The following is a 72,089-nucleotide window of genomic DNA, read 5'->3' on the forward strand; positions in this document are numbered from 1 at the left end:
AAGCCAAAGCTATTGTCAATAAAGTAGAGTCATTCAGTTCTCAGTTCAGCTTGTTATTTTACTTTGGTTTTATCCTATAATCAAAGTTCCCAACAATCTGGTACCAGAGCCAGGTTGAAGAAAAATCAATATCAAGCAGCAGTCTTTGAAGTTCTTGCAGCAGCAAGGAAGATGACTACAGAAGGGAGTTTCGTTCAGCCGGCCATTCCTCGCTTTGATGGCCATTATGACCACTGGAGTATGCTAATGGAAAACTTTCTACGATCTAAGGAATTTTGGGGGTTGATTGAGCCTGGCTATATTGATTCGACCAATGAATCTGTGCAAACAGATGCACAAAAAAGGAAGAATGATGAGATGAAGTTGAAGGACCTGAAGGTGAAGAACTATCTCTTTCAGGCGATTGATCGAATGGTGCTTGACACCATTCTTAAGAAGGATACTGCCAAAGATATATGGGACGCCATGAAGAAAAAATTTGAAGGTAATGCAAGGGTGAAGAGGTCTCATCTTCAAGCTCTCCGCAGAGAATTTGAAACTCTTGAGATGAGATCTGGTGAAGGAGTAACAGATTACTTCTCTAGGGTTATGACAGTGGCCAACAAGATGAGAATTTATGGAGAAGATATGCAGGATGTTAAAGTAGTCGAAAAAATTCTGCGTTCTCTGACTGAGAAATTCAACTATATCGTTTGTTCGATTGAAGAATCAAAGGACATTGATGCTCTTAGTGTTGATGAGTTACAAAGCTCATTAATAGTACATGAACAGAAGTTTCAAAGACGTAATGACGAGGATCAGGCTTTGAAAGTGACAATTGAAGGAGGAAGAAGTCATGGTCGTGGTATCTATAGAGGAAGAGGAAGAGGGAGAGGTAGAACAAACTTCAACAAGGAAATTGTGGAGTGTTATCGATGTCATCAACTTGGACATTTCCAATATGAATGTCCTTTTGGTAACAAAGAAGCAAATTATGCAGAGCTTTATGAGGAAGAAGAAATGCTCCTGATGGCTTATGTGGAGTTGCATGAGGCCAGAAGAGAAGATGCATGGTTTCTTGATTCAGGGTGTTCTAATCACATGTGTGGTGATCGAACTATGTTTAAGGAACTTGACGAAACATTTCGACATTCCGTAAAACTGGGTAACAACACTAAAATGAATGTGATTGGAAAGGGAAGTGTGAAGCTACTTGTGAATGGAGTAAGTCATATTGTTGCTGAGGTATACTATATTCCTGAGTTAAGAAATAATCTCTTAAGTATAGGGCAGCTGCAAGAAAGAGGCTTGGCCATTTTGATCAAAGAAGGAAAGTGCAAGATATTTCATCCCGAGAAGGGTTTGATAATTCAAACCAACATGAGTGTCAACCGGATGTTTATCTTGTTCACTCAGTCTCAAGCTCCCTCTCATAGACGATCGGATCAATGCCTACAAACAAGGACACAAAATCTGCCTCCTCTTTGGCATAGGAGGTATGGGCACTTAAGCTACAAAGGCTTAAGAACCCTGCTGTATAAGAACATGGTACATGGACTTCCTCAGTTTTCTGCCACCACTGTGACCTGTACAGACTGCATTAATGGGAAGCAACACCGTGACCCCATTCCAAAGAAGAGTACTTGGAGAGCAACTCAGAAGTTGGAACTTATCCATGCCGACATTTGTGGACCCATCACTCCTACATCTAACAGCAACAAGAGGTACATTTTGTTATTTATTGATGACTACAGTAGAAATTCATGGGTGTGTTTTTTGGTAGAGAAGTCAGAAGCTTTTAATTCTTTTGAATGTTTTAAGACTACGGTTGAAAAGGAGACAGGGTTATCTATTAAGTGTTTGCGCACTGATAGAGGAGGGGAATTCAATTCAAATGAGTTCAATAATTTTTGCAAACAAAGTGGAATCAAGAGGCAATTAACCACTGCTTATACTCCGCAGCAGAACGGGGTAGCTGAAAGGAAAAACAGAACCATAATGAATATGGTTCGTTCCATGTTATTTGAGAAAAGCATTCCGAAGACCTTCTGGCCTGAGGCGGTTAATTGGACTATCTACGTATTAAACAGGTGTCCTACATTAGCAGTTAAGGATGTTACACCACAAGAGGCTTGGAGTGGAGTGAAACCCTCAGTAGGTCATTTTCGGGTATTTGGCTGCATAGCACATGTTCATATTCCAAAAGAGCAGAGAACAAAACTTGATAATAGAAGCATTACCTGTGTTTTATTGGGAGTTAGTGATGAATCAAAATGTTACAGGTTATTTGATCCAATTTCTAAGAAAATCATTGTAAGTAGAGATGTCATTTTTGAAGAAGAAAAGCGATGGGATTGGGATGTGAGTTATGAAACACAAATAGCAGTGGACTTAGAATGGAATGATGATGAAGGCGAACATGATGGGGTGACTGAAATTGGGAATGAAGAAAATATTGATGGAGAACTAGAAGACACTTGTGATGAAGAAGTCAGAGGAGAAGTTACTTCTAATGTAAGCGAAGAGAGAGTGGGGGAATTAAGGCATATTCGTGAGAGGCAACCTCCGAGATGGATGCGTGACTATGTTAGTGGTGAAGACCAATTTGAGGATGAAATACATATGGCATTGATGGTGTCAACTGATCTATTACACTTTGAGGAAGCTGTGAAAAGTAAAAATTGGAGGTTAGCCATGGACAGTGAAATTCAGTCCATTAAAAGGAATCATACATGGACACTCACTGAGCTGCCATCCGGGGCTAAACGAATAGGAGTAAAGTGGGTCTACAAAACCAAATACAACGAACATGGAGAAATTGATAAGTATAAGGCTCGTTTGGTTGCGAAAGGGTACTCTCAGCAATACGGAGTGGACTATACTGAAGTGTTCGCACCTGTAGCAAGGATGGATATAGTAAGAATGATTATTGCTCTAGCTGCACATAAAGATTGGAAGATTTTCCAGTTGGATGTCAAGTCGGCTTTTCTCCATGGTGAGTTGAGTGAGGATGTTTATGTAGAACAACCAAAAGGATATGAAAAAAAGGGCTGTGAGCATCTAGTTTACAAGTTACACAAAGCCTTATATGGACTAAAACAAGCTCCACGAGCTTGGTTTAGTAGAATCGAAACACATTTCATTAGTGAAGGATTTCAAAGGTGCGATAGTGAGCAAACACTATTCACCAAGAGAAGTGGAGAAGGAAAAATTCTAATTGTTAGTGTTTATGTTGATGATTTAATTTTCACAGGTAATGATGAAGTTATGATGTCTGAATTTAAAAGTTCTATGTTAAGAGAATTTGATATGTCAGACTTGGGGAAGATGAGGTATTTTCTTGGAATCGAAGTGCTACAAAAGTCTAATGGTATTTATATATGTCAAAGGAAATATGCATTGGAAGTTTTAAGAAGGTTTGGTATGATTGAAAGTAATTCAGTAGGCACCCCAATAGTTTCAGGTTTCAAAATGAGCAGAGATGGAAATGGAAACTTAGTTGATGAGACTCATTATAAGCAGTTGGTGGGTAGCTTAATGTATCTCACTGCCACGAGGCCTGACATGATGTTCATTACTTGTCTCATAAGTAGATATATGGCAAAACCAATGGAGATTCATCTACAAGCAGCTAAGAGAGCACTTCGATATTTAAAAGGAACTATGAACTATGGAATTTTTTATAAGAAAGGAGGAGATGGTGAATTGTTGGCATTTACAGATAGCGACTATGCAGGGGATATTGAAGACAGGAAGAGCACATCTGGTTACGTGTTTTTAATGGGTTCAAGTGCTGTCTCATGGTGTTCAAAAAAGCAGCCTATTGTGACTTTATCAACTACAGAAGCTGAGTTTGTGGCAGCTGCAGTTTGTGCTTGTCAAGGAGTTTGGGTAAAGAGAATTTTGAAAGAGTTGGGGCATTCTGATGGAGGTTGTGTTACTGTAATGTGTGACAACAGTTCATCTATCAAACTATCAAAAAATCCAGTTTTGCATGGTCGCAGCAAGCATATCGATGTGAGATTTCATTTCCTGAGAAATCTTACTAAAGAAGGGGAAATTGAATTAGTTCATTGTGCTAGTCAGGATCAAATAGCAGACATAATGTAACACCCTCACTTTATAGGGGTGCTATTAGCAAAAACGAGGGTGCCAATAGCAACACCCCTATAAAGCTTGAAAGCCCTTAACCCTTCCCGACCCTTTAATTTCTTTCCCCCTTTTTTTTATTTCTTTTCTTCTCAATAGCTGGGAATTGAAAGAAGTAATACAACCTAGAGAGAGAAAGTGATTTCTAGAGAGAAGAAGTGTGGGAAAGTGAGGGAGCTTCAAAGGGTTACTAAAGGATTTGGTTTCTTCTTCTTGGTGCTACAAAAATCAAGTAGGTTTCTTCTTCCCTAGGGTTTATATAGCCCTCTTTAATTTTTAACCTAGTTTTGGATAGTAGGACTATAATAGCTTTGAACCATTGTTGTTTACTAGGTTATCATCAACTTAGAACTAATTAGTGATACCATAGATATATATTATGATTAGAAACTAATTACAACAACAACATAGTAACCCTAGATCATTATAGTTATATTAATGGAGTATACATATACCCGGACAGCAACCTAGGTTATTTAGGTTATATAAATATGGTATATATATATACCCGGACAGCAGCCTAGATATTAAGAATTGTTTGTGTTTATGTTATTTATGTTGATAATTGATTGTATGAGATGATGTGTATGATATTGGAGCATAAGTGCTATCAATAGTTGTGTGTGATATATTGCTTTAGGTTGTTAACCTAGAAAGCATAGGCTAGTCGGAACCAAGAATGGTTGGCTCGACATGTGGGTCGATTGCAAACACTAGTTACCATTACGATATTGGATAACTTGGTGGACCATGATCTTGAGTTCCGTTAATGGAATGAACTAAGACTGGTTGGCTCGACATGTGGATCGATTGCAAACACGGGTTTGTCAATGTGATATTGGACAACCTAGTGGACCAGGGGTTTGAGTTCAAATATGGATTGACGATTGTAATCCATAAGTAATCGGTGGTTGGCTCGCTTCCTGCTCATATGTGCTCGTGTTGCACGGACCCCCTTTTTGGGTAGGTATCCATAGTTGATGAAGAGGTCTAAGTCGATGCAAACACAAGATCATTCTTGTGGACCACATACTTCTAGTTTGAGAAGTAATTACCAACTAGAGGTTGGCTCGCCTCCTGCTCATATGTGAAGTGCTCGTGTTGCACTGTGCTCGTGTTGCACGGATCCCCTTTTTGGGTGGTATCCTTTGTCTATTGAGAGGTTTAAGACGATGCAAACATGAATGGTAAGTGACGCCATCTCGTGGACCTCAAAATTGGTTATGCCCCTCCAAAAGGGAAGTTGTATTGTATGAATCTCTTCAACCGTGTAACAGGTTGACTTCAATTGTGTTAGCACGAAAGGTGTAACATAATGGACTGTTATTATTGTTCTGTTGTTCGATACTTGGTTTTGTGTTGAATTGGTCTATTTAGACCTTAGGTAATTAGAAATCTACTAGCTGGGTTCTGACCCAGCCTACTATTTTTCAGGTGATAGAGATCGGGGAGCGCCACCAGCTTGATCCCAGTTCGTCAGCTCAGAGCTTCTTTCTTAGTTTTCGCTTTCGAGATTAGGTAGTTATTTGGAGTTTCACTTTCTAGATAGTTATTTGTTTCATTCGTTATTGTCCGACCTACGTGTCGATGATTCAGAACCATTATTTGAGTTAAGACAGTTTAATGGATTTCTTTTAGATGATTTATTGATTCTTATGAGCTTCACATTTGATATTATTTGTCTCTTTTGATGGATATATCGACTATGTTTACTGTTCTGCGGAGAAATGCTTTGAGTTTAGGTTTTCATGGCGGCCGACGTGGAAATCTAGATTTGGGGCGTTACAAAGTGGTATCAGAGCTCTAGGTTCATAAATCCTAGGATCAGTGTGCAGGGTTCAACCCCTCTAGGCGCATAGTACGTAGTAATTTTTGTACGGAACTCTTGACTGTCTAAGTTTTGACTTGGTTTCTCTTTTGGATTTGATTAGAGTTATGGTTAGCGAAGGGGCTACTGGTCGTGGCAGAGGTCGACGCAGTGCTCGCACCCGAGGGGGTGGTAGAGGTCGAGGTCGAGGTGTCCTACCTGAGGAAAGGGGTTCTACAGCACCAGAGGGTACACATGGACAGTCAGGGGGTCATGAGACTACAAATCCTAATCTGAACGGAGGAGAGACAGTGACAATTGATGCAGCCGCATTGCAAAATTTGATTAACATCGCAGCAGAGGCTCAAACAAGGGAACAAGCTCGGACGCAGAATCCGACACTAGAGACGGGAGGTCCTGTTGTGAATCTGAGGCCACCGACTGAGATGACCTGGTTGAAGTACTACCATGAGTTTATGAAAATGAAACCGCCAACATTTGATGGGACTGGAGGACCGGTAGAGGCATATGAATGGTGTAAGGAGATAGAGAGGATGTTCGTGGCGTTTGATTGCTCTGAGGAATATAAGCAGCGGATGGCAGTGTTCCAGTTGAAGAAGAATGCAGCTACTTGGTGGGACACTCAGTCTAGGCTAGTGGATCCGTTGAGGTTCACCTGGGAAGAATTTAAGAAGGTCTTCATGGAAAACTTTATTCCTTTCTCGGCACAACAAACACTTAAGAGGGAATTTCAGGAGTTGAAGCAAGGGGAGAATCAATCAGTTTTGGAGTATGAGAATGAGTTTCACAGACTCTCCCTCTTCGCTACTCAACTAATTCCCACAGAGGAGGAAAAGATTGAGAGGTTTGTCAATGGGTTGCGTGACAACATTGCTAGGTACATTGCAGGGCAACCTAGTTTCGACACCTATCAGAAGGTGGTTTCTTGTGCTAAGGTTCACGATGCTCGGATACAGGAGGCAAAGAAGCAGAGAGGAATCAAAGTGCAAAGCAAGGGTGAACAAAAGGGGAACAATAGCAGTTATGGGAAGGTTGGTTGGAATCAGCGCAACAACTATAATGGTCAACGGGATGGTAAGAGGCCTCGGATCGAGGGAGGCAACAGGGATATGACAGTGGTGACTACAGGTAGGCAACCGCCAGTGGCTAATGTTGATGGTGTGGAACAGAGACCATTTAGAGGAGTTTGTTTTAATTGTCAGGAAGTAGGACACAGGTCTTTTGATTGTCCGAGGAGGACTAGAGCTCAGATAGGAAATCAGGGGCGTCATCATGAGCGTAACCCGCAGGGCAGACCACAGGGACGTGGGCAACAACCACAGTTGAATGCCATCCTTCCTAGAGATGACCGCGCACCTACTGATGTGGTGGAAGGTACATTCCTTATTCATACTAGAATGGGTAAAATTTTATTTGATCCTGGTGCCATGGGCACATTTATCTCTGTTTCTTTTGTTCGTAAGTTACCCATAGAGTTAGATAGATGTGGGAGATCTTTTTCGGTGTCTTCTGCTTGGGGTGGTTTGATTGTGATAGACCACATCTGTAAGGGGTGTATCATTAGATTGGGTGAGCGAGACTTCGCTGCAGACCTTTTTGTGCTTGAGTTGGTGCGGTATGATGTGATTTTAGGCATGGATTGGCTTGCCTCATACCATGCACTTGTGGACTGTTATGCCAAGACAGTCACATTTTCTCTTCCAGGGGAAGAAGTGTTTACAGTGTCAGCGTTGACTTGTCAGATGAGAGAGGTTCACCTGAGTCACGTAGAGCTAGAAGAGCATCCGGTAATGAGTGAGGGGCTTGATAGTATTGATGTGGTTAGTGAGTACCACGATGTGTTCAGAGATGTACCAGGGTTGCCACCACGCAGAGAGGTTGACTTCTGCATTCAGTTGGAACCGGGTACTAAACCTATAGCCCGAACTCCTTATCGAATGGCTCCGATAGAACTGCGAGAGCTTAAGGACCAGATTCAGAAATTACTAGATCAGGGGTTCATACGTCAGAGTAGTTCTCCTTGGGGTGCACCCGTTCTTTTTGTTAAAAAGAAAGATGGGTCAATGAGGTTGTGTATTGATTATAGAGAGCTCAATAAAGTTACTGTGAAGAATAAATATCCTTTACCAAGGATTGACGATCTGTTCGATCAACTGAGAGGGACCAAGTGGTTCTCTAAGATTGACTTGAGGTCAGGGTACCATCAGTTACGAGTCCGAGAGGAGGACATTCCTAAGACGGCATTTGTGACACGTTATGGTTCGTATGAGTTTCTTGTTATGTCTTTCGGTTTGACTAACGCTCCTGCAGTGTTTATGGACCTCATGAATCGGGTGTTCAGGGACTTCTTGGATAAATTTGTCATTGTCTTTATTGATGACATTCTTATCTACTCCAAGACTAAGGAGGATCATGAAGATCACTTGAGGTTAGTGTTAGAGAGACTGATGGAACATCAGTTATATGCAAAGTTCGAGAAATGTGATTTTTGGCAAGAGGAAGTAAAATTCCTAGGCCATGTTATTTCGAAGGACGGAGTATTGGTTGACCCTTCTAAGGTTGAAGCTGTGCTTAATTGGAAGCAGCCTACCTCGGTTACTGAGATTCGCAGTTTTCTGGGATTGGCTGGGTATTATCGACGGTTCATCAAGGGGTTCTCAAGTATTGCAGGACCTTTGACGAATCTTACAAAGAAGGGAGTGACATTCTCATGGGATACGAAGTGTGATGAGGCTTTCAAAGAACTTAAAACGAAGTTGACTACGGCACCGGTGTTGGTCATTCCAGAGAGTGGCACCAGATTTATGATTTATACAGATGCTTCTATTCAGGGTTTAGGGTGTGTATTGATGCAAAAAGATAAAGTGGTTGCTTATGCTTCTAGGCAGTTGAGGCCACATGAGCAAAACTATCCAACTCATGACTTAGAGTTGGCAGCTATAGTGTTTGCTTTGAAGATTTGGAGGCACTATCTGTATGGTGAGAAGTTCGATCTCTTTACTGATCATAAGAGCCTCAAGTATCTCTTCTCACAAAAGGAGTTGAACATGCGTCAGCGCAGGTGGTTGGAGTTGATGAAGGATTATAACTTCACGTTGCAATACCACCCAGGTAAGGCAAATGTGGTAGCCGATGCACTAAGCCGACAACCGAGGGGTATCGTGGCAACATTGATGATGAACCAGTGGAAGATGTTGGAGGATGTAGCAACATACGACATTGACGTGGTTGGGTCAGGAATTGACTCGTTATTTCTGGGTAGTATGGTTGTTAGACCATCTTTGTTGAATCGTATTGTGGATGCCCAAATTGATGATGAGTGGTGCCAGAAACAGGTTTCGTTAATGCAAGAGACTGAGACTGAGTTCAGTACCGGGCAGGACGGCGTATTGAGATTTCGAGGGAGACTATATGTACCGGCAGATCCGGTCTTGAGACGGGATATATTAGATGAAGCACACCGAAGTAAGTACACAGTTCACCCCGGGGGTAACAAGATGTACAAAGACTTGAAGAGGCAGTACTGGTGGTCAGGGATGAAGAAAGATGTTGCGGAGTATGTGAGGAAGTGTAATGTGTGTCAGATGGTGAAAGCGGAAAATCGACATCCATCCGGACTCTTGGAACCGTTGCCCATTCCGGAGTGGAAATGGGAGAATGTATCAATGGACTTCGTCACGGGTTTACCGCGATCTAGTAGAGGCTTTGACGCTATTTGGGTGATAGTTGACAGGTTGACGAAGTCGGCTCACTTCCTACCAGTGAAGACGACAGATAGTGGGGACCGACTGACACAGTTTTACATTAAGGAGATTGTCAGGTTACACGGAGTTCCGGTGTCTATTGTTTCAGACAGAGACTCGTCCTTTACTTCACGGTTTTGGAAGAGTTTCCAAACTTCTATGGGGACATCTTTACATTTCAGTACAGCTTTTCACCCTCAGACTGATGGGCAGACAGAGCGAGTTAACAGAGTACTTGAAGATATGTTGAGATGCTCAATACTAGATCTTGGAGGGAGTTGGCAAGATCATTTGCCTTTGGTAGAATTCGCATATAATAATAGTTACCAATCTAGTATTGGCATGGCACCTTTTGAGGCATTATATGGGAGACCTTGTCGGTCACCATTGTGTTGGACAGAGGCAGGTGACGCTAAACTAGAAGGACCAGAGGTGATTCGGGACACTTCTGAGAAAATTGTTTTAATTCGAAGTAGGCTCCAAGCAGCTCAAAGTCGTCAAAAGAGTTATGCCGACAACCGACGAAGGGATTTGGAGTTTATTGTTGGAGATGAGGTTTTGTTGAAGGTGTCACCTATGAAAGGTATTTTGCGATTTGGTAAGAAAGGAAAGTTGGCTCCTAGATATATTGGACCTTTCAGAATAGTTGAGAAGGTGGGAAAAGTAGCCTATCGTCTTGAATTGCCTGCAAGCTTCACAGGAGTCCACAATGTCTTTCATATTTCGATGCTTCGAAAACATGTGAGAGATGGAGATCAACATTCAGTGATAGATTACCATGATTTGGAGCTCCAGCCAAATGTGTCATATGAGGAGGAACCAGTTCGTATCATTGATCGTAGAGAGCATGTTCTTCGTCGAAAGACGATTCCCATGGTCAAGGTTCAGTGGCATCACCACAATGACAAGGAAGTTACTTGGGAGCGTGAGGATGATATGCAACTCCGTTATCCTCATCTTTTCCTCTGATTAGGTACGTTCAATTTCGAGGACGAAATTTCCTTTTAGGAGGGGAGATTGTAACACCCTCACTTTATAGGGGTGCTATTAGCAAAAACGAGGGTGCCAATAGCAACACCCCTATAAAACTTGAAAGCCCTTAACCCTTCCCGACCCTTTAATTTCTTTCCCCCTTTTTTTTATTTCTTTTCTTCTCAATAGCTGGGAATTGAAAGAAGTAATACAACCTAGAGAGAGAAAGTGATTTCTAGAGAGAAGAAGTGTGGGAAAGTGAGGGAGCTTCAAAGGGTTACTAAAGGATTTGGTTTCTTCTTCTTGGTGCTACAAAAATCAAGTAGGTTTCTTCTTCCCTAGGGTTTATATAGCCCTCTTTAATTTTTAACCTAGTTTTGGATAGTAGGACTATAATAGCTTTGAACCATTGTTGTTTACTAGGTTATCATCAACTTAGAACTAATTAGTGATACCATAGATATATATTATGATTAGAAACTAATTACAACAACAACATAGTAACCCTAGATCATTATAGTTATATTAATGGAGTATACATATACCCGGACAGCAACCTAGGTTATTTAGGTTATATAAATATGGTATATATATATATACCCGGACAGCAGCCTAGATATTAAGAATTGTTTGTGTTTATGTTATTTATGTTGATAATTGATTGTATGAGATGATGTGTATGATATTGGAGCATAAGTGCTATCAATAGTTGTGTGTGATATATTGCTTTAGGTTGTTAACCTAGAAAGCATAGGCTAGTCGGAACCAAGAATGGTTGGCTCGACATGTGGGTCGATTGCAAACACTAGTTACCATTACGATATTGGATAACTTGGTGGACCATGATCTTGAGTTCCGTTAATGGAATGAACTAAGACTGGTTGGCTCGACATGTGGATCGATTGCAAACACGGGTTTGTCAATGTGATATTGGACAACCTAGTGGACCAGGGGTTTGAGTTCAAATATGGATTGACGATTGTAATCCATAAGTAATCGGTGGTTGGCTCGCTTCCTGCTCATATGTGCTCGTGTTGCACGGACCCCCTTTTTGGGTAGGTATCCATAGTTGATGAAGAGGTCTAAGTCGATGCAAACACAAGATCATTCTTGTGGACCACATACTTCTAGTTTGAGAAGTAATTACCAACTAGAGGTTGGCTCGCCTCCTGCTCATATGTGAAGTGCTCGTGTTGCACTGTGCTCGTGTTGCACGGATCCCCTTTTTGGGTGGTATCCTTTGTCTATTGAGAGGTTTAAGACGATGCAAACATGAATGGTAAGTGACGCCATCTCGTGGACCTCAAAATTGGTTATGCCCCTCCAAAAGGGAAGTTGTATTGTATGAATCTCTTCAACCGTGTAACAGGTTGACTTCAATTGTGTTAGCACGAAAGGTGTAACATAATGGACTGTTATTATTGTTCTGTTGTTCGATACTTGGTTTTGTGTTGAATTGGTCTATTTAGACCTTAGGTAATTAGAAATCTACTAGCTGGGTTCTGACCCAGCCTACTATTTTTCAGGTGATAGAGATCGGGGAGCGCCACCAGCTTGATCCCAGTTCGTCAGCTCAGAGCTTCTTTCTTAGTTTTCGCTTTCGAGATTAGGTAGTTATTTGGAGTTTCACTTTCTAGATAGTTATTTGTTTCATTCGTTATTGTCCGACCTACGTGTCGATGATTCAGAACCATTATTTGAGTTAAGACAGTTTAATGGATTTCTTTTAGATGATTTATTGATTCTTATGAGCTTCACATTTGATATTATTTGTCTCTTTTGATGGATATATCGACTATGTTTACTGTTCTGCGGAGAAATGCTTTGAGTTTAGGTTTTCATGGCGGCCGACGTGGAAATCTAGATTTGGGGCGTTACACATAATGACAAAACCCTTGAAACTTGAAGTTTTTCAGAATCTTCGAAAGCTATTGGGAGTCTGTTCAATTTTTGATGTAAACTAATTGCTTCATGGCATTTAGTTTAAGGGAGGGAATGAAAGAGTTTATTTGAATTTTGAATTGAATAAAGTCCTAGTCTTTAGGGATATTTTTCTGTTTTGACTTGGTCCAAGTTTCTGTTAGCACTTTTGCTTAATTCTAGCTTAGTGGCTGTTTTCTCGTTTCTTTTGAGTTAGTGTACTGATGGCTATTTAAGCCAAAGCTATTGTCAATAAAGTAGAGTCATTCAGTTCTCAGTTCAGCTTGTTATTTTACTTTGGTTTTATCATATAATCAAAGTTCCCAACAGTCTCGGACTGACCAATCCAAGAGTCAAAGCAAGGTCTCGGAATGGCAGATCGAAGGCCAAACCCTCATATTGACCAATCTGAAACCTACCCAGACCGGTTCAAGGCCTTGCTTTGGCTCTCAGACCAGTTGTTTCCTGTCTTTTACATCGAGGTGTTTAATGTCAAAAGAGATTGACTAAGCTCAACTTCCCCTCTTCCGGGTGCCAATAGCAATTTGGCGAAGGCCTTTAGAGTTTAGCCAGACCCGATCACTAATTGGCACCCCTCAAATATACTTGAGAAACACTCATTATTGCGGACTCCAAATTTTTATGAAATTCAATTAAATTGCAGGACAATTCATTTTATTTAACCTTGAGGCTCCACACTTCAGCTGTAAGCCATCTCATTTTCTCTACTCTTTTGTCAAAACCCCGATCATCCTAGACCGTCGATCAGATCAATCCAATGGCTCCAATTGTAGTTGGTGATTCTCTCCCCGACGGTACCCTTGCCTATTTCGACGCCGATGACACTCTCCAAAAAGTTCCTGTTCACTCCCTTGCCGCCGGTAAAAAAGTCATCCTCTTCGGTGTTCCCGGTGCATTTACCCCTACTTGCAGGTAACCTTATTCCTCTCTTCTTTACTAGCTATTTTGATTCAGCTTCCGAAATGAACATATTGGTCTGTAAACTCGATTTTCACTCAAAAAAAAAAAAAATTTAGGGCTTCTGTTAGTATAGATGGATGCCTTTTAATTTGTGGTATTTTTTCTATTTAGCCCTAACATTGATGCAAAATGAGTGATAGAAGTTGTTTTGTCCGTACGAAGGAATTTTCTGTGAATTGGTTGGTTTGATCTCTTTATTCAGTATGATTTCTACTTATGTGTGAAAAGAGTTTGGTAGTTCTTAATCGGACGGCAGTATGATGAAGTTGGAATTGACCTATAAGAGAACTAACTAAAAATTCAGCTTACTTGGATGGGAAGGGTAAATGTTGAGATCTATGTTGAAAAAGTCCTGACTAGTCCCCTGCTGGTCCCCGACTACTCCTCAGTCCCCACTTTGCCGACTCGCCTAGGATTGAAAACACTAGTCGGGCCTAATTTCGCCTAAAGCCCCGACTCGGCCCGACTAGGGTCGAGTTGACTAGTCCCGCTAGTCGGGACTTATAAGGGAGATTTTTTTCTTCCATTTTCCGACGAGAAGGCTGCTCTAGGGTTTGAAGTTTTGGCTTCTTCACTCATATTCTCATCTCCAAACATCAATCAAACAAGATTGAAGTAGATTTTGAAGATATCTTCCTCTTCAAACCAGATTTCAAACAAGTTTCTCTATCTTCTTCATATTTCTTTTAACTACTCTTTCTCTCTCTCTCTAGAGACCATATGTTGTTTTTTCATCTAGTATGATTTTAGATTACTTTGGTTGGTCTGAATTTATTCATATTTGTCTCAAATGTTTATATTTATACCTATACATAATTACTTATACAAAAGAAATTATATATTTATATTATACGACTAGTCCCGTGTAAATACGACTATTAGCGACTAAGCCCAGTCCCGGGTTCGTCGACTAGTCCCCGTTGCCGACTTTTTCAACATAGGTTGAGATTTGAGAAGTATGAAAATTAGGGCAAAAGTTAGGTTGACTTACACTCACTTGCTTACAATTTTCTTGTTCTTCTTGGTTAACGATTCATACATTACCACTCTGACTTACTAGAAGCAAGTGATTCTAGAGATAGTTGCTTTTCTAATTCTTACTCGTAGCAAACGAAATTTTCATTTTTTTTTCGGTTGCAGCTTGAAACATGTACCTGGTTTCATTGAACATGCCGAAGAGCTAAAATCAAAAGGTGTCGATGACATCTTGCTTATTAGTGGTAATATTTCCTCGACTTCCTTTTTCCCTCTGGTCTTTACGTTAATGTTTTGTTCTATTTTGAATTCACAAGGCTTGATTGTAGTAAAATATCTTATTCACCCTTATACTATTCATTAAGGTTTATCGTAATGAAAAAGTTGCAAGGGTAAATTTTTTATGCGACTTAATTGTAATCTTAATCAAGTTAGAATTTGAATGAGGTCAAGGGTCTTGGTCTTTTGTCAATTCTTCAATAAGAAATTGGTGGCCCATGTTTCTTACCTATTTATAAATCTTATTGATTCTCTAGTTACACTTATATGTCTTGGAAGTTCGTCCACCTTAAGCGTTACAAATATTAATTGGTAGTGGAGTCATTATTCTTAGGTTAATATCGCAGTGTTTCATAGTGTTGGCCGGCATAGGAACTTATCTTTTGTCATATTCTTATGCCTCTGTTGAACCTTGAAAGCTTTAATTGAAAACAAGTATCTGGCTTCGCAACTAAGAAAAAAGTATGAGAGTGCCTCTTAGTAGTAATATAAACTATATGATACCATGAGCTTTAAGAGAGCCTTTAGGTAACAGTATTACTTGGAGTTGGGGTCCTTGTTCACTTCATCCCTCTTTCCAGATTAGTACTTTAATACAGAAAAGCAATAGTTGGCAGAAGCAAGTGTTGAACTTATAATTCAACCTCTTCTGTTATTAAACGAAAATGGAGGAATACATTTTACACATCTAACATGTACACTAATTTTGAGTATTCTGTGTGATGAAGCGCTAAGAGTCTAGGATAGGCGTAGGGTGAGGAACCTTTTGCATTACGCGCTCAGGTGTGTCTTCGATAACATGGTGTGGAGGTGTACTTGGATACTCTTGGAGGATATTTGTAGTCTATTTGATGAGTATAATGTGAGGTATCGTGTTCACATTTTGTGTCAACTTCCACATGATCTTGTTACAAGTACTTATAACCTTAAATCATCTCTCTCAGTCAGCATCTTTTATGTGAAATTTTGGAAGTAACAACTCTGTGTGAAAGTAAAGGACATATGTTAGACAAGAAAATTCTGTATGGCATGCTTACGTAGCACTAACGGAACTTTCGGACAGGGCACTTATTCATGTGTTTTAGGAAGAAACCACCTCACCCCTTCACCTGTGCATTGATGAATTAGAAACATTAATTACTTTTACATTTAAAAGTGATAAAATATGCAATGCTTTTGGTATTTTTGCAATTATCTTGATTTTCCCTAGAGAGGTACTGTAGTATTATGGTTCTTTCCCATTTTCCTCTGTTTTCCGGTTCCTCTTTTTTCATTATCGGTTTATCTTACCATGTTTATAAATTGCAGTTAATGACCCATTTGTAATGAAGGAATGGGCAAAGACTTACCCTGAGAACAAGCACGTTAAGTTCCTTGCAGACGGATCAGCAAGCTACACTCATGCTCTTGGCCTTGAGCTCGATCTTGGTGAGAAAGGGCTTGGAACTCGTTCTCGAAGATTCACCTTGTTGGTTGATGACCTCAAGGTTAAAGTTGCAAACATAGAAACAGGAGGAGAATTCACAGTTTCCAGTGCTGAAGACATCATCAAGGCTCTCTAAATTGGTCGCTATTTATCTCTCTATTAATTAGTTTTCGAGCAGCTTTGACTTGTTAAGGCACATGGTATTATTATATGTAATCAGGCCTAAAGTTTCCTAACTGAGTTTTTCTCTTTGAGTGGGAAGTAATAAAGATTGCTACTTTGGATGTTTAATTTGTTATGTGTTGTGTTCTTCATCCAATTATTTACAGGGAACTTATAGGAGGGGGTGTATATGACGCCAAAACCTCAGAGCATCTCCAATGCAAAACTCAAAAATATCTCTATTCATCCTATATGTCAAGTTCCAATTGAGATTCTCACTCCTAGGTGACGTCAATAGAGATCCTCAAATTTTTGGTGTCTCCAATGCAAAACTCGAAACTTATCTTATTTACTTATGTGTCATAGTTATTTTTGTAAATAAATAATTAGTTATTTTAGAAAATATAAAAGACTCGATTTCTATTGGTTGAAAATCAAATATTGATGAGGTGGACAATTAGAGATATCTCAAGAGGACACTCTAGAAATAGAGTGTCCTCTTGAGATATCTGTCTTCCACCCTCGACACGTCATCTTAGAGATCCAAATAGAGTGTTGCATTGGAGATGGTTTTTAAGAAAAAACTCTAAAAATCCTAAGTGGCACTCGAAGTTTCTAAGATTGATTGTTGCATTGGAGATGCTCTCAGTCCCGCTTTAGCAAGTTTTTGGTAAGAAAACTGCAAAATTTTAGAAAGATTATAGCTAGGAGTCTGGTTGTTTTCCCTTCAAGTGGCATCAGCGGGTAAGAGCATCTCCAATGCAACACTCAATCTTAGAAACTCTGAGTGCCACATATGATTTTTAGAGTTTTTTCTTAAAAACTCTCTCCAATGCAACACTCTATTTGGATCTCTAAGATGATGTGTCGAGGGTGGAATAGAAATAGAGTGTCCTCTTGAGATATCTCTAATTGTCCAACTCATCAATATTTGATTTTCAACCAATAAAAATCGAGTCTTCTATATTTTCTAAATAACTAATTATTTATTTACAAAAATAACTATGCCACGTAAGTAAATAAGACTAGTTTAGAGTTTTGCATTGGAGACACAAAAAAATTGAGGATCTCTATTGTCGCCACCTACGAGTGAGAATCTCAATTGAAACTTTTTTTGTTGAACATCTCAATTGAAACTTGACACATAAGATGAATAGAGATTTTTTTGAGTTTTGCATTGGAGATGCTCTAAGATTGTAATTATAAGTATTCCCAGTCTCCTTCATGTTTTCTTGTAAATATTTGAGACTACACTCTACTAGGGTTCATTTAGTAGTTGAATGCCGACTCTTTTGCAGTACTCAGCTCATGAAAGCTATTTAACCCAATCTTTAGGTTGAGATATAATGAAAACGGGCAGGTACATTTCAAAGCATTCTGCCACCTTCCTTTTGTGATCTTGTTTGTGTGCTAGGCATCTCTCACAACATAAGCTTTTAATTGCATCGTCTCATTCACAAACAATAGTTCTCAATGTAATTTAAATATTTGATCACAACTACTGTTGTAGATGGGGGAAAGATGAAGACAGGAAAAGGTCGATTATATTTCGATAATCTACCAACTACAACAGACATGGTTGGTTTACGTCTGCATTGTCAAAACCCATATACAAAGTCCAAAAAGTGTACTACACAGGATGGAAGAAGCCCAGCTGATTTGCGAAGTTCTCTACCTCATGTCATTAATAGACAACAATTTCAAATGAGGTTTCTTTAAGATTTCTTGAATTCCCCACCCAATAGTAACTCCTACTCTAATAACTATCTTCCATTAAAAAAAAAAACTAACCTTTGAATTCTTTCCTGTGTAATTGTGTCTAAAAAGTTTAGCGTCTTCTGCCAAGTAAATTCTCTTTCATTGTAACGTTTGTGACGAAGCATATAGAGGCATGATTGAGTACCAAATTCTTTTTAGAAGAACATAGTGGCATGAGTCCCCTCTCAAATACCTAGCTTTCATTCAAGAAAATGATACAACAAAGAGTTTAATACATAAATAAACGATGAAAAACTCAGTAATTGATAATTATAACTATATAACTTCACAGCAAAGGGTAGCTACATTTATGTCAAGGCTTCCATGAACAGGGAGAAACAAAAATGGTAAAATGCCGATTAAGGCTAGAGAGAGCAACTCCAACATTTTCGTCGATCATAAATTCATAATAGACCCCACCACCTCTTTATTCCTGGTGCAGGAGGTGGTGTAAGAACATCAAGCATCGTCTCTTTCTCTCTAGGCGTCAATGGAACCCCTCTCACAAGATTTAGCGCCATTATGTGCACATTAGTCTTCTGTCTGTGCTTTTGATAAGCCCATACTCCTGCTGCTACCCCTGCAACTAGAAACTATTCCAAGAACGATAAATTAAATTAAAAAGTCAAAAAGGGCTAGTTTCAATTATAACAGTACATTAGTTTTTTCTGTAACTAACCGGTGATAACCAAATAGCTGCAGTTTGCATATCAAAACGTGGAGCATAGAGTACTGTTTCTCCAAAGTCGTTCTCAAGCTTTTTAAAGATCTCTTTATCACTTTTCCCAGAGCGGATTTCATCACGGATCAACTATGATGATGGCATAAGAAGCATTGGCGTAGAAAATGAATTTAAGTGACAGACAGAGTAATACAACAGCAAAAAGGAACAGAAAGATGAGTGAATAAAATGCAAGATTGGAATTAAGGATTTCTATGATGTTTATAACAATCCGTTTAATAACCCTTAGGTGTTGCAAAATTCAACAAAAAGAACAGAATTATGAAAAAAACGAAAAAGAGCCTCATCAAACCCTTAGTCTCATTCAGATATCAAATTATTGAAACTTCTGTAGGCGCTCATTTAAAGAAAATTAGCAACTTTGCACCAACTCATCCAACTGGATGATCAATAAAAGTTACCTTTCTTTTCTTAATGTTACTTGCTACGAGATAAGAATGAGCTGAGGGGTTTGCTTTACACTTAACGAGATCAATCTCGTAGTCAATGGTTGGAAATTTGTGGAATCTGCGTAATATGAGTGGATATCAGAGAAAAAGAGCCCTTCACTTTCCATAAGTAGAACATGGTTGAATCATGAAGATTGTTTTGTTGAACAAGAACTAATCTCTTGAATATACATAACTTGGAAAAGTAAGAATTCTATTTAGATCCTTCATTTCGTAATTGGACTGGTAATTTGACTATGCCTTAGAAAGGGAAGAACAAAGAAAAAGAGTTATTGATGAGGATGAATTACTGGAGTGATGCGCATCACAACATAGGTTTGGATGTTCCTGGTCTGGTCTTGGTAGTACCCAGCGAAGAATGAGGAGCAACAACGTTATCTTGTTGCTTTTGAGAAGTTTGATATATAGTTCAAAGTTCAAACTACCAAACTAACAGAATACTTCACTCGTGAATGAGACCAAATACTTATATATTTAGAAGGAAGATGTTTCCTTGAATTTGCTTTAGTAGATATCATACAAATACTAGGAGTGGAAACTAACTTAGAGATAGGGTCATCTGAAAAGTTCATACGATGCATATATATATACATTCTATTGTCTAACTTGCACACTCATTTTTTAGTACTTTTAGCTATACCAAATACTTCGGTACTTGGATACTCATGCCGAAACTAAGATGTTCTTGTCGGATACTCCATCCCCTTCAGAAAGTATAATGCTAGATCACTGTGAGTATAATTTGCCTAAACATGGCATTATCGTCTTACGACCATTAAATAAGGTTCTAGGCTGATGTCGTTGTCAATAGTATTAGAGGTTGGTCCAATAGTGTCCATACTCTGGATTTTCCACTCTATATCGTCTTGTAGACATGCAAATGAACATCTATATCGAAACTGAAAGGTTTGCAAGAATAATGATTATGAACCAAAAGAAATATAGTTATGGAAAAAGATGAGTACCTTCCTAAGAAGAATGGCAACATCCGCTTGTGAGTCTTCAATAGATTGGCTCCCACATTCAGTGCACCGGACATTATGACTAATATTTCTAGCCCGAGCTTCCACCACCTGTGTGTTCTTCACTACTTCATCTTCACTTGCCATTTCCAAATACTCTCTACCAAGATAGTACAAAAATTTTTAAGACAACCAAAATTTCCAGAAATCACATATGCTTTTCTTTCAGGCATTTCATCAAACAGGTTAAATATAATATTAATTAACCAGTTCCTTGTTCCAATAAATTGGATCATAGCCAGAAATGAAAGAAATCAACAAAAACCCAAACGAGGTAATGAAATACAAAATCTTTATCAAACCCATTTTAGAAAATTTGATGAAGATATTCTTGACATTAATTGGGAAATAACCTAAAATAATTTACAAATTCTCTAGTCTAAAAATTAATAAACTCTGACTACTACTATGAACGAAAGAGAGAAATAACCGAAATGAAATCTTCGATGAACGAAAATTAACAACAGAGTGTTATAATTTCATGGGATCATGGTTGATGATTAGGGCTTTAAACCCTAACATTGTTCCGAATCTTACCGTAATGGCGAACCGATCGTTGGCGATGATGTTCCTTCTGTACCTTTCAAACAATTTTTAAGTCCTGACTGCCCCGCGTTTTACCGCTTCTACCTATATATATTACGATCACGACCTTTTTTTTTTCCGATGAAAAGATCACGACCTTAAGGGCTTGTTTTTTTATTGGTTATTTCCCAAATGGCCCCCTACTTTGTGACCAGCTTCCTGCCTGGCCCCCTAGATTAGCAAAAATACCCATATGGCCCCCTTTTTCCGTTATCTTTAACTGTCCGTTACTCTCACTCCTCCACCTCATCTCCTCTCTCTGCCAAGTCACCTAAAACGCCACATCATCATCTTCTCCAGCAGGGGTCGCCGGCCGGCCAAATTTCCGGCCGGCGACCTTCAAACATAAAAAAATAAAAAATTTCTCTCTCCTCTCTCTCTCTCTAAATTTTTTTTTTTTTTTTTCTTTCCCCTCTCTCTCTAGATCAAGAGAGAGAGGAAGGATCCGTTCAACCTTGAACGGATCTGTTCAAGGTTGAACGACCTTGAACGGATCTGTTCAAGGTTGACCTTGAACGACCTTGAACAGATCTTGAACGGACCTGTTCAAGATCTGAAACGACCTTGAACAGGTCCGTTCAAGATCTGAACGACCTTGAACAGGTCCGTTCAAGGTCGTTCAACCTTGAACAGATCTGTTCAAGGTTGATCCGATCTTTCCTCTCTCTCTAGATCTAGAGAGAGAGGGGAAAGAAAAAAAAAATTTGTAGAGAGAGACAGGAGAGAGATTTTTTTTTTTTTTATGTTTGAAGGTCGCCGGCCGGCGACCCCTGCCGGAGAAGATGATGATGTGGCGTTTTAGGTGACTTGGCAGAGAGAAGAGATGAGGTGGAGGAGTGAGAGTAACGGACAGTTAAAGATAACGGAAAAAGGGGGCCATATGGGTATTTTTGCTAATCTAGGGGGCCAGGCAGGAAGCTGGTCACAAAGTAGGGGGCCATTTGGGAAATAACCCTTTTTTTATTGTCCAAAGAACGTTAGGGGGATTGTTATTTACTAGAGTCTTGAAGTCCCTCTACATCAGGTAATTTCTCTCTTAAATCCATGTACAATTTTTTACGCAACAATACAATGTATAATACTAATGACCAAATGGATTGGTTCTTTATATGGAATATGAACACTATTCCTCGGATTAAACTATTTATGTGGAAATGTTATACGAATAGCTTACCAGTCAAAGCTAGAATTGGCAAGTTCATTGGAAATAATTACTCCTGTACTAACTGTGATGAGGAGGAGACTATTGATCATGTCATGCTACATTGCCCTTTCGCGAAGGCAATCTGGTTTCATTATCAAGTTAGAACTGATCATATTGATACCACTATTCAATGGATTCAACAATGGAAGTCCCTGGAAGAAGAAACTATTAATCTGTATGCTAAAATTCTTTGGTTACTATGGAAATCCAGATGTGAAAACTGCTTTACGACGAATAAACAGAATCCATTTCAAATGATAGAAAGGATAAACAACACCACAACAACTCCACTCATAATAGAAAATGGCATTACCACTAAGAGTAAGGAAAAAACGGTTATACAAACATGGAGACCTCCTGCGACACCATATATCAAAATCAACGTAGATGCCTCTTTTATTAACCTTACTGAACAGGCGGGGATTGTTACATTATGCGTGATGCAGATGCCAAACTTTTAATGGCAGTAGTAGATACTGTACGAGGACAGAATGCGGAAGAATGTGAAAGCTTAGCGATATTATCTGGGCTTCTAGGAGCGATGCAACTTCAAATTTCTTATGTGCATCTAGAAAGTGATAACAAGTCAATAATCCAAGCTATCAACGGTGATGAAGGATGTATTCAATGGCAATCTCAAAGTATCATCCGACAGATCAAGAACATCAAAGATAAATTTTCAGGAATTATTTTCTCTCATGTGTCTAGAAATGGTAATAGCTATGTTGATGCTTTAGCTAAATGGGGGCGAACTCATGGGTATAAGAAAATATGGAATGATGTTGCATCGTTCTTTTCTGAATTCTAGTTGGCTTGTAATAGACACTTTATTTTAATGGTATTTCTCTTCATCAAAAAAAAAAAAAAGTCCCTCTACATTGAAAGATATGTCGTTAACATCTTCAATACAAAACAAAAGAAAGTAATTTCAATACTGATTTAAGCGAAAAATAAGTGAGATATTTGGTCGAAACGGTGAGATCCATTCTGTATTTCGTTAAAATATTCTTTTTCACTTTGACCTCTCATGCCTTTATTTACTAAATACTCATTAATCTAAAAGGATTGCTCAGAATTCAATCGTAGATAAATGTAATCAGTAAAAATGATCTGAACTCGTAGTTTGATTGAGTTCTTAGTATTTTCATATCTCATATGGTTTTGACGTATAACCAGAATTTTGTTAGAAACAAGACACAATCATTATTACAACTAGTTTGTTTTATCATATTTCATGTGTTTATTGTTAATGAAGATGGTCGATTAACAATAATTGGATTTTGATGCATACGAAGAATTTCAGTTCAAAGACAGAGTCTTTTGTCGAAGTCTTATGAGAATTATGGCTTTAGAGAAGCCATTGTGGGGAAATTAAATGGTAGAAGTTACGATGAAAAATTCAAATTTGATTTCAAATGTTTCTTTGCTATTTTGGTGAAGATAAGGTATTTGATACAGTACCTATGTAGACGATAGACCGCAAGCAAGGAGAACAGACATAATACAACTGTCTCTCACCAATTCAGGCAAATTTGTGGTATCCTCTCCATATAATTTTATAGTTATGACAGACACTAATGATATTCATAATGATACAAAATAAAACCACATCTGGGCTACTGAAACCATCCCTCATATAGCTTTTTCTATAGAAATGTCTTACACATGCATTCCCAGTAAAAAAAAGGATAGAAAAATATATTGATCATAACGTGAATTGCGCATAGTGTGGTATGTGTAGAAACTATTAAGCGTATGCTCTTCTTCATTGTAACTTTGCTAAAAATATACGATTTGTCTAAAATTTTATAACATCTCATATTGACTCACTTGAAAATTGGATATATCGTGGAAATAGAACCGAAATAACCCTATAACACAAAATTCATTGTTATATTATGGGAAAATCGAAAAGCTTACTGCTTCCAGCATATAGAGGCTGGTCGGATGAAGATTATCCAAAATATTATTTGCTTCCTAGTCTAATGCAAGATCTGAGTTCCTTGAACAACTAACTCCAAGACTCCAGTTTATAAGTGGGAACTGTTAAAACCCTTAGGTCAAGATATGTGGACACATCCTTTACAACAATCAGACATTAGGAGGGCTAGACTAGCTTATTTCTCAAAACATTCGTCACATGATCATAGAGGGAGATAATAGAAAACTTCATGACAAATCTCCAAGAACACCAACAAGCAAACAATGACATCCCAAAGTATCCATAAAGAACATCAAATAAGTCTACTTCAGTGTTGTATTTCTATCAAGTTTCACTTTGTGAAGTGTCCTTGTAATTCGAATACGGATAGTCTATCCAAATGGTCTAGGCAAAATCATGTGGAACGGGCTTAGACCTCGCAAAATCAATGGTAAAGGGTTTGGAATTAATTGAACCTCGGTTCCTACTCTCCCATTTCTACATTTTGTTTGTAGGGTTATTTCCCAAATGGACCCAATTTTGTGACCAGCTTCCTGCCTGGCCCCCCTACTTTAACAAAAATACCCATAGGCCTTTTTTCAGTTATCTCTAACTTTTCGTTGCTCTCTCTCCTCCATCTCATTTCCTCCCTCTGTCACATCATTGATCACGCCACATCATCGTCTTCACCAGTAGGGGTCGCCGGCCAGTGACCTTCAAATTTTTTTTTATTTTCTCTCTTCTCTCTCTCTCTAAGTTTTTTTTATTTTTTATTTATTTTATCTCTCCTCTCTCTCTCTAAACTCCGGCGAAGGGGATTTCCCTTCGCTGGAGGTCTGTCGAACAGACCAGTTCAGGGTCTGTTCTTGATGAACAGACCTCCGACGAAGGGAAACCCCCTTCGCCAGAGTTAAGAGAGAGAGAAGAGAGAGGAAATCATTTTTTTAGAGAGAGAGAATAAAAAAAAATTGAAGGACGCCGGCCGAAAATTTGACCGGCCGGCGACCCCTGCCGGTGAAGAGGATGATGTGGCGTGATCAATGATGTGGTAGAGAGAGGAAATGAGATGGAGGAGAGAGAGTAAAGGAAAGTTAAAGATAGCTGAAAAAGGGGGCCATATGGATATTTTTGCTAAAATAGGGACCAGGCAGAAAGCTGGTCCCAAATAGCCCACAACTTTGGGACCAGCTTCATGCCTAGCCCCTACTTTGTCAAAAATACCCAGATGGCCCCTTTTTTTGAGATTTCGTTATAACACCGTTAACTAGTCATCACCTCTCTCTCATCCAACTCATCGCCTCTCTCTACCACCTCATCTTCTCGCCACCTCATCATCTTCACTGGTGAAGGTCGCCGACCGACGACTTTTCTGGCCGGCGACCTTCAAACATAAAAAAGAAGAATATATATTTTTTTCTCTCTCCTCTCTCTCTAAAAATAAAAAATAATTTTTTTTGTCTTCTTTCCTCTCCCTCTCTCTCTCAACAGATCTTGAGAGAGAGAGAGAGAGAGGTGATCCAACCTGATCCTTCCCAGAAGAGAAACTGTTGGAACGCCCATAATCATCCAAATTCGACTTAGTTGACGATTTTGCACTAGTTCTGCTGATGTCGAAAATTGGCTCCCGGTTAAATCAGCATGAAAAAGGGAGTTGATGCATGACAACCTCCGTTATGATGGTATATTTTGTTTGGAGGGGAAAGATTCTTCTGTTCAGCTCTGCTTCTCTGCTCTGTTCTGCTCCACGCTCCTTGCTCCTTGCTCCGGCTCCTTGCTCCTTGTTCCTTATTCATGTTCGTCTGTTCCCGAGGGGGGAAAACCTGCAAAGGGTTCGAAAACCGCTCCGACGCTCAAGACAGTCAGGGTGCTCTTTGCTGTAAAAGAATGAATATTGATCGATCCTTTTGGGGGGCGAGTTGTGAGAACTCTGAGTTTGGGGTGATCTTTCTAGAGTGAAGAGACCGTGTCCTGTGAAGGACGAAGTGGGGGGGCTTTTATAGGCGAAGTTAGACCTACTGTGATTAGTGGCGGTGGTAAGGAGGTGGCCGTCAAGCCGAAGTGATAGACTTTAAAGGAGAAGTTTCCTCTTTTGAATACGAGGAGTCCGATCGGGCTTAAACACTTCAAGATGTGTGGCCGACTGAGATCTTTCGGGAAAGTCCGGGATTGAGTCGTTAGGTCGTGCAGCGCTAATATCTCCCCAGTTCTAGGCGTATGATATGGGCCGAATCTGTGGAGACCTCCCTTATTCCTCTTAAGATCCCAGGGTTGATCTGTCCATGCCAAGGGCGTTTAGTGCAGAGCTGGTTTCTTCCGGCCGACCTCCCAGTTAGGGGAACGTATGGTGGACCATCAGGTGTTTAGCTGTCCTGTTGCCTTAAGCCGAGTCGTTCCAAGAGACTTCAGGTCTGATCTTGACTTTTCAGTCGTTAGTCAATGGATGAACATTTTATACATCATCATGAGTCTCGCCACTCCTTAGTTGAAAGTAAAGAGACTAAGGAGTAGAAGTAACTCGTGTTTTTTTACTTTATTTGAAGGCCTGAAGTCGAGAGTATTACCTGTCCAGAGTTGTATCGAGAAACTCTTTGGGTCTTACCTTGACCAGGGCTAGTTAGTGGAACTTAGTATCGTGCTGATGCTCCAGAGCTGATTGGTGCTAGGTGGAGATCCTCTCTTATGGAGCGTTGTTTTTGCCAGAGTTGCCTTGAGTTTTGCCTGCCCTAGACTGTTGGACGCGGGGTTCCTCTTCTCGAGACGCGTTTCCACTTCTGCGCAAGTAATTAGTCTTTTCCATGCGTGATTTGGTGACGTCATTGACTTGATTCTCTGATCGCGTGTTTCCGGTGCTGATCTTTTAGGTTACTGCGCACGATAACTTGTTTCATCATGCACAGGCGCGTGGAGTGTCGTGACTGGCGGATGAAACACGTCTCCTCGAGACCCGCTGAAATTTCATTGGTAACCGCTGCCCTTGAGCCGCTCACCTTTCTTAGTCATTATTCCGCTGAATGTTTCCAAGGCATGTCTGGTCTTCGCCTTTAATGCTCTTTATCTGTTTCTCGAGAGGTCCCTTGGTTATCCTCTCCTGCTATAAATAGCCTGCTTTGGCCTTTCAACTCTTCATCACTAAAAGTTTGAAAGACGATTTTGGGGGGGGGGGGGGGGTCCTTCTTCTGACGTTGTTTTCTGATTTCCTTCTTCCTGCTTTCATCAAGGATTCGAGATGAGGCCTTTGATTAGCCGATGGGAGGAGTTTCCAAGGCTGGTTTGATTAGCCGGACTGGCGGGTTTTTTGTATCGTTGGTGTATCTTCACTGCTCCCTTTTAGTTGCTCCGCCGAGGGTTGGTCCTCCTTCTATGATGTTGATGTTTCCCATTACTCCGATTGGTTACTCCAAACCGTTGTTTGCCTTTTTGAAAGTCAGGCCCAGCTCGTTGGCTTCTGATCCATTTCTTGCCCTGTTTACCGGCCTTTTGTTCCGGTATTCGTAGGGTTGCTACTCTTTTTGGATGTACTTATCCAGTTCTCCCTTCCTTACCATCTCTTCAATAAGATTCTTGAGGTGCCGACAGTCGTCGGTCTTGTGACCGTAGCCTCTGTGGAAGGCACACCATGCAGTCGTGTCCCTAGACCCGAACTCTTCTCGGTCGTCATTGGGTTTCAGGTAGTTTGGCCTTGCCTTTTGCTGTGAATACTTGTAAGATTTCTGATGATGCATAAAATGTCTAGAGGTTGACTAACGTCTGAAGAGTCAAAGATCAGACCAGATGTCTCTTGGAACAGTTCAGCTTAAGGCAGCAGGACAGCTAAACACCTGATGGTCCACCACACGTTCCCCTAACTGGGAGGTCGGCCAGAAGAAACCAGCTCTGCACAAAACGCCCTCGGCATGGACAGACCAGCCCTGGGATCTCTAAAGGAATAAGGGGGGTCTCCACAGGTTCGGCCCATATCTTACGCCCAGAACTTGGGAGATATCAGCGTTGCGCGACCTAATGAGTTAATCCCAAACTTTCCAGAAAGATCTCAGTCGGCTACACATCTTGAAGTGTTTAAGCCCGATTGGACTACACGTATCTAAAGGAGGAAACTTCTCCTGTACAGTCTATCACTCCGGCAAGATATCAGCGAAGTATCCTTGAACTTAAGATCTTTTACTTATCAAAGATCCGGGATAGACTCGAAGAGAAATCCTAGATACGCAAAAGAGGTAACTTCTATTACGGTTTGACAGCCACTGCCTCACCACCGCCACTAATCACAGTCGGCCTAACCCCGCCGTCTAGAAGGGACGGTCTCTGGAGAACAGATACACTCTTTCCCCTAAAAATACGATCTCTTCATACAAGAAGGATCACCCCCAAAAACAGAGTTCTCACAACTCGCCCCCAAAAGGATCAATCAACATTCATTCTTTTACTGCAAAGAGCACCCTGACAGTCTTGAGCGTCAGAGGGGTTTCCGAACCCTTTGCAGGTTTTTCCCCCTTGGGAACAGACGAACAGGAGCAAGGAGCAAGGAACAAGGATCCAGGAGCAAGGAGCGAGGAGCTGGGACAGAGAAGCAGAGCAGAGAAGCTGGGACAGAGAAGTAGAGCAGAGAAGCAGAGCTCAACAGAGAAGCAGAGCTCAACAGAGAAGCAGAGGAATCTCTCCTCTCCTAACAGAATATTCGATCATAACGGAGGTTGTCATGCATCAACTCCATTTTCTATGCTGATTTGACTGGGAGCCAATTTTCGACATCAGCATTTGGCGCCAATAAGTGGAGGCAAGTTGTTCTTTACATTGGCCTCGGTAAAAAAAAAGAAGACGTAATATGGGAATTAGGGTTTTTGGCCGACTTCCTCTGTTAACACAAGAGCTTGAATCTGGAGAGAGAAAGCTAAAAGAAAAGAGAGATGCTATATCGTGCAACACTTTTAGACCTACATCATAGTGACCAAATAGGAAGGTGCCGCGTGGATGCCAATCAACTTTCCCGTTCATTTTCAAACTTTCGCATTTAGTCAGTTGAAGCCACAAGTTTCAACTTAAGTCCCTGCGCGAGTGTTAATCTGGACCGTTAATTCTTTTAACGATCCAGATCTAAAACAAACCTAACAACCAACCCAAATCGACAGAATCAAAGAACTCACTTCTTCTCCCTCTCTTTCTCTCTCTAAAAAACCATGAAAAGGTACTGTCACGAATTGTTGTAGCCAGTATGAGTTATTACTTATCACATATTTTGTTCTGAATTGAAAATAATTCTTGATCAAGGATCTACTTTGGCTTCAAATTTGGCTTCGAATTGAAAACCCCTAAATCTGAAAACCGTTAAATGTGAAGAAAGATTAAATTTGGGTCAAAAAGCAAATTACTGCACTTCGGCTTTTATGATAAGCACATATCAAAGGAGAAAATGAACTTGATTAGTTGTGTTTGAAGTCAATTAATGAGAAGTAGGTCATTAATTTTGATGAGTCTGGATAGTTTTGGAAGAGTAGTGGTTTTGGAGTTTGGATGAAGTGAGGTTTTCATGTCTACTGGCCTTTTCTTTTGTTATACAACATTAATCAATTTATTTGTGAAATCACTTGTGTTTGATCATCTTCATTTCAACTTTTGAGGATTGTTCCGTCGTTCTTATAGACAGAAAGAGAGTGAGGGGAAGTAACTCAGTAAGTTCTGCCGACATGGGCGGGGGGTTTGCTTTAGATCGCCACCGTTAAAAGAATCAACGGTTCAGATTAACACTCATGAAGGGACTGAAGTTGAAACGTGTAGCTTTGACAGACTAGAGGTGAAAGTTTGAAAATTCAACATGAAAAGTCGATTGTCATCCACGCGGCACTCTCTTATTTGTTCGCTACGATGTAGGTCTAGAAGTGTCGCACCATATAACTATTCTCAAAAGAAAGAGAAATGCTATATCGCGCGACAATTTTAGACCTACATCATAGTGACCAAATAGGAAGGTGCCGTGTGGATGCCAATCAACTTTCCCGTTCATTTTCAAACTTTCGCATTTAGTCAGTCAAAGCCACAAGTTTCAACTTAAGTCCCTGCACGAGTGTTAATCTGGACCGTTAATTCTTTTAACGGTCCAGATCTAAAGCAAACCGAACAACCCACCCAAATCGACAGAATCAAAGAACTCACTTCTTCTCCCTCTCTTTCTCTCTCTAAAAAACCATGAAAAGGTACTGTCACGAATTGTTGTAGCCAATATGAGTTTATCACTTATCACATATTTTGTTCTCAATTGAAAATAATTCTTGATCAAGGATCTACTTTGGCTTCAAATTTGGCTTCGAATGGAAAACCCCTAAATGTGAAGAAAGCTTAAATTTGGGTCAGAAAGGAAATTACTGCACTTCGGCTTCTATGATAAGCACATATGAAAGAAGAAAATGAACTTGATTAGTTGTGTTTGAAGTCAATTAATGAGAAGTAGGTCATTAATTTTGATGAGTCTGGATAATTTTGGAAGAGTAGTGGGTTTGGAGTTTGGAAGAAGTGAGGTTTTCATGTCTACTGGCCTTTTCTTTTGTTATACAACATTAATCAATTTATTTGTGAAATCACTTGTGTTTGATCCTCTTCATTTCAACTTTTGAGGATTGTTCCGTCGTTCTTAGAGAGAGAAAGAGAGTGAGGGGAAGTAACTCAGTAAGTTCTGCCGACATGGGCGGGGGGTTTGCTTTAGATCGCCACCGTTAAAAGAATCAACGGTTCAGATTCACACTCATGAAGGGACTGAAGTTGAAACGTGTGGCTTTGGCAGAATAAAGGAGAAAGTTTGAAAATTCAACATGAAAAGTCGATTGTCATCCACGCGGCACTCTCCTATTTGTTCGCTACGATGTAGGTCTAGAAGTGTCGCACCATATAGCATTTCTCAAAGAAAGAGAAATACTATATCGTGCGACAATTTTAGACCTAAATCATAGTGACCAAATAGGAAGGTGCCGCGTGGATGCCAATCAACTTTCCCGTTCATTTTCAAACTTTCGCATTTAGTCAGTCAAAGCCACAAGTTTCAACTTAAGTCCCTGCGCGAGTGTTAATCTGGACCGTTAATTCTTTTAACGATCCAGATCTGAAGCAAACCTAACAACCCACCAAAATCGACAGAATCAAAGAACTCACTTCTTCTCCCTCTCTCTAAAAAACCATGAAAAGGTACTGTCACGAATTGTTGTAGCCAGTATGAGTTATCACTTATCACATATTTTGTTCTCAATTGAAAATAATTCTTGATCAAGGATCTACTTTGGCTTCAAATTTGGCTTCGAATGGAAAACCCCTTAATGTGAAAACCCCTAAATGTGAAGAAAGCTTCAAATTTGGGTCAGAAAGCAAATTACTGCACTTCGGCTTCTATGATAAGCACATATGAAAGGAGAAAATGAACATGATTAGTTGTGTATGAAGTCAATTAATGAGAAGTAGGTCATTAATTTTGATGAGTCTGGATAATTTTGGAAGAGTAGTGGATTTGGTGTTTGGAAGAAGTGAGGTTTTCATGTCTACTGGCCTTTTCTTTTGTTATACAACATTAATCAATTTATTTCTGAAATCACTTGTGTTTGATCATATTCATTTCAACTTTTGAGGATTGTTCTGTCGTTCTTAGAGAGAGAAAGAGAGTGAAGGGAAGTAACTCAGTAAGTTCTGCCGATATGGGCGGGGGGTTTGCTTTAGATCGCCACAGTTAAAAGAATCAACGGTCCAGATTAACACTCATGCAGGGACTGAAATTGAAACGTGTGGCTTTGACAGACTAAAGGTGAAAGTTTTAAAATTCAACATGAAAAGTCGATTGTACACCACGCGGCACTCTCCTATTTGTTCGCTACGAAGTAGGTCTAGAAGTGTCGCACAATATTACATTTCTCAAAAGAAAGAGAAATGTTATATCGTGCGACACTTTTAGACCTACATCATGGTGACCAAATAGGAAGGTGCCGCGTGGATGCCAATCAACTTTCCCGTTCATTTTCAAACTTTCGCATTTAGTCAGTCAAAGCAACAAATTTCAACTTAAGTCCCTGCGCGAGTGTTAATTAATCTGGACCGTTAATACTTTTAACGGTCCAGATCTAAAACAAACTTAACAATCCACCAAAATCGACAGAATCAAAGGACTCACTTCTTCTCCCTCTCTTTCTCTCTCTAAAAAACCATGAAAAGGTACTGTCACGAATTGTTGTAGTCAGTATGAGTTATCACTTATCACATATTTTATTCTCAATTGAAAATAATTCTTGATCAAGGATCTACTTTGGCTTCGAATAGAAAACCTTTAAATGTGAAAACCCCTAAATGTGAAGAAAGCTTCAAATAGGAAGGTGCCGCGTGGATGACAATCAACTTTCCCGTTCATTTTCAAACTTTTGCATTTAGTCCGTCAAAGCCACAAGTTTCAACTTTAGTCCCTGCGCGAGTGTTAATCTGGACCGTTAATTCTTTTAACGGTCCAGATCTAAAGCAAACCTAACAACCCACCCAAATCGACAAAATCAAAGAACTCACTTCTTCTCCCTCTCTTTCTCTCTTTAAAAAACCATGAAAAGGTACTTTCACGATTTGTCGTTCTTTGGCTTCAAATTTGGCTTCGAATGGAAAACCCCTATATCGTGCGACAATTTTAGACCTACATCATAGTGACCAAATAGGAAGGTGCCGTGTGGATGACAATCAACTATCCCGTTTATTTTCAAACTTTCGCATTTAGTCAGTCAAAGCCACAAGTTTCAACTTAAGTCCCTACGCGAGTGTTAATCTGGACCGTTAATTCTTTTAACGGTCCAGATCTAAAGCGAACCTAACAACCCACCCAAATCGACAGAATCAAAGAACTCACTTCTTCTCCCTCTCTTTCTCTCTCTAAAAAACCATGAAAAGGTACTTTCACGAATTGTTGTAGCCAGTATGAGTTATCACTTATCACATATTTTGTTCTCAATTGAAAATAATTATTGATCAAGGATCTACTTTGGCTTCAAATTTGGCTTCGAATGGAAAACCCCTAAATGTGAAGAAAGCTTCAAAGTTGGGTCAGAAAGCAAATTACTGCACTTTGACTTCTATGATAAGCACATATCAAAGGAGAAAATGAACTTGATTAGTTGTGTTTGAAGTCAATTAACGAGAAGTAGGTCATTAATTTTGATGAGTCTGGATAATTTTGGAAGAGTAGTGGTTTTGGAGTTTGGATGAAGTGAGGTTTTCATGTCTACTGGCCTTTTCTTTTGTTATACAACATTAATCAATTTATTTGTTAAATCACTTGTGTTTGATCATCTTCATTTCAACTTTTGAGGATTGTTCCGTCGTTCTTAGAGAGAGAAAGAAAGTGAGAGGAAGTAACTCAGTAAGTTCTACCGATATGGGCGGGGGGTTTGCTTTAGATCGCTACAGTTAAAAGAATCAACGGTACAGATTAACACTCATGTAGGGACTGAAGTTGAAACGTGTGGCTTTGACAGACTAAAGGTGAAAGTTTTAAAATTCAACGTGAAAAGTCGATTGGCATCCACGCGGCACTCTCCTATTTGTTCGCTACGATGTAGGTCTAGAAGTGTCGCACCATATAGCATTTCTCAAAAGAAAGAGAAATCCTATATCGTGCGACACTTTTAGACCTACATCATAGTGACTGATGAGACATGAAAATGTCCCATCTGAATCTCTTAATTCAGGTTAGTTAGTCCGGTTCGAGCGGTTACTCTGATAATTTGTTTGATTTTCTTTTCCCAGGTGTCTTTTACGGAGTTCAGCGAGAAAAACAGTTAAGATTGAGAGAAAGACACACACGAGGGGCATTATAGTCATTTGTTGATTCTGGTATTTTGACCAACAATGATGATCAGATGAGAAGTGGGGTCCATGACGAGTCCGTAGGCGAAAACGGAAGTGAAATCGGAGTACGGGTTAGAGAAATAGAGGAGGTCAAAGATTGGGGTCAAAATCCTTTGACCAAAACACCTAGAGCCACGTGGCGCAGATCTATCAGGAGGACACGACGCAATCTGACGGTAGCAGGAGTTCGTGGTATACTGTCGGGAAGTTTGGTGGGTCTCTCGGGTGTTTTCGGGACGAGATATAGCTCTGATTCAGTGCATCGCACTCTGCGTTACTTGGGTACTTCCTTACACGTGATCTTTTCATCTAACGGCAGGCGCTCATCAAGTTCGATCTCGCGATCCAGAGGCCACCGTTTTACCTGCTCCAATAGGCCGCGTTGCACGAGATCCGGCTCACCTAAAACCATGCAACAAAATTTGAATCAAAACAGATTATTTCCTTCTCTCTCTCGTCTCTATCTAAATGAAAACAGTTTAGAGAGAGAGACCCGAGAGAGAGGGATTGAAAATGATTCGAAATCAAAACGAGATGGAGGGCAAAAGATTTCATACTGAATCAATCAGAGATTTTCTCTCTCTCTCGACTGAAGTTGAAAATAGGGAGATATAGATAGAGAGAAGCCGAGAGATTGATGGAAAGCTAGAGAGATTTGGGGAATCGGTTTTGGAGTTTTTCGATTAGTTTTTGGTCTACAAAACAAAAGAAGAAGAAGAGGGAAGGATCATCAGTTGGGGGGAGATAACAGATCACGGTTTTTAAAGAAGAAAACAGGGAAGAGAGAGAGAGAGAACCGAGAGCTTATTCATTTCTGATTTTTGTTTCTCTTTTTGTAATCTTAGTTTCTTAGTGAGAGAGAGAGAGAGAGATTACAGAGGAAGAGAGAAAGTTAGAGAGAGAGACAAAGAGATATTGTAGAGAGAAAGAGACTCGGTTGTGATAAAAGTTCATCTTTATTTTATTTTCGATTTTCTCTTTCTTCTTGTTTCCTGTTTCTAGTGAGAGAGAAAGAGATAACATAGAGAGAGATATTAAAGTAAGAGATAAAGAAAGAAACAGGAGGTTAGAGAGAGAAAGAAAGTTGAAGAAGATGAGAAAATAAATTTCCCAGAAGGAATCCATTTCCGGGAAGACGAGAAAATCGTTTTCCCAGAGGGTGCGTTTGGCAGATTTCCGGGAAAAACAAAAGGAAATCAATTCCTTAAGGCTCTGTTTGGCTGCAAAATCAGTAAGAAATCCGACTTTTTCTACTTTTCTCCCATCATTTATTTAGTTAAACTTCCATCTATCATCATGAGAAAATTATTTTCCTATCTAGGGTTTTAGATGAAGTCCGTAATGAGAATGTTATCGTTTTGATTTATATGCAAGTCAATTTTTAGATTAAATCTTCATATCTTTTAAAGTTCTTATTGCTTTTAATGACAACGTCTTCCGGATTCTAGAACATTCATGTGATAGAACCCGAGTACAACAAAGAACTTAGTTGACTAAGGCAAATACATCGTCTTTAGGATTGTCACGTGGACGGATTCGAAAACCCTAGGTTCCCCTTTTCTGAATATTAACTTATTTGTTTTCTTTTGAGTTATATTTGCTATTCTTTTTATTTGAATCATATTACCAATCAAACCACTTTTGAAAATCACAATAGTTTTAAGATTAAATTGAGTTTGACTTAGTCTCTGAGGAACGAACCGGTCTTATCGAGAAATTACAACTTGACACCCGTGCACTTGCGGGTGTAAACCTATTTAGGGTAACCTTTTAGGCCCATTAGTGACCAAATAGGAAGGTGCCGCGTGGATGACAATCAACTTTCCCGTTCATTTTCAAACTTTCGCATTTAGTCAGTCAAAGCCACAAGTTTCAACTTAAGTCCCTGCGCGAGTGTTAATCTGGACCGTTAATTCTTTTAACGGTCCAGACCTAAAAAAACCTAACAACCCACCCAAATCGACAGAATCAAAGAACTCACTTCTTCTCCCTCTCTTTCTCTTTCTAAAGAACCATGAAAAGGTACTGTCACGAATTGTTGTAGCCAGTATGAGTTATCACTTATCACATATTTTGTTCTCAATTGAAAATAATTCTTGATCAAGGATCTACTTTAGCTTCAAATTTGGCTTCGAATGGAAAACCCCTAAATGTGAAAACCCCTAAATGTGAAGAAAGCTTCAAAGTTGGGTCAGAAAGCAAATTACTGCACTTTGACTTCTATGATAAGCACATATCAAAGGAGAAAATGAACTTGATTGGTTGTGTTTGAAGTCAATTAATGAGAAGTAGGTCATTAATTTTGATGAGTCTGGATGATTTTGGAAGAGTAGTGGTTTTGGAGTTTGGATGAAGTGAGGTTTTCATGTCTACTGGCCTTTTCTTTTGTTATACAACATTAATCAATTTATTTGTTAAATCACTTGTGTTTGATCATCTTCATTTCAACTTTTGAGGATTGTTCCGTCGTTCTTAGAGAGAGAATGAAAGTGAGAGGAAGTAACTCAGTAAGTTCTACCGATATGGGCGGGGGGTTTGCTTTAGATCGCCACAGTTAAAAGAATCAACGGTACAGATTAACACTCATGTAGGGACTGAAGTTGAAACGTGTGGCTTTGACAGACTAAAGGTGAGTGTTTTAAAATTCAACGTGAAAAGTCGATTGGCATCCACGCGGCACTCTCCTATTTGTTCGCTACGATGTAGGTCTAGAAGTGTCGCACCATATAGCATTTCTCAAAAGAAAGAGAAATCCTATATCGTGCGACACTTTTAGACCTACATCATAGTGACCAAATAGGAAGGTGCCGCGTGGATGCCAATCAACTTTCGCGTTCATTTTCAAACTTTCGCATTTAGTCAGTTAAAGCCACAAGTTTCAACTTAAGTCCCTGCGCGAGTGTTAATCTGGACCGTTAATTCTTTTAACGGTCCAGATCTAAAACAAACCTAACAACCCACCCAAATCGACATAATCAAAGAACTCACTTCTTCTCCCTCTCTTTCTCTCTCTAAAAACCATGAAAAAGTACTGTCACGAATTTTGTAGCCAGAAGCTTGGACTCAACTTAGGGACTTGCTGTTAAAGATCCCTCGGGATAATGACAAAAAGTAAGGGGTTTGACAATAACATCAGTCCCCCTGCTTCTTTTGTTAATAATAAAGAAGATGGAGAAATCAATCATGGAGTCCTAGAAACCGATACAATTAAATTTTTTGAAAAAACCAAATCAACAAGGTTGAATACGTTACAAAAAGAGAAAGCATTTTTTTTTTTTTTGTTAAAAGGTACAAATCTTATTAAGAGATGAAAGTGTCATTACAATACAAAGGAACTATAAAATAAGGAATTCTACTCCAAGTTTAAGATTTTTTCTTCTTTTTAGCCCATTTTGCAAGCTTGTCCGCTGGAGCATTAAATTTCCTGCTAGTGTAGCTAAATTTCACCCTATTGATCTGGTTTTTGACTTCATGAACCGACTGGGACATTAGTCGTTCAAAACCAGCACGAGTCGAAGGAAAATCCGTTGCCGCCCAAGCTACAGAACCAGCACAAGATGAGTTGCCATCTCACAAGAAGTCTTGGCCAAGTTTCATGAGGACGAGTTCTCTTCTTGAGCGAAAAAAGAGAGCGAAAGAGGATGAATCTGGCCGGACTGGTCTAGGATATTTTCCGGCCAAAATTTGGGCGACTTCGAAAACAGTCGTATCTATTCTCTTGGCCGGAAATTCAGGGTTTCCGGTCTACACCTTTACATAGATTTATTTCTTGGTTTAACTAATATTTCTATGTTTTAATTTTTGAAAAAGAAGGCTTGAAATTAGCTTTCACGGGGAACTTGCGTCAAGTGCAAGAAGAAGGTATCTTGCTGAAGGGAAACTGATTCCTGATGAGGGGAGATCAAATTCAGCATCATTATGAGGAATCTTTAATCTGTTAAACGGAGAGTAGCTGCACCATGTTTCATTTTTCGGCAACCGCCCAGGCCTTTTGACGGAACCAACAGGGAAGTTCTCTCACTCTCACACTCGTACTTTAATTCTCTTACTTTCCTCGTAATACTTTTCTTGATGTTGCGTTAGACATAGGTTAACCCCGACCAAACTTTCAACGAGTACAAAAATCGTATAAACGGATCACAACCTATACTCTGCGAATAATTTGGTCGAACTGCCTCTAGTTTGCCTTGCATAGTATAGGATGTTCGATAAATAAAAATAAAATATTAAGAATAATGCTGATAGTGATAATATATATATATATATATATATATGTATATATTCACTTACGTTCACATACGTAGTCCTCCGAAACTATCACATCTCATCTTGACGCAAACAAATTGATTAAATAATCAGTCGGCTGCCTCAAACCCTCATATTAATATTAAGTTTTCATAACATGCAAAATATAGGTTTGATATCCCCATTAGAATTTAAACCACATGCTATTTAGTTCAAATTACTCATTATTAAATTTCAAACTATTTATTGAGACCTAAAGTACTTAACTAAGAGATGATAACTATGAAGGTAAAAGAAGCCAAGAGAAAGTAGATGAGAACAAGTTCTCTGTAGTATATTTTCCATTAAGTGTAATGGGGTATATATAGGTACATAGTAGGGTTTATCAACTGATGAGATATACATGAAGAAGATACATACAATCCTAACTAATTGACCAATTCAAAATAGATCTTCATGATCTTCTTGGCGTGAGATTTATGGGTCTCGGGTCTTCTAGCTTGGACTCGTGTGTGGGGCTCGGGTCATGCACGTTGGATGGTGAGTGACCCTTAATACTCCCCCTCAAGTTGGAGCAGAAATCGAGATGATGCCCAACTTGCTAAGAATTGTCCTGAAGGTGTCTGCACCAAGAGGTTTGGTGAAGATATCTGCAAGTTGGTTGGCAGTTGGTATGAAGCGTGGAGCAATAACTTTCGTCTTGATCTTTCCTCGAACAAAATGACAATCAATCTCGATATGTTTCGTTCTTTCATGAAAAACGGGGTTGTCGGCAATGTGTAGCGCATTTGATTATCACAATAAACTGACATTGGAGAAGAATGATCGATTCCTAAATCACGAAGTAGATATTTTAACCATTGAAGTTCACATGTGAGGTTTGCCAAGGCACGGTATTCTGCTTCAGCAGAAGATTTGACAATAGTGTATTGTTTCTTTGATTTCCAAGAAAGAGGACTAGAACCAAGCATGGTGAAATAACCAGTTGTAGATCGTCTGGTGGTGGGACAACCTGCCCAATCAGAATCATAGTATCCTGAAATATGAAGAGAGCTAGTGGCAGAGAGAAAAATGCCATGACCAATGGATCCTTTGAGATATCGAAGAATACGATGAGCGGCATCTAGATGAATAGAAGTGGGAGTTTGGAGAAACTGACTGAGATTGTTGACTGCAAAGCTTATGTCAGGACGAGTAACAGTTAGATAGAGTAGGCGGCCAATTAAACGACGATATATAGTCGGATCAGATAGTGGTATTCCATCTGTCGGACTGAGTCGAAGTTTTTGTTCCATTGGAAATGGGGAAGGACGACAGGCAGATAGACCGGAATCCATAATAATATCTAGGGCATATTTTCGTTGGCAAAGAAAAATGCCTTTGGAGGAATGTGATACTTCGATACCAAGAAAGTACTGGAGACGTCCTAGATCTTTAAGGGAAAAAATTTGATCAAGAAATAGTTTGAGTTTGGATATTGCTGCGTCATTAGTTCCTGTAATGATAATGTCGTCCACATATACGAGAACATAGAGGGAAGCGGAAGGAGAATGGTATGTAAAAAGTGAGTAGTCAGAGAGAGACTGTTTGAAACCTTTATGAAGAAGAACAGATGAGAATTTGGAAAACCATTGACGGGAGGCCTGTTTGAGGCCATATAATGATTTTTGAAGTCGACAAACTTTAGGTTCCCCTGTTGTAGAAAAACCAGGAGGAAGTTTCATGAAAACTTCTTTGTTAAGATCACCTTGAAGAAAAGCGTTATTAACGTCTAACTGATGAAGAGACCATCCTTTGATGGCAGCAAGGGATAAAAGAACTCTAACTGTGACTAGTTTTGCAACGGGCACGAAAGTATCATGAAAATCAAGACCCTCGATTTGAGTATATCCTTTTGCAACTAGACGTGCTTTGTAACGTTCAATGGATCCATCAGATCGAAATTTTGTCTTGAACACCCATTTGCAACCAATGGGGTGTTTCCCTGGTGGTAGATCAACAATCGTCCAAGTGTTATTGGATTCTAAAGCTAGAAGTTCTTTTGACATAGCATCTCGCCAATGTGGAGATTTGACCGCCTGGGAGTACGAAGTTGGTTCAGACGTAGATAAAATGGAGTTTAAAAAAATACGATGAGGCGTTGAAAATGCATTGATTGAAAAGTAGTTAGTAAGAGGATAATGAACGGAAGGAGAAGAAACTTTGGTATTATTACATATAAAGTCTTTGAGGTGAGCCGGCGGTCGCGTAGCACGTTGAGGTCGAGTGTTTGATGTAGCACTCGTGTGTGGGTGAGTAGTTTCCGATGGCACAGAGGTAGTAGGATTCAGGTCCACTGAAGAAGGGGTGCCTACAGAATTCTCTGTGGAAGGGTGCTGACAGGGTTCTCGATCGGGAGAGATGTAGAGCCCGCGGTAGAAGTAGCTGGGCTAATGTGAGTGCCTGTAGAAAAACCAGGAGATGGTTCGGCGTGAGTGCCTGTAGAAAAACCAGGAGGTGGTTCGGTTTGTGCGGGACGAAATTCGAAAGAACCGTTGTCTGGAATAGAGATGAATGGGCGACAAGAAGTCTCATGTGAAACAATGGTGGACGGATTTGTGATAAATCGATCTTCATGAAATGACACGTCACGAGAAGTGATGATTTTTCGAGATGAAATGTCTTAAATCCGGTAGCCTTTTTGACTATTAGGATATCCAACAAAAATTCCAATGGAAGCTCGGGAATCAAGTTTAGTCTTGATTTGTGAAGGTGGTCGGCGTACGTAACAAATGCAACCGAACACTCGTAAATGAGTAAGATCTGGTGGTGATCCTAATAACTTTTGGTGAGGAGAAAGACCACGTAATAGAGGTGTTGGTAGTTTATTAATTAAATAAACCGCTGTGAGGACGCATTCTCCCCAAAAAGAAATGGGTAAATGTGTTTGGATTCGAAGGGAACGAGCCACTTCTAATATATGCCGATGTTTCCTCTCAACGATTCCGTTTTGTTGAGGGGTATATGGACAACTTGTTTGATGAACGATACCTTGGGATTGGAACCAAAGTTGAATTCTCGATTTAAAAATTCTGTTCCATTATCGGAACGAAAAGTTTGAATTTGTGGTACCGGAATAGTACCTTTTCCTGAGGTTATTTGAGAAATTTTTGTGTGAAATTCAGTGGTCACAAATTTGGAAAAATTTATTATATAGGTTTTGGTGTCCGATTTGTTGGATAGAAGGAAGATCCATGTACAACGTGAGTAGTCGTCTACTAAGGTGAGGAAGTAGCGACATCCAGAGTGAGATGGGATTGAAAAGGGTCCCCACAAATCGGCGTGGATAAGTTGAAAAGATCTAGATGTAACAGAAGAACTAGATGAAAACGGTAATCTCGTTTGTTTGGATAAGGGACACACATCGCACGGCGTTTTATTAATTGAAATAGATTTCATACAAGGAATGATAGATGTAAAATACTTGAAACGAGAGATGGACGGATGGCCTAAGCGCCAATGCCATAAACTAAATACATCTTTGTTAGACCTAAGACTAGAAGAAACGGAAAAACAAATGCTTGGGTCCGTGCGATAGAAGTAGAGGCCATCGTGGAGATCACCAAGTCCAATCGTCTTGTTCGTGATGGGGTCCTGAAAGACACAAGAACAAGAATTAAAAGTTACTAAACAGGCAAGTGATTTAGTAATGACAGAAATTGATATTAGGTTAATCCGAAAATCGGGAATATGTAATACATCATGAAGAGAAAAATTAGTATTAAAAAATACGGAACCAATATGTCGAACCCGAATACGAGATCCATCGGGTAATTTAACGAAATAATTTGGCGGAGCAACAGTAAATGTAGATAAACGAGAGAGGGAGCAGCATATGTGTTTTGCTGCTCCTGAATCAATGATCCATGGTGGTGAGTTAGGTCGTATACCTGTTAGTTGAGACGAGGGATCCATGGTATTGGCAATTGGGACAGAGGTGCCTGCAGCATTCCTTTCCTGTTGGTCCAGGAGGTTAATAAGGCCCTGATATTGCTGTTGGGTCAATGATGTAGCTGCTGGAAGCGCCCCTGTGTTGTCTGTGGGTGCCGATAAAGAAGCCGCAAGAGGGGCAGTTCTTGGACGTGAACGGGCTTGAGAACCATGATTCGGTGGATATCTATGTAATTGGTAACAAGTAGCCTTGACATGACCAAGAACCTTACAATACTCACAATATGGGCGCTGCCTCTTTGTTCGTGGACGGTCAGCCATATCTGACCGAGAGTGGTCTGACCGAGAGTGGTCAGAATGATGAACAGCTAGAGCGGCAGCCTCGGTTCCTACATTGGTAGTAGCCATGATACTTTGTTGCACCTCTTCTTGTTTAACAAGAGAGTGAATGCGTAGAATCAAGGGAAACGGATCCATTAATAGGATTTGACTTCGGATTGCCGAGAAGCGATCATGGAGACCTTGAAGGAACTCCATAGCACGCTCTTGGTTGGTACAGTCAAGAAGTAATTTTCCGTGTCCACAAATGCAAGGATCAACGGCCATGAGCGACTGAAGCTCGTCTTGAAGGGACTTGAGATTGGTAAAATAAGAAGATACATCTAAACCTTCTTATTTGAGAGTCGATATGGCTCGTTTCAATTGATAGACCTTAAGGGCATTCGTTTGGAAGTACCTATCGTGAAGGTTACGCCAAATGTCAGTCGCATTGTCATCATATAGAATCGAAGGTCGGATATCGGGTGCAACCGAGTTAAGAATCCAACTTCCAACAAGGTCATTGCACCTCTCCCATGAATGGAGGTCAGCCGGATTGGTTGGTTTCGAAATCGAACCATCAACGAAACCAAGCTTGTTCTTGGCTCGGAGAGCCATTTTCATGGCTCTGGACCAAGAAGAGTAGTTGTCCCCTGAAAAAAGTGGGGTGATAAGGACTGTGGTGGGTGAGTCCGAATGATGGACATCAAACAATGGAGAGTTGAGTGGTGGAGAAGATGGAGTGTATTCGGATGAAGTTTCGATTGGTTCAGCCATGAAAAAAAAACGAGAGATGAATGATAAACAAATAAAGATAAAATTGAAAAGAGAAAAAAAAGTAATGAATGATAAAACAAGGCTCTTATACCATGTGAAGAGTATGAACTCTTACTAATATTGAGACCTAAAGTACTTAGCTAAGAGATGATAACTATGAATGTAAAAGAAGCCAAGAGAAAGTAGATGAGAACAAGTTCTCTGTTGTATATTTTTGTAATGGGGTATATATAGGTACATAGTAGGGTTTATCAACGAATGAGATATACATGAAGAAGATACATACAATCCTAACTAATTGACCAATTCAAAATAGATCTTCATGATCTTCTTGGCGGGAGATTTATGGGTCTCGGGTCTTCTAGCTGGGACTCGTGTGTGGGGCTCGGGTCATGCACGTTGGATGGTGAGTGACCCTTAATAGAAACATCATTCTACTGTATAAGGAAGAGAAGAAACAAACAAGACAACAATGGTTGGAGCCCAACCATGAACAACATAAAAGCAGCTCAGAATTCAGAGCCGCACCAACAATGTTAATAGGGGAGTTTTCTTACCCTCACACTCTTATTATAATTATTTCACTCCTGTTTCTCTATTTCATATAGTTTAATGATGATTGGGTCAACCTCAACCAGTTCTCAAATAATTACAAATAGACCAAAATAATCCGATTACGACCAACGCCCCTGCGAACAACCTGGCTGAACGGCCTTTGCTTGCCTAGAGTAGTGTATCTTCGATGTTAGAGGATATAAACGTATGGAGTATATACATATACACCCACATATACGTATACATTAGAATTTACGTAGTTCTTCGAAACTGTCCTCGTACTAAAATAAATTGATTGAAAAATCAGTTCGTTACTTCATACTCGTGCTGAGATTAAGTGTCATAACATGCAAAACATGGGTCCGTTGTTCCCATTAAAACCTAAATCACTTACTAGTAATCTCTGCTTACTATTAAGTTCAAACTGCTTGCTATCAAGCTTTAAATTTCACACTATCAGGTTCTAACCTGCTGGCTATCCGGCTTAATTTGTTCACTGATTAAACTTTTGTTTGTTTATCGTAACCGCAATTTGGAGCAAACAAACTAAAGTGAAGAAGCATGACCAATCTAATGAAAAAGAAAGAAAGGAATCAACAATGGTTGCAGCTCAGTCATGAATGACAAGGAGATGGAGCAGCCCAGGATGGAAGCGGAACAACGAATCCCGTCAACTCCAACTAGAGAAGGTCGACCCAGCAACTACAACCAGGTAAGTCCTCTATCTCTTATCATATTACTGTTTTAATAGTTGGTTCATAATATCTCTTAGATACCCGAGTCCTTAGACCGGGTAAATACCTTTCAATTTCCTATAATTATAAGAACCGACGCGACTCTAACCATTAAAGAGGCCCTCACTAAGTGGTCAAACACCTCTCTGGGTTAAATAATTATAAATACTTGAACCATTTTATACTATAATACTGCCAATTGGCGGAAGGCAATTCCATGCCTGGCTAGAGTCAAAGCTCACAAGTCGGATTAGAGAAACAACTTTCATTACCGAATAATGGTATTGAATATAAACAAGGGAGCCTCTTTGATTTTCTGCAACGAAAAGAGCTCAGGACCAAGATTCCTTTAAAATAAAATATGAAGTTCTTTAACTCTCTTCTTTTAGAATGGTGATTATGCAGGACACTATAAACTGAAAAAGACGAATAACTTCGACGAGAGGCAAGGCTGAATTATTCATTCATTGCAAAACTCTACAGACAAAGGTCTCATGTCAAAAGTGACAGGGCAAGGACACGAAAAACAGGGAGTAACTCTTACTCATATTTGTTATACTACTCTATTTTGATAATTAGTTCATCACTTTCACTAAAGACCAAATTAGGGGGGGGTATACATGCATATATATATGCTGTTGCATTGAAAACATCGACAAGTAGGAACAAACCTATGCATATGAACACATCGATAAGACTCTTGGAAGAAAAACTTGAACTGCTATAAACCATGAGCGTGAGAAGACGATTGATTGCTAATACAGACTACACATGCTGCATGCTAGATTGCTAGTACAATGCCTGCTAGGAAGCTGAAAGAGTACATATACTCAAAACATGGAAGACACAATTCCTTGACGTCACATGAACATACATGCTCTATGTTTGAAATAGACTTGGAATATAATAGATATACTCTGAAACAATTGAGTATCTATATATAACTCTAAGACGACTGAGTATCTATCTATCATATAAACCATGTTGTTATTACATGAACTGAAAAGTATATCTGAATATTTTCCATGTTAACTTCGCATGATATGAAATAAGTAAACACATCAATAACATGAACTGAGTAATACACATAACACATGATTTTGCGCTGCTATGTTCGAAGCTATATAATGATCCTCATGTTATTAGCTAATAATGAATTAACAACTCTTGAAAGACTAGATGACTGCTTTAAAACTGTCTATGGCAGATTCAAAGGATGAAGTAGTTCAACCCGGGGAATTGGAAGAAGAAACTGAAAGTCTCAGTTGGAGGGCACATCTTACCTCAATCACAGAATGTTGAATACTTGAAGAGAGTCTCAGTGAAAGGACCCAAAGAGGGCAGCTAAGGTACATATACCTATCAAACTCACTTTGTGAATTTAATAACATATTCTCATTGCAGATTAAGCCCTACTCTGGTGGCCAGAAACGACTTTGCTTTGACAAGGTCACAGATTAAGCCCTACTCCGGTAGGCACAAACGACTTTGCTTTGACAAGGTCACAGATTAAGCCCTACTCTGTTAGGCACAGATCCGGCTTTGCTTTAATAAGGCCACATACAAAGGTAGCCCTGGTAGCGAAAGCAACAACCAGGGGACTTAAAGGTAGCCCTGGTAGCGAAAGCAACAACCAGGGGACCTAATGGTAGCCTTGGTAGCGAAAGCAACGATCAAGGGCCCTAATTTGAAAATAACCCTGCTAGCGAAAGCCACGATCAGGGACAAGACAGCCTCTGTAGCTACGACAACGACCAAGGGCCCTAAGGAGCAGTCGTAGTTAAACTGAACTTTGCTCGAGTAAAATCGACCCTTCACCAAGGTCCTAAGGAGAAGTCCTAGTTAAACTAGTCGAGCTCAAGTCGACGAAACCAGCTCTGATAGCGAAAGCCACGACTAGAGGTTTAAGGAGAAGTCCTAGCGAAACTAGTCGAGCTTAACCTGACGAAACCAGCTTTGGTAGCGGAAGCCACGACCAGAGGTCTAAGGAGAAGTCCCAGTAAAACTAGCCGAGCTAAAGCTGGCGATATCAGCTCTGATAGCGAAAGGCACAATCAGAGGTCTAAGGAGAAGTCCTAGTGAAACTAGTTGAGCTCAAGCTGGCGTCATCAGCTCTGATAGCAAAAGCCGTGGTCAGAGGTCTAAGGAGGAGTCCTGGTGAAACTAGTTATGCAAAGACAGCTCTGGTATAGACGACCAGGGGCAGAGCTAAAAACTCTAACACTATTCAAAACTTTTTACGCAGGGCTAATTCGGGTTCTATATTGCAGAGGGAAATAGTAAGCTTAGGGCATGCTAGACTAGGTCTGAAATTGTTTCTCTTGCAGGTGCGATCATTCGGAGCATGCGTAGTAAGCCTAGGAACATGCATTAGTAAGTTAGGATTTGTGCTAACATCGATTTTGCAGAACCGGTACACGGTATCAATGCCAGACTTCAACAAAGTAATCTAGAACAAGAAAAGAGGGTTTTTATTCAAGGCTATTACAGAAGAAATTACAATCAAGATAACATGAAGAAATCAGCAGAGATTCGATAGTAATCGAGGCAGGGAAACCACTCGCCAAAGCTTGGTCGGAGCTCAACGCCTTGCTTCCTCTCCTTGTTGATCGACACATTGGCCACCCAAGAAAGAAAATCGCAGGCAGGAGCTATCTTCTAAAGAATTGGAGCTTAAAACTCCAAAGGAACTTCGGCCAAAGAGAAGAAGTATGCCAAATCGGGAGTGTACTGCCCCGAAAACACCCTCTCTCGGGAAAGACTCAAACCGACAACCGGGTAACTATCCCCATTGTCGGAAAAGTTTCCCTAATTATCCCCATTGACGAAAAAAGACCCTTTCAGGCAGGCAATAGGTACGAACTCAAACAGAGGCCTCATCTCGAATCCTTAGCGAGAACATGAAGAAATTATGGAGCAAAGGAAGAAACCATTCGGATCGTTCTTTCCAACCTTTGATGAAGGAGCAGGCTGAGGAATCAAAACGGATATTTATAGCAGAAAGATGATCAAGGAAATGGGTAAAAAGCATTGAAGATAAAGACCGAGCGCATCTTGGAAACATACGAGACAATTAAAGTGCTGGGAAACGCGCCTTATTTCCAATAACAGAGCTCCGCGTGTCCTTGCGTGACCAAGTGAGTTGCCGTGTGCAATAACCTAAAAGAGCAACACTGAAAACGCGTGATCAGAAGATCAAATCTATGACGTCACAGGATCACGCATGGGAAGGAATTAATTACTCGCGCAGAAGACGAAACGTGTCTTGGAATGACAAACCACACGTCAGAGTAAGAACACAGCTGGGTTAGCCCTAGCAAAGATAATACTTAGTCAAAGAAAATCTCCAATTCATGAATATCAACCAGCTCTGGAGTACTGAGAGGAAGATAAAGCTCCACCAAATATCCATGATCTAGGTAAGGCCCAAAGAGCTTCACGATACAGCTCTGGGACAGGTAATACTTTCGACTTCTGGCCTTCAAAGTAAGACACACGAGTTACTTCTACTCCTTAGTCTCTCTACTTTCAACTAAGAAGTGGCGGGACTCATGATGATGCATAAAATGTCCAGAAGACGTTGACTAACGTTTGAAGAGTCAAAGATCAGACCAGAAGTCTCTTGGAACAGCTCGACTTGAGGCAGCAGGACAGCTAAACACCTGATAGTCCACCACACGTTCCCCTAACTGGGAGGTCGGCCAGAAGAAACCAGCTCTGCACAAAACGGCCTCGGCATGGACAGATCATCCCTAGGATCTCTAAAGGAATAAGGGGGTCTCCACAGGTTCGGCCCATATCTTACACCCAGAACTGGGGAGATATCGGCGTTGCGCGACCTAATGACTTAATCCCGAACTTTCCAAAAAGATCTCAGTCGGCTACACATCTTGAAGTGTTTAAGCCCGATTGGACTCCACTATCTAAATGAGGAAACTTCTCCTTTAGAGTTTATCACTCCGGCAAGATATCAACGAAGTATCCTTGAACTTAAGAACTTTCACTTATCAAAGATCCGGGATAGACTCGAAAAGAAACCCTAGATACACAAAAGAGGTAACTTCTATTACGATTTGACGGCCACCGCCTCACCACCGCCAATAATCACAGTCGGCCTAACTCCGCCTATAAAAGGCCCCCCACATCGTCCTTCAGAAGGGACGGTCTCTGGAGAACAGATACACTCTTTCCCCCAAAAATACGATCTCTTCATACCAGAAGGATCACCCCCCAAAAACAGAGTTCTCACAACTCGCCCCCAAAAGGATCAATCAACATTCATTCTTTTACTGCAAAGAGCACCCTGACTGTCTTGAGCGTCGGAGGGGTTTCCGAACCCTTTACAGGTTCCCCCCCCTTGGGAACAGACGAACAGGAGCAAGGAACAAGGAGTCAGGAGCAAGGAGCGAGGAGTTGGGACAGAGATGCAGAGCAGAGAAGCTGGGACAGAGAAGCAGAGCTGAACAGAGAAATCTCTTCTCTCCTAACAGAATATTCGATCATAACGGAGGCTGTCATGCATCAACTCCCTTATCCATGCTGATTTGACCGGGAGCCAATTTTCGACATCAGCAATTTCCTCTCTCTCTTTCATCAGTGGGGTATAGGTTGCGAAGTCAGCCCTTGGTCTCCTGCCTCGTTCTAGGTCCCTGGGTGGCCTGGCTTCGTCCCGTTCCTTCTTTTCGGTGACGTTCGCTTTCGTATGGGATGTTGGCCACGTCCTTCATCCGCAGATAGTTTTCCTCGTTCCTGATGAACTGTTGTAATCTTTCTATCAATTCTGCGAGGGTGCCTGGCTTTCTTCCGGAGATATCTCTGATTATGTCGTCCTGCTTTAGGCCTCTCTGTAATGCGACAAAGGCGAAGTTTGATTCTAGGTCAGGGACTTGTACCATGAGATTGCGAAATCTCTGCCAGTAGCTTGCTAAAGTCTCGCTCTTTCCTTGTACCACATTGAACAGCTCGTCGGTTCCTCTTTTTATGCTAGTGCTTCCTCGGAAAGCTTCGCAGAAGACTTGGGCGAGCTGATAAAAGGACTTGATTGACCCTAGAGCCAGCGCTTGGTACCATGCCTGAGCTGGTCCTTTTAGGATGGTGGCGAAGACTACACACCATATGTTTCAGTTAGTCGTGCATAGGTTCATTCTCACAACATAGTTGTTGATGAACACTCCCGGGTCTTCCACACCATGATAATGTTCCAGCGTGGGGCACTTGAAGTTTGCCGGTTTTTCGGATTCCAATATCTCCCGGCAGAGGGGTGGCTGCCGAATTACCGTCCTTCCCCAGAGTTTATCCTTTTCTTTTTCTCTTATCAGTTCCGCCACTTGATGTATGAGTATATCACAAATGGTGGGGTCGTCCACGCACCCCTCACATATTCCAGCTTTCTTGGGGGCGTAAGGTTGTTCCGGATTCAGCACGCCTTGTTCATTCAAGATGTTCTCCAGGCGCATCTGGTCGCCTGGTTGCAAAGTTAGGGTCTAAGGAGCGTAGGTGTCGCCGAGCGAGAAGAGTTTTCTCGCGAACGTCCTGAGTACTTCCTTTCTTTCCTCAGGTGCGGCAACCCTCCTGGTTGTTTCGGCTTTGCGGAGCCTTTCCTCCAATCTTTTTGCCTCCTCGCCTCTCCTGTAGTAGTCAGCTCTGACTTGTTCCAGTTCAGCAAGGAGTTCGTTTGAGTTGGGGAGCCTGTGAGGCGTCCCGTGTGGAGTGTGTTCGCCCGAGGACATGTTTATCTGAAGATCATTAGGAAAAGTAGTTAGTTCTAGAAAAATATTGAGTGAGGTTCGTGTTACTGAATCTGGTGATTTGCTGGAGAGATCCCCCTCCTTCTAGCGCCAAATGCTGACGTCGAAAATTGACTCCCGATTAAATCAGCATGAAAAAGGGAGTTGATGCATGACAACATCTGTTATGATGGTATATTCTATTTGGAGAGGAGAGATTCCTCTGTTCAGCTCTGCTTCTCTTCTCTGCTTCCCTGCTCTGCTTCTCTGCTCTGTTCTGCTCCACGCTCCTTGCTCTTTGCTCCCCTTGCTCCTTGTTCCTTGTTCCTGTTCGTCTATTCCCGAGGGGGGAAAACCTGCAAAGGGTTCGAAAACCGCTCCGACGCTCAAGACAGTCAGGGTGCTCTTTGCAGTAAAAGAATAATTATTGATCGATCCTTTTGGGGGGCGAGTTGTGAGAACTCTGAGTATGGGGTGATCTTTCTGGAGTGAAGAGATCGTGTCCTGTGAAGGACGAAGTGGGGGGCCTTTTATAGGCGAAGTTAGACCGACTGTGATTAGTGGTGGTGGTAAGGCGGTGGTCGTTGATGCGAAATCTAGTGAACCTAAATAATAGACTAACTAGACTAAATTAAAACTCGCAAGTACACGAACCGTATGTGAATATGACTAGTATTACGAGGTCGATCCCACGGAGATTTGTTTGGAATTAAACCTAAACCTAAAATTAACTAATAAACTAGGAAAGAAAATCATTGATTATGAGAAGATGTTTGGAAAGCTAAAAATTGAAACTTAGAAAATAAAATAAAGTTGTGATGAAAAACTATAAGTTGGTAAATCTAGGATATTGGAATTCACCAGTAACAATCATATTCAAATCTAATATCTAATTCAAACTATTATCCCTCTTTTGATAACTCAAAAATTGTTAGAAATCAATCTTCAATTTTCGGAAGATAAAGCAATAAAAGACCCTTCTCAATTAACTAAAGCCATAACCCACTTCACTTAAAATATCATGCAATTAAGAACCAAGTTGTTAGTTTTTTAGGCTAACCGAAGTACGATTAATTATGAAACATTAAGGCACATTAAAAGAGATAATAAAATAAATATGATATTAGATTTCAAATACTCATGTTAGGGTTTCATCCTTTATCCTAGTGGAAGAGTTAGAAACCCATGGATATTAAATACATGGTTCAATTAATAATAAACAAGTAAAGGAAGAGAGAAAAGATAAAACCGGATTAATGTTGGTGAAACCCTCGTCTTTCTCCAAAACTTGTCTTCGATGAAGCTCTTGAATCTCCCAAATTCTTGCACCCAAAGAAGCTAATTTATCCCTAATGTTGCTCCTCTAAACTTGCTCTTTTCACTAGTGGGTGGGGGTGTGTTTCAATTGTATTGGTTGGGTCTCTTTTATAGATTGGTGAAGGCGGTTTAGAATTGAGAATTAAGGTTAATGGCGGTTTGGAATTGAAATTCCATGGCGGTTTGGAATTGGCGTTTTGGAATTGGCTGTTTAGTAATCGAAATTAATGGCGGTTTTTGGCTTTCAATGGCGGTTTGGTAATTGAAATTGCTTGGCGGTTTTTGTATTTTAATGGCGGTTTATGAATTCAAACCACCAGATTTCAATTCACGTGGGGAGGAAATCAATTATTCCTCTTTAGTCCCTAATAATCTAGAATCACCCCCTGTAAAATGACCAACTGCAGAACGCCCTCGTATTAACTATATTATTAGAACCGATTCAATTTTTATCCACCAAGTCACAAATCAAATTGATATCTTCACCAACTTATTAAATTAATAACTTCTTTGTATTTTCGGGAGTTTCCTGCAAAAACCATGTAATTTAAATCATTCCACCAAAATTAACATGTAAAGACTATAAAATAAAACCCAAGAAAGGAGTACTTTACGTACTCATCAAACATCCCCAAACTTACATTTTGCTAGTCCTCGAGCAAAACAGAAAAATAAAACTAAACCTAATTCACCACTTTCGTAGGGAATCACGATTGCACTTAGCACGTGCAACAAGCCGTTAAACCTCTAAGTTACCCTTAGAGGACGAGTGTGGTTTCGTGAGGGTTTGCAGTGAATATACCCACAAAATTCAACATTTCAAAAATCAAGAAGGATATAAAAATACATGATCCGGACTTGTTTATCCAAGAGATTTTTGAAGGCTAATAGAAATGCAATCTAAGTCAATCAAACCATCCGAAAGCTAAAAATTCACTCACTAGTAATCAAGACCCTAAGTGCACGTGACCAGCCATTGTGAACATCATTTCGGTTCTGAACAGACAAGACCTCGATTACCGTCTTAATACATTTTGCCTCGACTGCTGCATCACGGTCATACACTCAAAAAGTTCAAATCACTCAAAGTTGGTTCACTCAATGTGTGAGTATGAGTACGAAAGAAAACTCAACACATTATAAAAGCTGGACTAGAATTTATGATGGACGACTGATCTCATGGAAAGGAAACAACCACTAATATGGGATGGAGAAGCTAACCTACTCTTCTCACCTGATCTTCTTTCTAACCATGTTTCCTAGAGGTCAATAGATGCTAAAGATGAACTAAAACTCCTGAGAACTTGACCTCTTCAAATCTTCACTTCAAGAAATTTTTCAAGGGATAAATACTTAAACCATACAAACACTTTTTCTTTCTTCAAGGGATAGCCACTTTTTCTTTTTCTTTTTTCACTTCTTTTTTTTTCACTTTGACTTTGATTTTTGACTTTGGTTTCAGTTTTTGACTTTGATTTGACTACTTCCTCCTTGAGTACAATTCTCGTTATTTTCATTTTCATGCCTTGTTCTCAGGATTCTAACTTGTGGATGGAGTTCCTATTTTTTTCTAGTTGACACGGATATCAAGTTTCTCAGACTACAAGAGAAAGGTTTGCATTCCTGATGACACCCCTAGTGGTTGTGATATTTGAACTCAGGAGATCATCTGAGTTCTTTTTTTTGTATTGCGTGGTTGAGTAGCTCTTCATTCTACTCGGAATTAATGCAGAAGAGATCACTCAAAGCTAAAAGAAAGACTCAGAATCTCACACAGGTTAAGTCTCCACTAATGATTAATCAGGTTTTCTCAGAAATGTATACTCTTCACCTATCTAACACTCACATGGCCGGTGCACAGACAATTTCAAGACTCAACTTTCATGAACAAACCCTTAGCAAGCAGGCAGCCTAACCAACTAGACTTTATAACTATTAACAAGCAAAAATAACTAGATTCACAAATCTAGAAAATTAAAAATTTGACCCTTTTTAATTTTTGAACGGAAGGACAAAAATTGAATCCCCATCCCCAAACTTAAACCGAACATTGTCCTCAATGTTCTGAAGACTATGCAAAAATAATGGAATGAGGGAAAGATATTACCAGATTCGAATGTCCTATATTCGGGTTGCCTCCCAAAAAGCGCTAAGTTTAACGTCTTCAGCCAGACCATGGTGACTCAAAGAAAAGAAAAATTACTATAGACCTACTGGATTCTGGTTTAGTGACTCCCCATAAAATAGTAATCGGAAAATCTGAGGATCAACCCAAAATGTGAAATATCCAATGGGTCTAGTCTCACGTCTATGTAATGATATAACAGTTTAAGTGAGACTTTCAGAGTGAATGAGCGATCCCCAAATTTAGATGATGCTAAGATCACTAAGTTTGGCAATACACTAACGAGAACAGACATTGGATAAAATGGATCCTCATAAACTTGAGAAATGGGTAGAGAGATCGTGTTGGAATTGACAGGTATTTCCATAGGAGAGACATGAGTTTCCGAAAGACATGGTACAAAATAATCTAAGAGATTTTCAGGTTCACCTAGACCCACACTGAAACTAGGAGGTTTTAAAGTAGGTTCATCAGGATGTTGCATTGAAATTTTCTCCAAGTTAGGTCCAAGATCCTTAATTTCTGACTTAGGCATGGATACGGACAAACCTTCTAAAATTTCTTTCATTATGATATCATCAGTGTCCTTAAAGAAATCTAGAGTTTCACCTAAGCCTAGTGACACATCACTCTCGTTTAAGAGTTTAGCAAGCCATAATTCATCATCTTCACCCTCTGCTAGATTTCCATGTTGACTCAAGGGGATATCACCATGAATAAGATGAGAAGAACTCTCAATGTCAGAATCCTCGGTCTGTGAGACTTCATTTCCAACTATGGTGTTATCAAGAGAAATATCTTCCTCATACATCGACTCTTCATCATCTAAAATAATAGGGTATGTCACATGATTTCTAATTATAGTCTCTTTAATCAACTCTTTTTCCTCCTTTAGAATGGGTGAACATTCTGTTATTTGGTGAAGAGTGGGACTTGAACCACTATAATTATTATCACAATGTGTGGCATACACTATATTGTCATGACATTCCTCATCTATTGTATTCCAGTCTTGTGAATTTCTATCTGTCATTTCCCTAAATTCTATTTGATTATACTATTGGTGTTCTTCCGTATATTGATTATACTCTATTGTGCTTTGAGAAAGAACTCTACAACTCTGTTCTAGTAAAATATGGGATGACGATTTAGAAATCAGTAGGTCATTTTCATAATGTGGTGAGGAACTTGACTCACTATATGCCCTACTTGCCAAGTATGCATTTGCAAATTGAGTAAACTCTTATGTGCTCTTAGCCAGGTCCCTAAGACTTTGTTGCAATGAAGATGAAATTTGGGATGAAAACCCATTGACTTGCTCAAAATTTCGATGAAGCGGCAGACACATATGTGGATCACTAAACTTTTGATTATACTGCATGTGTGAATAATTATAGGGATAATCAAACTGTGGTCTGCAACCTTCTTGAGGTTGATAATGATCCCAATCACTCTTAACACCATAGACATTAGCCATCGGATTCTTAAAATAATTTTGAGTGTTTAAACGTTGATAATTATTGGGATCTCTTAACTGGGGGGCACAACCTTGTTGAGGTTGACGATAATTCCAATGATTATCAACGTTATGACTTTCATAACAGGATCGATCAAAATTATTTTGACTTGTGATATTTTCTCCATACGACGATTCTAACCTTGAGAGTCTTTCCCGCAACTCTACTAATGTCAATCTCTCTTCCAATTCTCTCAAGCAGTCTGGATAGAATCCTTCCATTGATGATTTTTTTTTCGAAAACCAAGGATTCACTACGAAGATCCTAAGGAAACAAGCACAATCAAGCTGACTCCACCAAGCAACCTAAACAGAATCTAGCAACAAGTTATTAGACGTAAATTTAGTGAATGACTTGTCAGATTTACCTAGTAATCTAGACAGCTCCTATTTTGCCACAACACTTGAACTTTGACTGTTATAAAGGTTACTCGATCAGAGTAGTCGGTAAACAATTCTCCAAGAAGACAGCCAACGATGAACGTTGTGATAGCCGTCTTCCTTCGGCAAACGTTTCCTCTTCTCGAGGCGGCCTTTTTGACAAAAATTGCTCACACACTTTCCTCTGAGAATGCCTAGATAACAATCAAGTTCCCGAGTTGTTTATGAAGGTCCTATGAGCTCGATACCCTAGGGTCACTGTCTAAATTAGATTTTAATTATTAACGAGGCTTAGGATCGTGAATGTTGTTTCCTAAATGGGCAAGAGAACGGTGATGAAACCCGAACTCCTATCTTGTAACTGGGTTTTTGCCCTTATTAGAATGCTTACACTAAAAAGTTCGGCAAAACAATGAGGCAAACAAATTCACACAATTACCCACTTACAGGAGATTCGTGGGTGATCAGAAAAATTACCTCCCGTTCTAGACAGGCGATGACCTTTGCAGACGACCCGGACCACTATTCCCTTAAGTGTTTAAATCCGAGGCTTTTTTTTTTTTTGCTAAATCTGAAACAATCACAAAAAAAAACAGAATTTAGAAAGCTCCTAAAAAAAATTAGAAATAAAATATTTTTGTGTGTTTTTATTTATATATATATAGTTTAAAAGTCAATTCTAAATTTAGAAATAATTCCTAAAAACAAATCCCCGGCAACGGCGCCAAAAACTTGATGTGAAATCTAGTGAACCTAAATAATAGACTAACTAGACTAAATTAAAACTCGCAAGTGCACGAACCGTATGTGAATATGGCAAGTATTACATGGTCGATCCCACGGAGATTTGTTTGGAATTAAACCTAAACCTAAAATTAACTAATAAACTAGGAAAGAAAATAGTTGCTTTTGAGAAGATGTTTGGAAAGCTAAAAATTGAAACTTAGAAAATAAAATAAAGTTGTGATGAAAAGCTATAAGTTGGTAAATCTAGGATATTGGAATTCACCACTAACAATCATATTCAAATCTAATATCTAATTCAAACTATTATCCCTCTTTTGATAACTCAAAAATTGTTAGAAATCAATCTTCAATTTTCGGAAGATAAAGCAATAAAAGACCCTTCTCAATTAACTAAAGTCATAACCCACTTCACTTAAAATATCATGCAATTAAGAACCAAGTTGTTAGTTTCTTAGGCTAACCGAAGTACGATTATTTATGAAACATTAAGGCACATTAAAAGAGATAATAAAATAAATATGATATTAATTAGAAACCCATGGATATTAAATACATGGTTCAATACATGGTTATTAAATACATGATTCAATTAATAATAAACAAGTAAAGGAAGAGAGAAAAGATAAAACCGGATTAATGTTGGTGAAGCCCTCGTCTTTCTCCAAAACTTGTCTTCGATGAAGCTCTTGAATCTCCCAAATTCTTGCACCCAAAGAAGCTAATTTATCTCTAATGTTGTTCCTCTAAACTTGCTCTTTTCACTAGTGTGTGGGGATGTGTTTCAATTGTATTGGTTGGGTAAATCTAAAGGTATATGCACCAAAGCGTGGTCATATATATGCCTCCCTAAAAGTCAGGGAGGCTTAGGTATTCATCTCCCGGATATAGACAATAGTGCGCTTATAGCTAAGATGGCGTGGCGCCTCAAAACCGAACCGAAAGCTATGTGGGCCAAGCTTATCAAAGCTAAATACTTCCCCAACACGAGTATTCCGGGTCCGGCCAAAAACCATCACTCGTGGAACTGGAAAACTATAAGAAAGCATTATAATATGGTTAATGATCTGTCCACGTGGGAAGTGAATTCGGGCCATGAGGTGAATATTTGGACGGACAGCTGGATCCCAGATCTTAATACCCCCATCATTAATGTCAACAACTCCCCCTTACCAAAGTTGCACAGCTGATCACAAATAACGACTGGAACGACCAGATTCTCAGAGCGACCTTTGATACCCATACGCAAAATCTGATCAAAACTATACCTATTAATCATGAAGGAAAAGATCAACTAAAATGGAAGCTTACCAAGACGGGGCGGTTTACAGTAGCCTCGATGTACAAGTATCTTACCAACAATAACATAGCGATCAACCCGAATACACGCAACTGGAAGTTCATTTGGAATCTCCCGACCATCCCTAGAATCAAGAACTTTATCTGGAAGGTCTGCAATGAAGCTCTCCCAGTGAGAGGCAGAATTGGTAAATATATAGGTAACAAGTATAATTGCCCTAATTGCAACATTACTGAATCTATAGAACATGCCCTATTACACTGTGCATTAGCTAAAAATATTTGGTTCTATTTTGACATCATCTCGGAGAATATCCCATCCGTATCGGACTGGATTTTCTCATGGGAAGATAATGGGAATCTTTGCTACACCAAAGGTAACATTCATCTATCTACAGTTCTTTGGGTGCTATGGAAAGTCAGGTGTGATCACTGCTTTCAGCACGAGATAAATGAGTTGCATTACATTATAAAAATGATAGAAAACTACCCGAACTTAAACAAAAAACCTAGTAATAAAGATAGAAATATGAACGCTTCAACTGATGAAAAATGGCAACCCCCACCTCATAATATGATAAAAATAAACGTTGACGCCTCATTTACTAATATTTATTCTAATATGGGAATGAGCATGATTGCACACAATGATAAATCTATATTCATCGGAGCTCAAGTTAAATCTAGCAGAGCGAGAAACAGTGAAGAAAGTGAAGCCAAAGCCATCCTTTTGGGTATTGAATGGGCCAAAGAGATGAACCACCTTTCCATCATCATAGAAAGTGATAACATTAATCTTATAAATCATCTTCTCAATGGAAAACATGCAGTTCAATGGCAATCTATCTTGCATATAAAGAAAATCAAATCTTACATTCAACAGTTCCAGATGATCAAATTTCAGTACACTGGGAGAAAGCTGAATCAGAATGCAGACAAATTAGCGAAATGGGCAAAGACGAATCAGCGGAATAAAGTGTGGAGGAATGTACCATGTATTTTAGTCAATAAATATTGTAATAACGCTTTGATTTAATCTAATGCAATCTATTTCAACAAAAAAAAAAAAAAGATTGGTGAAGGCGGTTTGGAATTGAGAATTAAGGTTAATGGCGGTTTGGAATTGAAATTCCATGGCGGTTTGGAATTGGCGTTTTGGAATTGGCTGTTTAGTAATCGAAATTAATGGCGGTTTTTGGCTTTCAATGGCGGTTTGGTAATTGAAATTGCTTGGCGGTTTTTATATTTTAATGGCGGTTTATGAATTCAAACCACCAGATTTCAATTCACGTGGGGAGGAAATCAATTATTCCTCTTTAGTCCCTAATAATCTAGAATCACCCCCTGTAAAATGACCAACTGCAGAACGCCCTCGTATTAACTATATTATTAGAACCGATTCAATTTTTATCCACCAAGTCACAAATCAAATTGATATCTTCACCAACTTCTTAAATTAATAACTTCTTTGTATTTTCGGGAGTTTCCTGCAAAAACCATGTAATTTAAATCATTCCACCAAAATTAACATGTAAAGACTATAAAATAAAACCCAAGGAAGGAGCACTTTACGTACTCATCAGCCGCCGTCAAGCCGTAAGGGAAGTTACCTCTTTTGCGTATCTAGGGTTTCTTTTCGAGTCTATCCCGGATCTCCGATAAGTGAAAGTTCCTAAGTTCAAGGATACTTCGTATATATCTTGCCGAAGTGATAGACTTTAGGGTCCGTTTGATACGTAAGAAAATTTAGTGGGCAAATCGATTTTCTCAAGAAAATGGATTTGCTGCTGTTTGATTGGTTATTTCGGATGAGAAAAACGATTTCTTGAGGAAAAAAAAGTGGGTAAATGGTCTAAAAAAATTTCCCACCTTTTAGATGGGAAAACAGAATTCTCACTTACGATGACGCGCTCTCTCTCCTCTCTTTTTGGCATCCCGTAACTCTTCCCCTCTCTCCTCTATCCCTCTCTACAACTCATCCAACTCCAACCAGTGAAGAAATCTGTTACATGGGAGGAGAGAAACAGAAATCTTGATGAAATCAATGAAATCTTGTCTTCCTTCTTATCTCATGGGCATCAACAACAACTTTGCCTTCTTCTTCTCTCATAGGCATCAACTGAAGCCAAACAAGTAATGAAGAAGAAGCAAACATTTAGAACCGACAGAAGGAACGAGTATCGGCAAAATTAGAATCGACAGAAGGAACGGATATCGGCAAAATTCCAACTAACCAAGCAGCCCTCAACAACTCGGGAATCTCTACAAAACTCAACATCTCAATAAGCCCTAACTCCATTGTTAGAGAATAACTCTAACTGGTCTTGACGGCAGAGATATGTTAGGGGATGATCATAATACCCATGAACGATGAAGTATGTAGCTACCTTTTCGATTCAATATAAGTATCTGCTGGAATTTCTAGATTGTTTCTAGATTTAAAGTTTCAGATTCACGAATTTGTTGTAAAAAAAAAACGAATCAAATAAGTATCTGTTGGAATTGGAACCCTAGTCTTTGAGAAAAGGAGACGAAAAAGCCCTAAGAAGTAAGTATTAAACAAAAAGTAACCCTAACAAGACCACCATTGCTGAGGAAATTAGTTGCAGTTAAAGATCCATTTTGGTTGGAGAAACCCTAAAAAATCAAGGCTAGCAGCTTGTTATTTCTGTGGGCACCAAGTTTTGGGTTTGGATGACCCAAAAAAACCCTAGGCTACACTATTAAAAAGCCCAATTTAAACTATTCTCTAAAGGCACCTCCAAACTTTCCCACAACCTACCAAACAGTTAAAAGCTTATTTCACATGGGAAAGAAATAACTTTCTTACTCATGATTTCTTACTCGTGATTTCTTACTCATGATTTCTCACGTATCAAACGGACCCTTAAAGGAGAAGTTTCCTATTTTGGATACGAAGAGTCCGATCGGGCTTAAACACTTCAAGATGTGTGGCCGACTGAGATCTTTGTAGAAAGTCCGGGATTGAGTCGCTAAGTCGCGCAGCGCTGATATCTCCCCAGTTCTGGGCGTAAGATATGAGCTGAACCTGTGGAGACATCTCTTATTCCTCCTAAGATTCCAGGGCTGATCTGTCCATGCCATGGGCGTTTATTGCAGAGCTGATTTTTTCCGGCCGACCTCCCAGTTAGGGGAACGTATGGTGGACCATCAGGTGTTTAGCTGTCCTGCTGCCTTAAGCCGAGTCGTTCCAAGAGACTTCAGGTCTGATCTTGACTTTTCAGTCGTTAGTCAATGGATGAACATTTTATGCATCATCAAGTTCCTTGAGCACCATAAGCATCAATCTTTACCCCATCATAAGCATATACACCATCTCCGATTGTCGTTAAGCCAACTTCGATGGTAAAGAACACCACCACTTCCAGGTCTCTTACTGTAAAAATCTGAACCAATATCAGATTGACTTCTACCATACATAGATAAAATTCCCATATTTAGTGGAATTTTCATCAATATAATTGCCTCCTCCTCCTTCCCTTTGATCGAATTTCAAACTACTCTAAAAAGGAAGATTGTACACTGATGGCACCGAAGACTAGTGATGCTTAAAAGGCCGGGTCGGGCCGGGCCAGTTGCCGGGCCTAGCCAACCCGGGTTGAAAGTGTCCCGGGCCGGACCTCAACCCGGGTTGGCTATACAAGGGCCCAGCCCGGGACTGGGTATAGACCCAGGCCTGGCCGAGCCTGGTTGAATCAGGGCCGGGCCAGACCAGCCCGGATTTTATATAATATTTTTTTCTTTTTTTAAATTTGAAAAACCAAAATTTAAATTAAAAAAATACAAATCTATAGTTTATTTTGAATATAAAAAATTAAAACTTTAGAGACGATTTTCTATAAATAATGACATGATTTAGAAATGACTTTTGAAAAGATTTTAGGAATAGTTATTAGTTAATAGGATATAATTTTCATAAATAAGTATAAAAAAGATTTTTAGAAAGAGTTTTTTGAATTGGTTTTAGAAATTACTTTGTGGAAATAATTAATAGAAGGTGACTTACATAAATAAATTAATAAGTTTAGGAAAGATTTTTGGGAAATGATTTTAGGAATTATATTTTCTAACTAATTAGTAGAGGATCATTTATATAAATAGAAGATGATTTACATAAATAGGTTAACAAGTTTAAGAAAGATTTTTTAAAAGATTTTGTGAAAGTGGTTTTAGAAATTACGTTTTGGAAATTATACAGAGGATGATTTAAACAGATAAATTAACAAGTTAGGAAAGACTTTTCGAAAATATTTTATGGAAATGAATCTTTTAGGAACGATTTTGTTGGATAGATCTTTTCGAAAAGGAATGTTTTCAATTCTCTATGAAATTTTTAAAAATAAGGCATGAAAAAAAAACAGGTTTTGACGGGTCGGGCCGGACCAGGCCCGTCGGGCCCAAACCATAGTCCCAGCCCGGACCCGGAATAGAACCCGGGTTGGCCAGGCCCGTTTTCCGTACGGGCCAGGCCGGGCCTACCCCGGGCCAGTCTGGCCTTTATAACATAACTACCGAAGACCCATAAGAGTATGAAGATGAAAAGGCTGAATTAGGGTTCGTGTTCGGATTAGGGCTAGGGTTTGAAGGAAGTTTTTGAGACTCATAATTTTGGAATCGTCTGGTGAGGATCATAATGTGGATAATAAGACGATTGTTGTGTTGGAGGTGGATAATTTACTTGTGGTTCTGGTGCGAAAGAAGACAATTGAGAAGATGGATTGAAAGATTGAAAACTAGGGTTTGGTGGAACGTAAGTAGAAGGTTCAGACCGAGGAAGATTAATAACAGAATCAGGATTATGAGAATACCTAGGATACCCAGATGAAGAAAAGTTAGTGTAATCAGTAGTAGAAGAGTAGTAGTGAGACGTGAATGGAGGAAAGAAGACAAAAGAAATGTTGGGTATTGTTAATTAAGAAGTGTTGATTAGAATTGGTAATAAAATACCACTGTTGTCTTGAACAATGAGTACCTTCATATTTAGTGGTTGTTGAACAATGGGTACCTTCAAATTTAGTGGTTGTTATAATAGGAGTTCATTGGATCTGCAGCTAAACTAGATGATTCAACCACTGTTGTCTCTCATAGAAGTTATATACTTCTACTTTTCAATCTAAATCAATAACAAAGAGGATGGCAAATGATTTAGAAACTGAAAAAAAAGAAAGAAGATTCAGATTCAGAGTTTGTCAGAAATTGATTCAACTAATCCATATGGTCGGGTTAGTATAAATTTATTCACTTCAACTCAATCTCTCTCTCTAGATATGCTGAGAGAGAGAGGAAAGAACACAAAAAAAAGAATTTTTTTTAGAGAGATAGAGAGGAGAGAGAATTTTTTTTTTTTTTTTTTTTTTTATGTTTGAAGGTTGCAGGCCGGCTGGCGACCTTTGCCGGTGAAGATGATGAGGTGGCGAGAAGATGAGGCGACAGAGAGAGGCGATGAGTTGGATGAGAGAGAGGTGATGACTAGTTAACGGTGTTATAACGGAATCTCAAAAAGAGGGTCATCTGAGTATTTTTGACAAAGTAGAGAGCTAGGCAGGAAGTTGTTCACAAAGTTGAGGGAGAAATAACCCTTTTTGTAACTTCAAATTCTTTTGGGGTTTTTGAGCTTACCCCCTCGTCACTAATTGGTAATTGAGTTTACCCCCTCAATGATGAGTAATTGAGCTTAGCCCCTTAGATTTACTATTATTGACATAAACAAAAAAGTTGTGTTTGGCGTACGTGAAATAATTGTGGCTACCAAGAGCAATTATTCTTCAATATGATTCCTAATAGAGATTCTACCTTACTTTATTGTTTGATTTGGTCGGGAATATGATTAGTAAAGATTGATTTTGTTTATATGTTTATATGTTATGATTTTATTATCACATGCCAAACATGTCCTTAGTAATTTTGACAAAAACTCTAAATTCAAGGGGGTAAGCTCAATTACCAATTACTGAATGGGGTAAACTCAATTACCAATTAGTTTTGAGGGGGTAAGCTCAAAAAACCAATTTTTTTTTTTTGAATTTTTGGGTTTATAGCCCAAAAAATGGGTCCTAATAAGACATTTAGTCCTCTCTAATCCTATAAAAGATTTCAAAACCAAAAAAATAATACAAATGGATATCTAGTCAATTTGGTGTCATCTAGAGAGAAAACACAAATCCCTATAATACAAATTAATTTATAATACCTATACTAACCTTCTTTATATATAAAATCTGATTTACATTCTAAAATCCAAAATATTTTTTTCCATTTTTATCTCCCTCCTTTCTCTCTCCAATCACGTTTCTAAACAAAGTGACCGTGATCTTCATTATCTTTAGTAACCGAAACTTGTTTATTTTCTCTCTCTCTAAACAAACTGTTTGATAATCATCCATTAATCTCAGAAATCTTGTTTCTTCTTCATTAGACCAACTGAAATCATCTTCTTCATCGTTTATCAGGTAAAACACATTACAAAAGTCATTTTTCATTCCATTGAAACAGATTTTGAATCAGATTTAATATTGCTTTTCAGGTAATGTTCAAGGTTTGAGTTTCTTCTTTTCTGTTTAATGTTTTTCATCTTCATCTTTAACTTTGTTCATGAATTTCATTATAATCAAATTTCTCTCTGTATCATCTAATCAAATCTTTATCATTATTTAGTATTTTCTCTCTCTAAGATTCATAACCGATTTTATGATGTTAATGTTAAATCCGTCTTTACAATTCATTTTATTCGATTAAAAAGTGTTTGTCTCTATGTATTTTGTTACTTTTTAGTATTTTTAGGTTACAGATTTTGATTTTTAGATCATTATTTCAAATCTGATCATCAAGGTTTCCGTACAATTTTTGATGCAGTGAAGATATCGAACGATTTGTTATAACTGAATGCAAACGATATATAATTTAAAATAAATTACGGATCGTTTACAATAAATTACATATCATTTTTGATCCAGAGAAGATCTAGTACGATTTGGTTGTAACAGAATGTAAACGATATATAATTTATACGCATTACATAATGTTTACTGAACATAACACTTACATAACGCAAACATCTTCTGTACGATGTTTTTATAACAGAATGTCAAATATATGTATTTTGTTACAAATTATACATATTTTATAAATAATATCAAAAACATCTTATAAATCTGCATAAATTATATATAATTTATTCAACATTACGCGTACTTTTTCCCCAAAACAGTTGTTGTTTATAGTACAATAAATGTTCCAAAAATTATATGTAATTGATTGCACATTATACAAATTTTTTCACATAACAGTGGCCTTGTGATTCAAACTAAAGTTATGTTTGTCTCCTAACACATTATGAAGTTTAACAAACAGTATGCATAATTTATTCCATTATACATGTCGTTTCTAGTAAGTTATATGTTTAGTTGACAAATGTATATGTTTTCCTTTTTGTAGTTTTGCTGATACTTACGGAATTTCCTACTGAAGTTGGTCATTTGTTTCTTGGTGGTGCAAAAGCATTTGGATATGCTCTTCGACAATATAGTGTAAATGTTGTTTGTCCTGCTCAAGACTACATATGCTCTACGACAATATAGTGTAAATAATTTTTTTGTAACGGAATGTAAACGATGTAATGTAAAAGAAATTATGTGTAATTTATTTAACATGACACACGTACAGTTGATAAATTACGTTGTATACATGACAAATGTTGGTTTCCTCGTCATAAATAAAAATAATTTACGTATTTGTTTCATAATTTGTATTTTATGTGTATTTATGTATGAGTAAAAACAAAAACAAATGTTGTTGTAATGTTCCCAGAAAAATATACTATTTCCAAATCTGAAAATTAAGTGAGAGAAAGTGATATATGTTTTGTATATTAACCCCCAAATCACGCTAAATTGATCTCAGAAAATATACTCTTTCCAAATCTGAAAGTTTAGAGAGAGAAAATAAATTTAATTTACAAATCTGTTTAGAGGAGAGAGAAATTATGATTTGTTTCTATCCGCTTTTTGCTAATAAATTCCCCAAATCACTCCCAAATTTGATTTCCTTCTTTTCAACGTTTGATTAGTTTCTAGTAATGGCGTTTCGAAGATTTAGGTTAGGATTTTTGGAAACGTTTCGTTTTGGGAAAGTTTCGATTTTGTTTCCTATAATTTATCCCAAATTCACGGTTAGTTAAGTTGTTGGAATTTTCGGTCAGGCCCCACAATTTAAAATCCCGTGCAAATGGGACACGAATGGAATTGTTTTATAGATAGTATGGTTTTTAGACCCAAGAGCAAAAGGACTAAAAATCCATTTTTTTACAAGAGTGGACCCTAAACCCTTTTTGAAATTATTTTGGTCTAGAGTGATGCTGTTTGGAGCGAAAGACAAAAAGCGACTGAGTAGCGACCCAAGTGCCACCTGCTTCAAACCACGTGATTCTCTCTATTTTACAAATTTATACTTCGGTCCCATACTTTCCCGCGTTCAGTGTTAAGTCCTTCCGCCAAATAAATGATCTGGACCGTTCATTCTTTCAACGGTCCAGATTATATCTAAAGAAGATAAACCCACGCCCAGCTAATTCTCCCTCTCTCTCTCTCAAGAAACAAAACCTATCTCTCTCAAGAAACAAATTGATATCCTTTGCCACAACTGATATCTCTTGCAATAATCTGACAGGAGAAGTTCCTGAAACCAAAACCAATCTCTCTCAAGAAACAAATTCGCTCCCTAGTAATCCGGATTTGTGTGGAAAAATTCTAAGAAATCTATGTAAGATTCCTTCATCTTCTTCAACAGTAAACAATTCTGCTCCTGCAAATGGGTCTAAACGAAAGGATAAAAATATATTGAAACCCGAATCGATAGTTGGTATTGTAATTGGAGATTTAGTTGAAATTGGGATTTTGGCTATGGTTTTCTTATGTGTATAAATTAAAAAAGAAAAAAGAAGCAAGTTATTAGTAATATGATTACAGAGAAAATAGAGGAAGAAACATCAAACTCGAGAGGAACTCATATTTTTGCTTAGGAACAAAGGTGTTAATGATGAAGAAAGTTCAGAAACTACAAATTCTGAAGAAGATGAAGAAGAAAAAGTGGGTTTAAATCAGAAAAACCAACAACCACAAGAACATAAAAATGAGAAATTAGTAATAGTTGGTGGTGAAACAGAGCTTGAATTAGAAATATTACTTAAAGCTTCAGCTTATATTTTAGGAACAACTCTTCAGAGAAATGAAGTTTAGGGCGACCAAGAAATTTTTTTGGCTTGGTGTTGGATCATATCCAAGGAATTCAAGATAAACAGAGTAATTCCTTTTTTAGAGCGAGAGAGTAGGGCGGCATCTAAATTCCAACACTAAAATCGAGAGAGAGGGAGAGATCAGCTTGGCGTGGGTTTACCTTCTTTGGTTATAATCTGCACCGTTGAAAGTATGAACGGTCCAGATCATTTATTTGGTGGAGGGACTTAACTCTTAACACGGTAAGATATGGGACCGAAGTATAAATTTATAAAATAGAGAGAATCACGTGTTTGAAGCAAGTGGCATCTTATTGGCCACCAATATATAGACAACCAATTTTTTTAGGTGGACAAACACATTTTGGGGGTAGATAAACTAAGTTTGAGACCATCAAATGGAAGGATCTAAAACTAAATACTCATTTCTCTTTTGGGAGAATTTGACATACACCCCCACTATTATACGATAATTAGGACTACACCCCCATTTTTTCAAAACTTTTGATATACACCCCCACTTGGACGGAAACCGTCAACTCAGAGTTAAGTTGGGTGTGTGCGAAACACACGCGCCAACCATGACAATTTTACCCTTTTGTAGTTGTTGAAATATTTTGAGCGATTTTGACATACACCCCCACTATTATATGAATTTTTGGACTACACCCCCATTTTTTTGAAAAAAATAAAATTTTTCAATTTGCCTTCCAACGATCATCTTTTACCTTTTGTCTTATAAACTTATTTATCTTGGACAAGCTAAAAGGTCAAAGCGAAAGAACTATTTGAGATATCAAACTATAGAAAAGATGGGAGGAACTATTTGGGATATCAAGCGAAAGAACTTATTTATCTTATATGGGAGGAACTTATTTATCTTATTTGACATATAAGATAAATAAGTTCTTTCGCTTTGATCTTTTAGCTTGTCTAAGATAAATAAGTTTATAAGAAAAGAGGTAAAAGATGATCGTTGGAGGGCAAATTGAAAAATTTTGTTTTTTCAAAAAATGGGGGTGTAGTCCAAAAATTCATATAATAGTGGGGGTGTATGTCAAAATCGCTCAAAATATTTCAACAACTACAAAAGGGTAAAATCGTCATGGTTGGCGCGTGTGTTTCACACACACCCAACTTAACTCTGAGTTGACGGTTTCCGTCCAGGTGGGGGTGTATATCAAAAGTTTTTAAAAAGTGGGGGTGTAGTCCTAATATTCATATAATAGTGGGGGTGTATGTCAAATTCTCCCTTCTCTTTTTCTTCCTAATCTTCATCACACCATCTTCATCCTATTTTCAGCCGCCACCACCACCACTACCTGGTTTCACCTCCCACCACCACCACTACTTGGTTTCACCTATTGAGGGTTTGTTTGACCATGATTCCCGCAAATTGCTTCAGCAATGGAGTGGGTTTCAACATGTTGTTGCTTATGTTGTTAGGGTTTGTTGGATTCTACATAATCCAGTGTGGGCTTCGGAGACTCCAGTCGAAGAAAAGATTCATCCCCTTCTTTGACTATAAACCTTTAATCAAACTTCAAAATGAAAAATTAGTACTATCTGTTCTTCTTCTTCTCACAATTAATTGGATTGCATAGAATGCAATTGTGATCTTCTGTTTCCACAATTTATGAAGGGTCACTTATACCTGAAAATCACATACTTTTCCATGACTGGAACTCCCCCAAAAAGGTTTATTGTAATGTAAAAAAAAGAACATTAGATTCAACATGAGAAGGGGGTGATGAAGATTGAAGAATCTCAACACATGTAATGGTCGGAGAAAATGGCCCTTGCTAGATTTAGTGGTGGTCTTGCCGGATAAAATGGTGGTCGTTTGTAATCCAAAAAGATGATGATCATAAAGAACAAATAACAAGGTTGGATATTTCAGCTTAGATCCTTAGATTTAGTGGCCTCCAACAAAATTTACTTCCACCTAATTCTGTTGTCCGTCTAAGAAATTTAGTTGTTCATGTATTGGCCACCATCTTATTGGGTCGCTACTCAGTCACTTTTTGTCTTTCGCTCCAAACAGCATTATTGTTTGGTTTATATACCACCGACCCTTTTTTTTTTTTTTTTTTTTTCTTTTGGAAGATGTACCTTCAAAATTTGTGGCAAATAATTTCAACCAAACGCCATGTTTTATTACTGTTATTTGTTGTGACCATACAAAAAAAAAAGACGGGGCCCAGCAATCTAGAATCAGTCAAACTGTCAAAGGCGAAGTAGCAGTCTCTCTCTCTAGCAGAGGCGATTTCGGTCTCTCTCTCTATACTCTTAATCTCTCTTCCATACTAATCCTCTTACTTAGATGGTTAACTGACTCCAAGGTAATTCACTGATTACAAATTTCTCCCCTTTTCAATTTTTGGATAGGATCAGAATTCTTTTTACCTTTGAGCTTCTTTAGTTATGGGTAGAATTAACACTGTCGCTGGCTTTTATGAATAAACTGATTGCTTCTTACTAGTCTTGGATCTTTTTGGTAGTTTGCATATCAAATGTTTGAATGAATGCCATAGAGAATATATTTTGTATCATTTTCGTTTACATATTTGTTCTTTCTCTTTTTTGATGTTAGTGGGAGGGTTTATGAGCAATTTATTTTATTTCCTTTTCAAACTTGTTTTAATGGCTTGGATTAAGTTTTAATTTTAATTGATTTCTTTAGTTTTTATGTGCTCTACTTACTCTGGGACTTGGCTCCGGTGATGGAGTTATTTGTGTCGATGTTTTAAAATATGGTTTTACACCTCAAAGCGCCCGGCCTCGAGGTCTAAACCTTGTTGCGCAAAAGGCGTAAACTAATTATTTTTCTTTTCTGAAGGAAAATGATATTAATTATGTAAAAATATAGCATCCTTTTTATACTTTACTACCGTAATATAATGTTGTTGTATTTAATACACAAAATACTAATATTTTTGTGTTGCCCAACAAATCAAAAATAACAGGTGACTTTAGATACAAACGTTGTAAGGTCAAAGACCTATGCCTCGAGGCATCAGGTGACCTCCTCGCCTCAATGCGCGGCTCGATGTATACGCCATGAAAGTTTTTTAAAACATTTATTTGTGTAAGCCTAGGGGTTGTAGATAATGAATCCAAAAACAGTATTTGTGACTACAGGGCCTGCTTATTATGCTGCTAACAGTTGCAGCCCTTCACTTGCTACCGTCTGAACAAAATCCACATTAGTTTGACAAAACAGGGTCCAGATTGTCGAATTTATTTTAAAACAAAAATATCAACAACCCATTTTGCAAAACTTAAGTATTACTATTTTAGTTTCGGCAATGGACTCTTTTGTCTGTGGTGTATATGATGGGTCTAAGAGTTTTCTGCTTTACCATCATTTACTGATCCAAAATTCTAATCCCCTGAAATGGGTAATAAATTTTTTTTGGCTTGTTTCATCTTTATATGGCAATTTGTCCCTGAATTACTGAACAGAATTCAGAGTATCATCCATGGCGGCTCATTCTGGAAGCTGGAGTATCTACAGCCGGACAGAGATAACTCAGCGCTATGAGATCCTGGAACGAGTTGGTTATGGGGCTTACTCAGACGTCTACAGAGCTCGTCGGCTCTCTGACAATCTCATTGTAGCTCTTAAAGAGATTCATGACTACAAGAGTGCTTTTAGAGAAATTGAAGCACTTCACATGCTCCAAAGTTCACCAAATATAATTACCATGTTTGAGTACTTTTGGCGGGAAGATGAGGATGCTGTTCTTGTACTTGAATTCCTGAGGACTGATCTTGCATCGGTTATCAAAGAAGCTAAGAAAAATTGGCAGGGTGGACTCTCTGTAGGCGAGATTAAGAGGTGGATGATTCAGATATTGCTCGGTATTGATGCCTGCCATAGGAGTTCGCTTGTTCATCGAGATCTGAAGCCTGCCAATCTTTTGATTTCAGAGGATGGTTTTCTCAAATTGGCAGACTTCGGACAGGTACTACTACTCGTTTTCCATTTATGTTGATTCTCTTTCCTAACTGAACTACTTGTCTCAATACATGCATTTTGAGCTGCAATCTGATCATTGCTTCAGTTTACCATGTAATAGTGGTCGCTGTAAGTTTTATGAGGTGTGGTAGAACATCTGATATCCCTAGTAACTTAACAAGAACAACTATATGAGTTTCCATCTTTCAGAATACTGCAAATGTTCAGGTTAATGTACCTTACATAAGGGTGCATCGATACTTTCTTTAGAGATTTTTGCCGCACTATGAAATAGGTATAATTGTTGGTTTATGCATCGATATGTTTGTAAATGCAACGCCTATGGGGCGGGCCAAGTCCAAATATTTTCTCTCTACCCCTCCCACATGAGTCTTCCCTCTTATAAACATATCGATGATAACTACCTGCTTCTCTAATCAGAGTTCAATCACCCATATTTGTTGGTATTCTGTTTGAACAATTGATGATAACTACCTTTTTGTCTCGAGAATACTTTCTGATCTCTTTAGTTCTCTACAATTGCATCTTTATATAGAAAAATCTCATAGCCTTCCTATGTACAAAGTTTGTTTTATTTTATCTAGTAAGGAAGTTCGCTATTAATTGTTGTTAACCTTTTTCAGTCTAGGATGCTTCTAGAGTCTAGTTTTGATGCTGGGAGCATTAATCCTCCGGTGGACACTTCCCCAACTCAAGAATTGAATCTCCCACAAACTGTAGCTCTTTCAGATTTGGAAGTTCCATTTCCAGAAGGTTCTGGAAATGAAGAGCAGGAAACTGTCAGTAAAGAAGATTATTTGCGAGAATTAGATCATATAAAAGCTACCGATCTTGTAGATGAAACTGACAAGGAGTCTAATGTTCATGATGGAAACACTTCATGTCTTGCTACATGTACAGCAAGTGATTTAGGAGATGATCCTTTGAGGAGTTCTTACACCCACGAGATCGAAGAACATGAACAAGATCGATCTGGTGATCTTACCTCCTGTGTTGGTACTCGTTGGTTTAAAGCACCTGAGCTATTATACGGATCGGTAGATTATGGTCAAGAAATCGATTTATGGTCATTGGGGTGCATCTTTGCAGAACTTCTAAGTTTAGAACCCCTTTTCCCAGGAACATCTGATATCGATCAGCTAAGCAAGATCATCAATGTGCTAGGTAATTTGAACGAGGAAACCTGGCCTGGCTGTACAAAACTTCCTGATTATGGGAAAATCTTTTTCAACGATAATAAAAA

At 39.0% G+C, this 72,089-nt stretch overlaps 4 protein-coding genes across 7 annotated transcripts in view; 3 read left to right on the forward strand and 1 right to left on the reverse strand.

The window, feature by feature from the left end:
- The first annotated feature begins 13,017 nt into the window (after positions 1-13,017).
- On the forward strand, positions 13,018-16,543 carry LOC147543912 (peroxiredoxin-2-like). The gene is made up of 3 exons (XM_086635943.1): positions 13,018-13,524; positions 14,713-14,792; positions 16,135-16,543. The coding sequence occupies exons 1-3, from the start codon at positions 13,370-13,372 to the stop codon at positions 16,386-16,388; spliced, it is 489 nt and encodes a 162-aa protein (XP_086492069.1). The 5' UTR covers positions 13,018-13,369; the 3' UTR covers positions 16,389-16,543.
- Positions 16,544-18,341: 1,798 nt separating this feature from the next.
- On the reverse strand, positions 18,342-21,964 carry LOC147543913 (cytochrome c-type biogenesis CcmH-like mitochondrial protein). Of its 2 annotated transcripts, none has more exons than XM_086637817.1 (5): positions 21,924-21,964; positions 20,923-21,037; positions 20,329-20,485; positions 18,852-18,983; positions 18,342-18,765 (listed from the first exon to the last, which is right to left on the reverse strand). In XM_086637817.1, exons 3-5 carry the CDS (start codon positions 20,470-20,472, stop codon positions 18,577-18,579), a joined length of 465 nt encoding a protein of 154 aa, XP_086493943.1. In that variant the 5' UTR covers positions 20,473-20,485; positions 20,923-21,037; positions 21,924-21,964; the 3' UTR covers positions 18,342-18,576. The 2 variants fall into 2 exon arrangements, with proteins under 2 accessions (XP_086493943.1, XP_086493942.1); XM_086637816.1 differs by lacking the exon at positions 21,924-21,964 and adding an exon at positions 21,065-21,090 and having other exon boundaries at positions 20,923-21,015.
- Positions 21,965-22,607: 643 nt separating this feature from the next.
- LOC147543914 (uncharacterized) lies at positions 22,608-22,982 on the forward strand. The gene has a single exon (XM_086635538.1). It carries the CDS (start codon positions 22,608-22,610, stop codon positions 22,980-22,982), a length of 375 nt encoding a protein of 124 aa, XP_086491664.1.
- A 45,983-nt stretch (positions 22,983-68,965) lies between these two features.
- Positions 68,966-72,089, forward strand: part of LOC147543915 (cyclin-dependent kinase F-1-like) — a 3,692-nt gene continuing 568 nt past the window's right edge. Inside the window, exons 1-3 of one of the 3 annotated variants that reach the window (XM_086636531.1) lie at positions 68,966-69,206; positions 70,337-70,832; positions 71,470-72,089. The exon at positions 71,470-72,089 is cut by the window's right edge and continues 568 nt beyond it. In XM_086636531.1, coding sequence (XP_086492657.1) covers positions 70,347-70,832; positions 71,470-72,089 — 1,106 coding nt within the window. In that variant the 5' untranslated portion in view covers positions 68,966-69,206; positions 70,337-70,346. Of the gene's footprint in view, positions 69,207-69,830; positions 70,833-71,469 lie in introns of all 3 variants that reach the window. The other 2 variants (XM_086636529.1, XM_086636530.1) reach the window with 2 other exon arrangements.

This window comes from Eschscholzia californica, unplaced genomic scaffold, assembly GCF_041429995.1.
Source record: "Eschscholzia californica isolate CP2 unplaced genomic scaffold, dmEscCali1.0.p SCAF_4, whole genome shotgun sequence".
Classification (NCBI taxonomy): domain Eukaryota; kingdom Viridiplantae; phylum Streptophyta; class Magnoliopsida; order Ranunculales; family Papaveraceae; genus Eschscholzia; species Eschscholzia californica.

Coding starts and splice junctions, on each gene's coding strand:
- LOC147543912 (XM_086635943.1), top strand. CDS start 13,370: ATGGCTCCAATTGTAGTTGGTGATTCTCTCCCCGACGGTACCCTTGCC. Junction 13,525..14,712: donor GCATTTACCCCTACTTGCAG/GTAACCTTATTC, acceptor TTTCGGTTGCAG/CTTGAAACATGTACCTGGTT. Junction 14,793..16,134: donor TGACATCTTGCTTATTAGTG/GTAATATTTCCT, acceptor TATAAATTGCAG/TTAATGACCCATTTGTAATG.
- LOC147543913 (XM_086637817.1), bottom strand. CDS start 20,472: ATGGCAAGTGAAGATGAAGTAGTGAAGAACACACAGGTGGTGGAAGCT. Junction 18,984..20,328: donor TTGCCATTCTTCTTAGGAAG/GTACTCATCTTT, acceptor CCATCATCATAG/TTGATCCGTGATGAAATCCG. Junction 18,766..18,851: donor CAGCTATTTGGTTATCACCG/GTTAGTTACAGA, acceptor TTCTTGGAATAG/TTTCTAGTTGCAGGGGTAGC.
- LOC147543914 (XM_086635538.1), top strand. CDS start 22,608: ATGCGTGATGCAGATGCCAAACTTTTAATGGCAGTAGTAGATACTGTA.